Below are 72,089 nucleotides of genomic sequence, written 5' to 3'. Positions count from 1 at the left end.
AGATATCACAGTGCTTATTTGATGTAGAGCCAAAATTTGTAGATTCGAAGCATTTCCATGCTACTATACTGAAAAAGCTATATTCATAATTTTATCAATTAAGAACAGAGTTTCTCTTATTCTGCTTCCTCCATGTGCTGATGCTTTTCCATTGACAAAGAAATGATGGCTTTCGTGGGATCCAAGAACAAAGTCGAATTGTTTATAAACATGTACAGGAAGTGCCAAATTGACAGACAGGATCTGTAAGGCTTTTGAAGCTTATGACAATGAGCCAACTTCGAGCGTTCAGAAGTATGTTCTTGATGAGTGCTGAAAATGGAATCTAGTATGGGTTGGAAGGAATAAAGTTGCTCCACTTGAACCTGATGAGGTGGAAATGCTTCTAGGTTTCCTTAAAAACCATATACAAGGATCTGTATAGAGACATATTTCCCAGTGATATCAATGTCTTGTTTCCTTTTGTTGGAATCAGTGCTGCAAAGATCACCTTCTATTGTCTTAGTATATTTTTGAAAACAGATGTGCAAGAACTGAATGGTGATCGGTTGGAGCAATTGATGAGTAGATTTGGCGGATTCGACTTTGTTCATGGCTTTAAGCTAGTGATGATTTGCTTACTTTGTATTCCATGTATTTAAAAGTATTAACATAAAGTGATATTCAGAAATCTTTAAATTATTTCAAAATTATGTTCATTTAATAGAAGAATAAATTGAATTTTCGAAAATAAATTGAATCTCAAATAAATTGAACTTGAAATAAATAGAATTGTATTCAAAGTTATGGCAAGCATAAGAATAATAAAAATTCAAATGTCTCAACAAATTATAAGCATAAGTATTTCTAAATTAATCAAGTTGACACAATTTAGAGTAATGATGTAAGCTTTTGTCTGGAAGATCTCAAACGTTGTCGAAATGCTTGTAGATGTGAAGTTTCTTCCAAACTGTCAAAATCGTAAAAGAGTTCAATTGCCAGATGCCTAATATCAACCTGCATTTGAGCCGCCTTTTCAGGTTTTCAACTCAAATCCTTCATTTGGTTACAAGATGCCCTTTGCGGGTTTTCACCTTGACCCCCTTTCTTTTTCTTCTCTTTTTTCTATTTTCTATATATTTTTTTTTCTTTTCTTTTTTCTTCAAGCATAATATTTCTTGACAGAATCCGAGTTTATTGGATTTCTCAGAATTTTTCCATCCATTTCTGCCAAGATCAACGCTCCTCCGGAAAAGGCCTTTTTCACAACGTATGGTCCTTCCCAATTAGGCATCCATTTCCCACGGAAATCTTTATGTATAGGCAAGATCTTTTTTAATACTAGATCACCCTCTTGGAATTCTCTTGGATGTACTTTTTTGTCATGAGACTTCATCATCCGTTTCTGATACATCTGTCCATGGCAAATAGCTTTCAATCTTTTCTCCTCAATAAGGTTCAATTGATCAACTCTAGCTTGGATCCATTCAGATTCATCCAATTTTGTTTCTCTCAATATTCGGAGCGATGGAATCTCAACTTCAATTGGTAAGACTGCTTCCATCCCGTAGACTAAAGAAAAAGGCGTTGCCCCAGTAGATGTTCGAACAGTAGTTCGGTATGCATATAGAGCAAAAGGTAACTTCTCGTGCCAATCTTTGTAAGTTTTAGTAGTCTTTGTAATGATTCTCTTGATGTTCTTATTTGCTGCTTCAACTGCCCCATTCATCTTTGGACGATATGCCACTGAGTTTGCATGTTTGATCTTGAACTGTGCACAAAGTTCGGTCATCATTTTGTTGTTCAGGTTCAGAGCATTATCTGTAATGATCCTTTCTGGTAGGCCATATCGGCAAACTATCTCTTTCTTTATGAATTTGCAGACTGTGGACCTCTTAATATTGGTGTATGAAGCAGCTTCAACCCATTTGGTAAAATAATCAATTGCCACAAGGATGAAACAATGTCCATTCGATGCCTTTGGTGTGATTGCTCCAATGACATCTATTCCCCACATAGAAAATGGCCAGGGTGCTGTCATTACATGTAAAGGAGATGGGGGTACATGAATCTTGTCTGCATATATCTGGCATTTATGACATTTCCTTGCATAATCAATGCAATCTGCGTACATGGTAGCCCAATAATATCCATATCTCATTATTTTTCTGGCCATGGAAAGACCATTTGCATGTGTTCCACATATTCCACTGTGTACTTCTTCAATGACGTTTCGAGCTTCACTGGTATTTAAGCATCTCAATAGCATTTGATCATTGCTTCTTCTATACATAATCTCTCCATCAAGAAAATATCCAGCAGCCATTCTTCTCAAGGTTCTTTTATCAATTTCCGATGCATTTGGTGGATAACTTTGATTTTTGATATATTGCAGGATATCATGATACCATGGTTTACCATCTACCTCTTCTTCCACACTATAACAATGTGCAGGAATTTCATATACTTTCATTTTGATTGGCATCATATCAACTTTCTTATTTGCCTGAAACATAGCAGCTAATGTAGCCAAAGCATCTGCCATTTGATTTTCTTCTCGAGGGAGATAATTGAAGGTAACTCTCTCAAATTCTTTCACTAATTCGAGTGTAAAATTTCGGTATTCTAACAATTTGGGATCTTTTGTTTCCCACTCTCCTCGCAATTGATACACCACTAACGATGAATCTCCATATATCTTGAGAAATTTGATTTTTCTTTCTATAGCTGCTTTTAACCCCATGACACAAGCTTCATATTCTGCCATGTTATTGGTGCAAAAGAACTCTAGTCTGCTTGTAAAGGGATAATAAACATTTTCAGGAGAAATTAACACTGCCCCGATTCCTCGTCCCAAAGCATTAGATGCTCCGTCAAAGTAAAGCTTCCAAGTTGCAAATTCATCATTTGTTCTGACTTCTTCATTCATGGATATGCACAACAAATCTTCATCGGGAAAATTGAAGTTCAAAGGCTGATAATCATTTGATACACGACTGGCCAGAAAATCAGCTATGACACTTCCTTTTATCGCTTTTTGGTTGACATAGATAATATCAAACTCAGATAATAACATCTGCCATCTAGCCATTCTGCCTGTCAAAGCTGGTGATTCCATTAAGAATTTCAAAGGATCAAGTTTTGATATCAACCAAGTAGTATGGTATAACATATATTGTCTGAGTCTTCGAGTAGTCCACACCAAAGCACAACATAATTTTTGTATTGGTGGATATCGAACTTCACAATCAGTAAATTTCTTGCTCAGATAATAAATAGCTTTTTCTTTCCTTCCTGATTCATCATGCTGTCCTAGTACACATCCCATCGAATTTTCGAAAACCGTCAAGTAGAGAATTAATGGTCTATCAGGCATTGGTGATACTAAAATTGGGGCATTGGATAAGTATTTCTTAATAATATCCAAAGTTTCTTGACATTCTTCATTCCAGACTTCAGGATTGTTCTTTCGAAGTAATTTGAACACTGGATCACATTTATCAGTTAATTGAGAAATGAACCGAGATATATAATTTAATCTTCCCAAAAAGCCTCGAACTTCTTTTTTGTGTTGGGTGGTGGAAGATCTTGAATTGCTTTTACTTTATCTGGATCAATCTCAATTCCTTTTTTGCTGACTACAAATCCCAAAAGTTTCCCAGAAGTTACCCCAAAAGTGCATTTAGCAGGGTTAAGCTTTAATTGATACTTCCTCAATCTCTAGAAAAGCTTCCTCAGATTTTGAATATGTTCTTCTTCCGTTCTGGATTTGGCAATCATGTCATCTACATATACTTCAATCTCTTTGTGCATCATGTCATGGAACAAAGTTACCATGGCTCTTTGATATGTTGCCCCTGCATTTTTCAATCCAAATGGCATCACTTTATAACAGAATGTGCCCCACATGGTTATAAATGTTGTTTTCTCCATGTCTTCAGGATTCATTTTTATCTGATTATATCCTGAAAAGCCATCCATAAATGAAAACCATGCATGCCCTGCAGTATTGTCCACCAATGTATCTATGTGGGGTAATGGAAAACTATCTTTCGGACTAGCTTTGTTGAGATCTCTGTAATCCACACACATTCGAACTTTTCCATTTTTCTTTGGTACGGGAACAATGTTGGCTACCCATTCTGGGTATTTAGATGCCTGTAGGAAACCTGCATTGATTTGTTTCATCACTTCTTCTTTGATTTGCAACAACATTTCTGGCCTCATTCTTCTGAGCTTTTGTTGGACTGGTTTATATTCTGGATTGATTGGAAGCTTATGTATCACTATATCTGTGCTCAAACCAGGCATATCTTGATAGGACCAGGCAAATATATCTTTGAACTCTTGAAGGAGATTTATCAATTCTTGTTTTATCGGGATTGTCAGAGTAGTACCAATTTTCACCTCTTTTCTGTCTTCATCTGTTCCCAAATTCACAGTCTCAACCCTTTCCTTGTGGGGTAGAATTTGTTTGTCTTCTTTTTCTACCAATCTTAATAGTTCAGTAGGAATATCACATTCCAGTTCATCTTCACAACCATTGATTTCTTTCAGACATATAGGCTGCTCTAAATTTATCACTGGATTAAATCTAGGAATAAACATGCTATTAACACGGTGACACCTGCAAATTTAAGTCGGAACATTTCCGAAAGAATATAGTAAATTTATGAAAATAAATAAATGTAAAAATGTAAGAAAATGTAAAGAATGATTGCCATCTGAAAATTTTAAAGAAAATTTCTTATATTTAACATAATTTCTTTTACAAGATAACAAAAAGTTTTCATATTTTTGAGCTAAACATAAAGATTAGTTCTGAATATTACTCTGTATTAATATTAAAAACTATGGGAAGATCTTCAGCGATCCAATTGGTGAGTGTTTCTCCAGGAAGACATGGTCGAATTCTATCCAAGTACTTGCCAGTCTTGTTGTCATTCATGATCATGTTGATAAATAATCCATTCATAGCTTCTTCAACTATGTCTTGATCTTTCTTCAACTTTTCTTCTTTAAAGGCTTCAACAAGCTGCTGTTCCATATTAATTGTTCCCCATGATCTGAATGTGGTCTTCAACTGTGGGAAAGACATGTGTTTCCAAAGGATTCCTCCCCCTTTCAATTTTGCCTTTCTGTCTTCACATCTTCTTTTCATCTCTTTGTTCTTTTGCTGAAGATTGGGCTTAAATCCCAGCCCAAAACGGTATTTTTTCATCTTTATACTGATAGGAACTGAAATTCCTTGAAGATTCTTTCCTAGACCTCTCCCAGCTTTAGCTCCGATGCCTAAAGTTTGTTGTACCATCATCTTGGTGCAATCAGACAATCTGGGATATGGAATTTTGCTTCCTTCTGCAATATAGGTTGCATTTACAAATTCAAGAGCTAGAAAAGAGCATTCAAGAGCCTCATTATTGGTGTCGATATATGGAACATCGCTTGTTACAGACGCAATGATTTCTTCTTCAGCACTGACGCATATTAGTTGTCCATTAACAACAAATTTCAATTTCTGATGTAATGAAGAAGGAACGGCTCCTGCTGAATGAATCCATGGCCTCCCTAATAGACAATTATATGTGGGGTGGATGTCCATAACCACAAAGTCAATATTGTAAACGACTGGGCCGATTAACAAAGGTATTTCCATTTTCCCAAGCACTTCTTTTTGAGTACCATCAAATGCTCGTACCACATTCTGATAACTCTTCATGTGTGATTGATCCAGAGGCATTCTTTGAAGTGTAACTAGGGGCATCAAATTGAGAGCGGATCCATTGTCAATCAATACTCCTGGCAACACATGACCATGACAATGTGTCGTGATGTTCAAAGCTTTTACTGACCCCATTCCGCCTTCTGGTATTTCATCATCTGTGAATGTTATATAATTGTCAGCGGCTATATGTCCCACAATTCTGTCAAGTTTATTGAGGGATATATCTTCGGGGATAAATGTTTGATTGAGGATTTTCATCAAAGCATTCCTATGCGCTTCTGAATTCATCAAAAGATCAAGAATAGAAATTCTCGCCTGTTGTTTGTGTAGTTGTTCAACCACACTATACTCACTATGTTTCAAGAATTTCAAAAATTCTTGAGCTTGTTTTTCTGTCACAGGTTCATTGAATGCTGGAAGGGATTCATCCTCAAATACCTTCTGAGGTATTGCCATGGCTTTTCCTTTTGCTTTCACTTGTTCTGAAGCATTGGATGTTTCGGGAGAGTAACATCTCCCACTTCTTGTAAAGAAACCGACCTCGCTCACTGCTTCAGACGTCAATGTAGTACTCAAACTCTGTATTTTCTCTTCTGTTTTTTCTAAAGAAACAGGTCCTCCTACCATTGAAACATTGGTAGTATAATTCCAAGGTACCCTACGGGTATCTTTATATGGAAATGGTAGAGGAGTGGAAATAACAACTTTTGGCCTTATTGGTACAGGAATCACCGTGGATGATTTCACATTAATGATCACAGGATCATTTATTCTTTGATTTGATTTAGAATCCTCTGATGAGCAAACATCATCTTCTTTTTTCCCGGGTTCTTCTTCAAAGAATTCTATTTCTCTGTTGTTCATCAATTTTTGCACCAAATTTCTAAACTCAGGACATAGTTGAATTTTATGCCCTTTCTCCTGATGATATTCACAATAATTCTTGCCTTCATTCTGCTTTGGCCTGAATTGTTGTGAAATTATACCGGCTAAAGAAAGCTGTTGGAATATCCAAACAAATGGAGATTTAATTTCAGAAATGTCAGTCTTTGCTTTCTTTCTGTTCTCTTCCTGAATTGCATTCACGTTTTTATCTCCATGATTTGGCAATGGATGACTTGATGCGGATGGTGTATTGAATTCCAACTTCCCAGTGTTGATTAAATTTTGAACCACCCTTTTGAATGCTAGACAGTTTTCAATAGAATGTTCTGTAATTCCTTCATGGTAAACACAGTGTGCCTTTGTATCATACCAAGGAGGGAATGGTGGTTGCATGGGAACCAAAGGATAGGGCCTTATAACATCTGCTTTTAATAGCGAATCATAGATCTCTGCATATGGTACTGGTAAAGGTGTAAAAGACAACCTTTCATTTTCTTTTCGAGATCCTCTGGACTCTGCTCGATTAGTGTTTGTTTCCTCTTTCTTAACCCTTGGCTGAGTTATTGTAACACTTTTCGATGAATCTTTGCTGTAAGAATTGGCATTGTTGACCTCATTCTCCTTTTTTCGGTATGCAGGTCTTTTGGAACTAGACCCATCATTCGATTCAATCTTGCCACTTTTCAAGACATTTTCAATTAATTCTCCAGAAATGACCAAGTCCGCAAAATTTCTGGTTGCATTCCCCATTAGATGGTTTAAATAAGGAGCCTTCAATGTATGGACAAACATCACTGTGGCCTCTTTTTCTGACAAAGGTGGTTGAACTTGGACCGCAGTGTCACGCCATCTCTGGGCATACTGTCTGAATGTTTCATTATTCTTTTTCTCCAGGTTTTGGAGAGTCCATCTATCAGGGACCATGTCTGTCACATGGCGGTACTGCTCTAAAAATGCTTTAGCCAAATCTTTCCAGGATCTAATGTTGGCTTTGGTCAATTGAGTATACCATTTTAAAGCTGGTCCTGTCAAACTATCCTGGAAGCAGTGAATTAACAATTTTTCGTCCTTCACATATCCTGCCATTCTTCGACAAAACATAGTAATGTGGGATGAAGGGCATGTAGTACCGTTATATTTATCAAATTCGGGAGCTTTGAACTTGATAGGGAGGATTAGGTCTGGAACCAAGCTCAACTCACTAGCATCAAATCCATAGAATGATTCAGTTATTTCCACGGATTTCATTCGCTCTTCTAAGCTCTTGATCTGTCTGGTCAGTTCTTCATTTACTTTTTGTTTCTCATTTAGATCATTCAAATCTGGGATCAACTGATCAGTATTAAGATCCCCTACTTTCACATCTGATATAAGCGGATTTTTGCTTGAAGATGTGGGATCCACTTGTTGATCTTCATGTGGTTTAGCTTCTTGTAATGCAGATGTACGAGCATTGATTTGTATAGGGGTAGTACCAGAGTGATAAATTGGTTCTGGTGAAAAACCTAGAGGATATATGGGTTCTTGGTCGAAAGATACAGGATTTTCATGCATTTTTCCACTGATAGCCTGCCTTTTAAACATGTCCTCTATCTTCTTCATCATACTGTCTTGTGAATTTGCAATACTGGCTTCAATTTTTTCCAACTTCATTCTCATTTCTTCTTGTTCTTTATGATGTTGTTCCTCAATACGCTGTATTTTATCCTCCATAATTCTCTTAGTAGCTTGTCTAGTACTGTAGTGATGTAGTATTTCTCTTTTGGCCAGAGTAACTGCGATTGAAAAATCTTTTAATATTATTTCAAATTTTAATTGATGAATTTTAACTTAATAAAATAATTCATAGTGAAAATTATGGTATGAATAATGAATGTATGCAAAATGCATGTATGTAACAAACATTGATCCCAAAAAGTTAACTGTCATAGAACAACTTCCATCGGCATACAAAAGTTTCTTTATAATATTTCATAACTACAGATAAGGCGTAGCTTTCCTATTAAGCTCTATAATTTCTTTCATTAACCATGACACCTTCTTTCCGCACTTAGAAACTGGATCAACTTGATGCTCAATTATTTTGGCCTCAACAGCTAGTTCCCCAACATATCTGGCAACCTCGCTCATTTGTACCATGGCCTCGAACACCATATTGCTTCTTTCTTCACTTCTTTCGACATAGAACTCAGTTGACTTTTGCCATCGTTCAGTTGTTCCTTCAAGAGTTTGCTCTAACTCAGTGATTCTGATTTGAAAATTGTGCAGAATTTTTTTAAGATCTCTAATGCGTCTTCGCAGTGAAGCATTTTCCTCATTACTTTCTTTGAGATCATTAGGTCCTAGACGAACCTTTTCTTGAAACAATGATTCCTCAAGTTGCAAAATGTAAGCATTAAACTCTGAGTTTTTGTTTCTAGACTGATCCAGATCCTCTTCAAGTTTTGTTCGTGCTTCTTGCGTTCTTTGATTAAGCTTCTGGATTTGAACATCTTTGTTTCTGCATCTTTGCATCCAATTGCTAGCTACTTCCTGCTCTACCTCAAGTCTGGTGTTGAAATTTTTTCTTTCTAGCTCCCATTTTTCTTTTTCAACATTGGATTCTTCCATCTTTTGGCCTCTGACTTCAAGCTCAGCAATCAACTGGTTCATTTCAGATTCAAATCCCTTGAACATGATACTTTTCTCGCTTTCAAATTTAACAAAGATGTCATTCTTCATCTCTTCTAAATCTTTGGCTCGATCTCTTTCTCTTTGCATTTCATTCATGATCTCACGGTGTTCAGCCTTGTGTTTTATAATTCGCTCTCTTCTGTCGACCTCGAAATCTTCCATTTTTTGCTTTCCTTTTTCCAGGCTTTTGAGTAGACGACTATTCTTTCCTTTCAGATCTTCAACTCGTCTTTTCTCAATGTTCAATTCTCTGGTCATCTGTACCGTCGATTGGCTGGGTCCTGATGATTTTCGGGATTTATATAACTCCTGGTAATTTTTCTGTAAGGCTCTGTACTCATCCTCACCTTTTTCTTTATCTTTTCTCAACATTGCACATTGTGATGAATGAAAGTCAATGTCAACCCCCAACATAACTTTATCTTGTCTCATTTGCTCTAACTCTTTCGACCAGCCATCTCTTTCTGCTTTAAACTCAGCTCTCAAGATTTCAATCTCTGATGGAACCACCTTAATGCGATCTTCCATAGAAATATCCTCATTTTGATCTGGTAGAGGAATATTTTCGTTTTTTCTGACAGATCTCCAATCTTCATAATCAGGAGTTAGCATTTCTTTTGCTGCTTTAGCTCGAATACAAAAAGTTGTTTTCCAAGCTGTAACGGCTTCCATGATATTTCTTTTATAATTTTTGCTGTGGAATACGAACTCAGATGACTGTAGTCCAGCAGTGACAGGTACAAATTGACGACCTTCATACTGTCTTATGACCAGCAGTGGTGCATATCCAATTCCTCCCCATAATCCGAGCAGCATTATCCAGTTGTAATTACCACACCTGTAAAAGAATTCCCTTTGGATTTGCCACGGGGCGCGCCAAACAACGTCATTGCTTTGCAGATTTCGAAAGGCATTAATCCACATATCTTTCTTAATTTCTTTCGGCCATTCCTGCTCCAGAAATTCCTTTAATGGTGAATAATCCGTATTGAAGCGTCGGTATGAAACCTTTTCCGTCCTCCAGAAATGACTACGGATCCAAACATATAACAACTGGGTACACCCTGAGAATCGTCCACCTCCTATCCTTCTGCAAGCATTTAACGATCTGAAGGTCTCTGCTAGGATTGCAGAAACAGGATTAATCTTCTTCGGTAGCTGTTCAAACAAGTCTACCACTGCAGCTTCAATATATCCCAATACTTTTGGGAAGATGACCATACCATATATACCCAGAGCAAATAGATCGAATCGTACTTTAATATCCGGATGGCTCTGAATAAGTTCTCTGATGTTGGTCCAAGCAATGCCTTCGCTTTCGCCTTTTTGTTTTGTACGGGATGCTACCCATTCTTCTCGTACCCCGGCAATCTTTGCTAATTTAACTCGAAAGGGTTGAGTTTTAATTGACTTTGAATATATTCGATTCTCCAAAGCACCTTCAAGATGTAACAAAGTTGTATATTCTTCAATAGTAGGGACCAAGTCCTCCTTATTGAAAGTGAAGCAATTGTACCCTGGATTCCAGAATTGAACTAGGGCTCTGAGTAATTCATCATCAACTTCGACATAGAGCAAATATGGGATGTCTCCGTAAGTCTGATAAAACTGCAATTTTTTGTTTGAATCCCAACTTTCCCAAATGCTTCGCAAATCTTGCATATCATTTCTTTTTAGTGAAACTGAAGCATAACTGGCCAAGTCAAATACATAATCATCCTGCAGACTATCTCCTTCTTGTCTTTGTAAATCCTCAGCCCACTGTCTTACTTCTGAGTTTAGAATTACTTGACTTGAATACTTTTTATCCATAGATGAAGGCTTTCCAATGAGACAATTAACACAAGGATCAATGTCTTTTATCCTGTATGATGCAATGCAAACAGAAAAATAAATAACACACAAAAAGAAAATAAATTAGTTTACATAATAAAGAAATTTAATAATAACATAAATATTCTTTATTTAAACATGCTCTTCTGAATTTAAATAATTTAAATAAACATGTAATTTAAACAATAAATAAATTAACAGGAAAGACAGAATTCATTTCCCCTGTGTGTACACCTATTTTGGACAAAATTTCGGCATGACTTCTGATCGGAAGAGTTTCTAAGGTTTTTTATATGCAAGGTTTCAGATCTAGGAGTAAAGGTACTCGAATTGTCCATGTTAGTGCCCCCTTAGGCTGCTAACCCTCAACCCTAGTCCATCACAGACTAAAGTGGATCGAGTTCAATTCGAGGGGATACATTTCTCTATATCTGACACGGAGAATAAATTCTCACGAAGACATAGAGCATATGAACCCCGGAAGTTACTTGCTAGGTCTGACACGGAGAATAAATTCTCACGAAGACATCGCTTTCACCCCCACTTAAAAGGGACAACTCAATTATAGAGCTTTATGTTATGCAATGCAAGTGTTGTGTGTGAGGAGAAATGCTCAAACCTTTGACAGTAAAATAAATAATGAAATAAAATAATTACAAATAAAATAAAACAGATAAATATTATGAAAATAATAAGTAAATATAAAAATTTTGAAAAAATAAAATTAAAAATTAAATATATGAATTTTTAATTTTTAATTTATAGAGACAATTCATAATTGATGATTTTTTAAAAGTTTGACCAGTCCCCAGCAGAGTCGCCAAGCTGTTGTAACCGGTTTTCGTCCGGGTACGAAATATTAAAATTTGGCGGGGAAATTAATGTTAATAAATAATTTTGAAAATAATTTGGGAGTCGCCATCGGCCTTTTGGGTCAGGTAGGTCGAATACCTAAAAATTATCTTTTAAAAAATTTTTTTAAGAAAACATTATTTAAAAGATACACTGATCTGCGTTTTATAACCAAAAATTCATTCTTTTTAATAATAAAAAGGGATTCGTGGTCGGTTACGTTTAGGGAAGGATTAGCACCCCTACAACGCCCAAAATTGGTACTTTTTAATTATAAATTGTCTCTATTATTAAAATTTAAAAATTCAAAAATATATTTAATTTATAATCCTATTATTTCAAAATTATATAAAAAAAATATTTATTTATTTAAAAATATCCGAAAAGAACTTCTAGGTGCCTTAAGACAGCTCTTTTCTTTGATATTGATAAATATTAATTTAAATAATATTGTTTACTTTTTAATTTTAAAATATCAGAATAGGACATCCAGTTGTATTAAGACTGTCCTTTTCTTCGATATTAAAAATAAATATTTAAAAAAATACTATTTATTATATATATATTTATGAATATATAAAAAATGTTTAACAATATAATAAAATAAAAATATTACTAAAACAATAAAATAAATGAAGACATATATAATGAATAACTAAATTATAAAAATAAAAACTAATTACTAATTACTAATTAATTGAAATTATAGGGTTTAAATATTTTATTTTCTAATTTAATAATTTAGTGACCAAAAGGAAATTATTTAAAATCCAAATTTTATAATAGAATAAATTAAAAATATGAACTAGGGATTAAAAAAAAATTATTTATTAAAATTAAGGGATTGAATCTGTCATTTATCCTAAATATATTATTTTAATAAAAAGGACTAAAATGAATAAAATTAAAATTCAAAGACTAAATTAAAATTATTATAAATTCAGTTTAGTGACCAAAATGTAAAATTTATAAATACGAAGGACTGCGGAAAGGATTTAACTTTTTCATAATTACGCGCATAGTCCTTCCCGAAACGACGTCGTTCGGGAAGGACTATAAGAGTCCAAATCGGCTGGCCCAAAGGGCCAGCCATTTCATTTCTCTTTTTTTTTTTTCTCTCTCTAGCAGAGAGAGTTTTAAAACTCTCTGCCTTCTCTCTAGCTTCCCTCATCGGAGGGAAGCCGGTCACTGGTCGGCCACCGTGTGCCGCCGTGAATGTCACCGCCGGCCACCACATCCGGTGGCCGGAAAATTTTTTTTATATTATTGAATAGATCGGACCGTCCTAAGGACGGTTCCGATGTTCTTTTTCTTTAAATGGCTCCCAATCGGAGCAGATCTATAAATATACCTTCGGGTTTTTTGAAGGTTCTGACGAGATCCGGTGGTCGACGCTTCCTCGGTAAGTCTCTTCTTCCTTTTTCTCTCTTTTTTTCTTCTGGTTCTTTGCTGCTGAGATCGTTGGTAGTTTTATATCTCTCTCTATTTTCCTTCTTTTCTTTTTTTTTCTTTTTTTGTTCTGTCTCTGTCCCTGGTTTCTGTCTCTCTCTGGGTTTTTTTTTTCGCAGATGGGTGGTGGCTTTATAGCCACCACCGGTGTTCGTCTCAGACCGGTCCGAAGAGGGGTCCTCGGTGAGTCACCGGACTACCAGTGGTGACTCACCCCGTAGCCTTGCATGGACGGCTGGCGTTGATCTTCTGGAAGCATCATTCGGGACGTGGCAGCGGCGGAGGCGTGAGGGCTTCTGGAAGCAGCGGCGGCGCTGGGACGTGTCCCTAGGGTATAGATACCCTAGGGTTTCCTCTGGCAAATGGTGGACCGTTGGATCAAACCAGATCCAACGGTTGAGATTGAAGATGGCGGCTGGCTAGATTAGGGTTAGGAAACCCTAACTGGAAACCCAAATATTTAGGGTTTCTGGTTGGATTTGGACCGGCTCTGGTTGGTTTGTAACTGGGCCGGTCCAATTGTAATTGGGCTGTAATTATTATTATGTATTTATATATATTTAATATAATAATAATAATAATAATAATAATAATAATAATGATAATAATATTAATAATAATAAGGATAATAATAATATTAATAATAATAATATGGATAAAAAAAATTTAGTATCTTCAAGGGGTATCGATATTGTAAGGGTAGTATCGATACCCTTGAAACATCGAATGCCAGATTGGTATCGATACCTTGAGAAGGTATCGATACCCTTGAACATCGAATGTTATTTCGGTATCGGTACCATGAGGAGGTATCGATACCCTTGAAGGGAAGTATCGGTACTGTTAGAGTAGTACCGATACTTCTAAACATGAAAAGGGAAATGTAGGGTTTCTTGCATTCTAGTTATTATGATTTGATATAATCGATTTGAAGAATGATATTGATATTCGATTGTTTTGTATAGTGATTGATCTTATTCAATTTCTGACGACTCGGCATATTTAGTATCAAATCGAAAGGTGTTAAAGATTTGGATTAGAACTTCTGTGAGGCAAAGGTGAGTGCAACTTCTCGTTTTTGTAACAGTATTAAGGAAAGCTTGCGATAAGCCAACCTCCATGTTTTCGATCGAAAACTTTATATTTATTTTCTGTTATAATTCAATGTTTTATTCCATTTACATTTTATTAAATATGTTTTATGATCATATGAATATGGAAATGTGAACTTTGAATCAGTGAATGTGAACAGACTCTATGAGAGAGAAACTATGTGAATAAGAAATACTTTGAATAATAATTGAACAATATTATATGATTAATAGCCCAAAGCATATGTATGAGGATTAGAGGTATAGTTGGCATGTCAAGAGTCGAGGGTTTATATGGTCCTTCGGGATAATTATGTGGTCTTTTGGGACAAATATGTGGCACTTGGATGAAAACTTATGTGGCACTTCGGTGCAAACCTATGTGGTCCTTTGGAATAATTATTTGGCACTTCGATGCAAATTACGAGCTGTGGTGACAGCATTAGTGCACAACCTCATAGTACTCAAATATCTAACGTTCTCAGTAGTATACTTGGGCATATGGAACAAAGACATACTAACTGAAATTATTCATAAGTATACGTTGATACGAAAAATAATGAAAACTCTTTGTAAAATATTTTGAATGAAGCAAATAAGATTTTGTTTACTAAGTTAGCACTCTTAGTTTTGCCTCACTAAGTCATTGACTTAGCGTGTGATTTTCTCACGCGTAAGTTTAAAGAAAACAGTCGACTGAGTTGTAGAGGATAATATATCACCAGAAGATCAAATCAAGACAAATTAAATGTAGGTTTTTGTATTAATGTTGTAAACTATTGGCATGTATTATACTTTTAATTTGAAATGCTCTGATCGATTTTGTAAACTCTTATATTTTGGTAATTATGTAAATTATTAACATTTTATGTGAAATGATTATTTTATCAAAATGGTGTATATCTTATTATTTTTATTAGAACAATAAATTTTAATTTGTTCTTATTTTGTGAATTTTGTATGATTTGAAAAGTCAAATGTGACACATCGGATTCGTATTCGGGTCAGGTACGTGTCAGGGGTGTTACATGTCAAAAATCTATAATTCTTGAAGAATTAAGAGAATTCGTAATCCATTCGATATCAAAGAACAAAATATTAAAATTTGTTATATTATTCAACCTTAGAAGGTAGCATAAATTCAATCATTAAGATTAAAATATTTAAACACATATTAAAGACAGAACAAAAATGATTTCAAACAAAATAATCTCTCAGTGCAAATGGTAGATGCAATGCCCCATCATTCTTCGATTGCCCATGCCCCTGAGTAAATCGGGTTCTGGATCTTGCGCTTCAATGTCGTACAGTTTTCAGCGGAATGTCTAGAGCTTCCTATGTGGTAACTGCACACGATTTCAACATCAAAAACCTCAGGGATCGAGGACTCTTTTCTCATATCACCCTGGCAAACTCAGTCGTAAAACTCAGTTCTCAAGTATAAGGTATGTATCCCATGGGTTATTTGCTAAAACTCATACGAAGAATAAATTTTTACGAGAGTAAAGCATTTACCCCGACTAATTTGGATCGAAACTCGTGTCTAGAGCTTATGTTATGAAAATGCAAGTGATGTGTGTGAGGAGGAGCGTACCTACCTTTGACTCAAAAGGAAACAAAAAAACTTGACAAAGCTTAAAGCAAAAATTCAAATGTTAGTATAACAATTAAAAATGAAGCAATTAAAAACTTCAATAAACGGATCATAAGTTAATTAAAGACTCGAACTCATAATTTCCACCACTAAGACAATGTGTAAGTAACCTACAACCTGACTCTCTAAAAAAATTCTCCAACAGAATCGTCGAGTTGCCATTTTATTGATAAAACAAATAAATATTATTTTAAAAACAGTTATGACTTTAATTTGGATAAATTAGTGATTTTGGATTAATTTAAATTAAATTGAAAAAGAGTCGCAGTTGACCTTTGAGTTAGGTAGGTCGAATACCTAAAACCGTCTTTTAAAAACAATTTTAAGAAAAATCATTTTTTAAGACAAAAAGTTGGTTTGCATTTACAAAGATTCGATTAAAACAGGTTCGGGAGTCGGTAACGCGTGGGGAAGGATAAACACCCCCCACAACGCCTAAAATTGGTACTATGTCGCTTACACGTTGTCGTAATGGTGGAAATAATGAATTCACATCGACAATTAAAATATGATCCATTTATCAAAATTAATTAATTTTCTTCGAATTACATATTATTAGGGAAAATTCTTTAACTTGAAAAGAAATCTCGAGATTAGCAATCCTCCATCGGAAAAGCTATCTCGTCTATTTCTTATCCGTAAAAAATATTCCCTCATCAACAAATATGCGAATCGAACTAAAAATTGACATTTGCGTAAAATGATAAACTAATAAAAACACATTGAATCATTCACATAAACATATTTAAATAATAAAATAAACTAGATTTATTTCAAGTCCCTTTTCGTTCGAACGTCGTATCGGATTGTAACACTTCGATCAAGTGATACTTTCCACGCCCGTTCTACAAATACATTCTTGAAATTATTCGAATAATTCAATATCACTAAATAAGGAAATAATATGAAAATAAATACAATCATAAATGTAAAAATATTTATAATAAATAAGTCAAATAATGTTCCTTTAATATAACATAAATACATGATATTCGAAATATACATACCCAAAGGACTAAAACAAAACAATAAAACATTACACCTAAAAATATAAATAGCCAAATAAACATATTTGAACATTTAAGGGACCGAAATTACAAAAATAGAAACTTAGAGGACTAAAATAGAAAAAATAGAAACTTAAAGGACTAAAATAGAAAAAAATAGAAAGTTAAAAGACTTAACCGATAAATACAACAAACCAGAGCCAAGATTAAAAATATTAAATAATGTAGGTACTGGAAATGTAAATAACCCATTAACTAAAAGTAAGGACTAAAATAAAATAAATAGAAACATAAAGGGATTAAACAATAATTAAACCATACCAAACAGTGACTAAAATAAAATATTTACAAATGGCATGCCAAATTCGAATATAAACAAAAATACACAACACACTACCTTAGTGACTAAAATAAAATAATAATACATATTATGACCAAAATCAAATAATAACCATAATAACATAGCAGGTAATAGTAGGATTAAAACATAAGTAATGAAAAATAAAGGCTCGAAATCAAATAATATAGAACTTCATTATATGACTGAAATATGAGATTACAAAACCATGGGGACCAAAAGTGTAGTTATCCCATAATTCGAAAACACGGATGGGGTTGGGGGCAAAACGACAACATTTTGGTTTGGGTATTTAAACCCAAACCAAGGCCTCTCATTTTTCCCCTCATTTGCTCATTGTTTCAAAAAATAGAGGGAGAGAGAGTTTCAAACTCTCTCAACTCCCTCATCGGAGAAGAGAGAGTTGGCCACTGCCGAAGGCGCTCGCAGCAGCGCACTGCGGCCAAAAGGCTCCAAAATGCTCTCTCTCTCTCATCCTCTACCCAAAAGCCACCCCCATTGAGCTTAAAAACACCATATTCTCCTAGATCTAAATTGTTACCATTCGAAAGATTTAGAGAAAAATGGTGATATTCGGATTTCACGTGGCTTCTGAACTCCGGTACGTGTCTCCCTTTCTCTTTTTCGGCTTAGTGGCTCTCGATTTTTTTTTCTTTTTGTTGTTTCCCCTCTTTTTTATAAAGCTCTCTATATTTTTCTCTCTCTCAAAACCCCTTCACCGAATGGTTTTATCAATCCCCCTTATTTTTGTTATTGATGGTTGATTTATGGTTTGATTTGGGTAGGGTTACAGACTTCTGATCATGATAGGTTGAATCTTGGATTTTTGGGATTTAGGGTATGTGTTTCTGACTTAGTTCATTTATTTACTATTGATGACAATTGGTTTCACTGTATGATCGGTTTTGAACCCAACGACGGCTCGGGATGGCTCGGCGGCGGCTCATACGCGAGGGGAGAGCTGAAGAGGCGAGGTGGCGGCGGCTAGCAACAAAACATGAACTAGGGTTTCAACCCTAATTGCATTGGGTCAGGTAGGATTCGGGTCAGGCTCGAGTTCATGTTATGATGATAATATGGGAATTGAGATTAAGTTTAATAACAATCTCTTTTGTCATATTATGAATATTTTTATATTCCTACAATTGCAAGTTGCAAAATTCATATATTTTATAGTCTCAATAAAAATATTTTAATTTAATTTATTAATTAAATAATTATATTTCCCTTGAATTAAGAAAAATGAGCAAATTAAAGACCAATTAATTATTTTTTCTTTATTAAGCTAAAGGTGATTATAAAGTAGTATATGTTTTATGTATTCTCAACTATTTGACAATAAATGTTTAAAATCTTTGCAGTTGTTGGTACTCAAACTCGTAACCTTTAGAAACATCAACGATTCCTTTAACCATTGAGTTAAATTGATTCATTCATGACTAAGTAATCCCTACAAAGATTAAATATTCAATAAGTAAATGTCACAATTGATTGTGAAATTTTGGATTCCAAATCCCATCATAGTGTTTCAAGAGGGGAAGCAAAAAGGAAGAGACGATACTAATTCAAATTTATTTTTATGTTAATGCTATGTTTACGTTTATGTAAAATTAGGGAGAAAATAACAATACTATAATAATTTTCTTTTTAAATATAATCATAGTTAAAATTTTCTATTTTCTATTTTTAATAATGTCTAATTTTTATAATTTTTATAATTTTAAATTTTAACATTTACATATTTTAAATAATTTTTAAATATTTAAATATATTTTAAATATTTTAATTTTTTATAGCACTTAACATTTTTTTAATTTTAGTTTAATGATTAACCAATCATTGAACATCTTTAAAAATAATTAATATGGAAGGGAGGTAGAGATTTTTTCAGTAATTTAAATATAGAGATTTTTTCAGTAATTTAAATATACATTTAATTTTCTATTTAATTAGAAAATAACATGTGTTATATTTTTATTGGTTTATAAACATTTTAAAAATAAATCTAACTTTTTGAGATATTTTAGGTAAAGGAATTAAGGTTTAGTTTAGGACAATTCTGATAAAACAAATTTAGATATCAAATTAAAAATCTAGTATGGCAATTTATAGATTAAACCTAAAAAATTCAATTAATAGTTAAGGCAAACTACATATTTAATACTTAAACTATTACTTTTGTTCAGTTTTAATATTTATTTTTTTCAAAACTATACATAATTTTTAGTTTAGGTTTCAATTTGATTTCACTGTTAAAAACTTAACGGCACCGATGACATGGAATTTACATTACAAAACACATGAACAATAAAAAAAGGGAAAATAATTACACATTATCTCTATCACTAAGTTTTTAACGACAAAATATCAAATTGAAACATAAACTAAACGTGTGGTTTGAATATCAAAACGGAATAAAATTAATAGTTTAGATACTAAATGTATAGTTTACCCCAATATTTAACGAAGGTAGAGGACTTTTTTCAATAATTTGAACAAAAATGTGATTTATTTAGGTAATTTGATATTTAAAGACTAGACGAGTAAACTACACGTTTAGTATCTAAACTATCAGTTTTTGTATGTTTTAATACCTAACTTTCATTTTTTTAAAATCATGCATAATATTTAGTTTTTATTTCATTTTAGTACACCACCATTAAAAATTTAACGAACGGCTGATCGACCGCCACGTTTACAGTCGACGGCCATTGCATTCGTTGGTCGATGAAACCCAAACTTTTCAGCCCACACCTTTTCGACTCCCTAAACGAGTTTTCGATCTCTATTTCATTGAAAAACGCCTCAATCTCCCTGAATCGACGATGAACTATTTGATTTTTTCATCCTTCAATCTTCATGGTTCATCGTATATGGGACTGAAATTGAAATATGTTGGTCGACTCGTCATTCTCTCGTGGTCCACCGTTCAGATTGGTCGTCCGTCCACCGGAACTATGCCACGTCAGCCCATACGTTAAGTTTTTAACTGCGGGTACTAAAATTAAACAAAAATTAAATATTAGGTATAGTTTTAAAATAATGAAAGTTTAGTATTAAAATATTAACATTAATAGTTTATGTACTAAATGTATAAATTACTCAATAGCAGACACGTATTATCATCATCTGCTCTTCTTCTGCTTCTCCATGGCCACTTAGCTTCAAAGCAAAAAAGAAGCAATTTTTATTCCATTGTTTATTTTCTTTTCGTCTTTGTTAATTTCTGCAACTCATCAAATTCACAATTAACCCACAAAAATGCAAGTCTCTGTTTGCAGCAATTCTTGTTCATTAAACCTTAATAGGAATTACGCCAGGAGTGACTTGTTCATGGGTCGTCGAGAACTCTTGTCTACTTTCTGTTCCAATGGTTCCCATAAACCCATCGTTTCTCACAAACCCATTTCCATTTGAGGTTAGTTTTCACATTTCCTTCATTCAATTCTGCTAATCTTTTGTACCCATTTAGCTTTCTATCTCTCTTTGCTTGGTGAAATTAATTACCTTTGCCTCTTTTTTGGTGGGTTTGGTTTAGTTTTCTAGTGTTTATAAGAGTAAGTGCAAAGATTTAATATATTATTTTTTCGAATTGTTCGTTAGTTTTCAAGTCGATTATCAAGTATCTCGCGTCGGTTTGTTAAGAACTTGAGTTGAGTTCATTCGATTCGAGTGTTGGCCGTGACAAACTCAAGTAACTTGCGATCTGTTTCGTCTCATTTATAGACTTAAATAGATTTATACATGTATGATGTATCAATAAATACTTGTGTATGTATGTGTAGAAGCATCATTACAATGTGATGTACGTATTATTATCAGCATCAGTATGTATAGGAGTATATATTTGTAAGCGGTTATTAACGTATTTGTGCATATACGGATACCACGGTATGTAAACAAACATGTATGTTATATATTCATATACATAGTCAGGAATGGACACGGGATTTTATTCTACTTCTAAAATTTTAGGATGGAATAAACTTTCATTTTTATGGTGCAAGCTTTTAATATTGGTTTATTGATGCTTTTAGGATGGTTAGTGAGCGAATGGTGAATTTGGGTGAAGTAATAATAGGAAAAAGTATAACCTTTGCAACAAGGAGGGTACTGCTGGCGAGCCTTATTGCCTATGGGAGTTATCTTCCTTTGAGGTATTTATCAGGTCTGCACATTTCACTTTAAGAACTTAATTCAAATGAATCGCTTATGTCAGTCGATGAAGTATTGAAGCCTTCCTTGCTCGATTGATAATTGTATTTAGTGGATTGTATCGTCATTGACTACCTAGCTTACTCATGTAATTCAGTTCAAATCTGGTGTCATCTATTTGAATGCATTTGTCAGTAAAATTCGTAGCTGCAGTAAATCGACAACCACTTTTATTTGAAAAGGTGTAAAAGAGTAATAAATGGAAACCATGTTGTTCAAAGGATGCGGTGTTGCTGGCCACTTCGAGTTTTATGTCATACCTTCCTTTGTACTATCTCTGTACTTCTAGCAATTTGCTTCTGATGATCGGATGAATTGTGGATGTGCAGCTCTAGCATTAGGGGATCCATCGGTGACGATTGAAGATGTAACTCCCGCTGTTTTCCCTTCTGGAGCTCTCTTCCCTTCTGGAGCTCTCTTCCCTTCTGAGGTTAATTTCCGACAAAAATGTTGTACTCCTTCTGGAATTCAGTGATTAGTTTATAGTTCGGATTCTTCTCTCTTGGTAAACTTGTATGCATCTATTTGGCAGGAACGGATTGTCCAACTCTTTGAAAAGAATACATACTCTGTTGTCAACATTTTTGATGTAACGTTGCGCCCTCAACTTAATATAACTGGTGCTGTTGAGGTATATTTCTGATGTTCATTATATCTATCATTGTTTTCTTATTCACAGGAGCATGCTTATGGTTCTTGCTCTCTCATGCATACACGTGGAGCTATACTTTAAGTATTTAGCGGAATTAACATTAAAATGCCCTCGTGCTTATTAACTCGTCAATGGGTGCTGCAACAGTATTGTTTACTGGCAGATTCCAGAAGGAAACGGTTCAGGTGTTGTCTGGGATGAAAAAGGGCATATTGTGACAAATTATCACGGTAAGTGTTAGAATCAACCATGTGGAAGGATTGTTTGTTTACGAGTCTCTGTAATCTCTACATCTAGATAGAATTTTATCTTTAACGGAAAAGTTATATTAGAAGTCGGCAGCTCAGTTTATTTAAACTAATGTGATTCAATAATCAGATTTCTCTTTCATTACATCTTTTATTCTTTCCCTTTCCTCCGATTTATTTCCTTATATTATAACAGTAAGAGCTAATAGATGAACTCAAAGAACCATATATTGATCAAGGACAACAGTTCCATAGACTATTTGTTTTCCATAGCATTTATCTGCTTTGATGAGTATTCACGATTATATAAGGAACCACCATTGTTTGAGAATCCTATTTGATGCCTAACGGAAACATCCTACGATCTAATCTGTAATCAGTATCAGTTATATATCAGATTAAGATTCTTCCCTTACATTTTTTATTCTTTTGTTATCTTTTCCAGGTTAACCGTTCTGTTTATATGTTCAGTGATAGGTAATTCCCTCTCGAAAAATCCAAGTCCAGGGCAAGTCGTTGCACGAGTTAATATCCTATCATCAGATGGGTGAGATCTCAGTGCCCTTAGCCTGCTGGTAAACTTAGTTTTATTATCTTGTATCAAAATTTTGAGTGATTCAGCTGTTTCTCTAATTTTTTGAAGTACTGTTTTAAAGGGTACAAAAGAATTTTGAGGGAAAGTTGATCGGTGCCAATCGGACCAAAGACATTGCTGTTTTAAAGGTACGTTTTCTTTTGATTTTCCTTGGAACTACCGTCTAAAATGCCTTGATGATATGCAAGCTACGCCAATATATCCACCATTTTGTTATACACAATTAACTTGGAATTCATGATCTACAAGCTACTCTGATTGGCCATTGATTTCGGTTAAATTGAATTTATATTACACCAAATTAATAAAAAATTGATATATGAACCATCATTAATTGTTTACACATATTAAACTGATCATAGCTTGTTGTGTATATGCTTGCAAGCATAGTTGCTCATCAATTTAAGAGCTAGTTTACTATAGCAAAGGAAGATATGCGGTTCTGATCTATACGTGAGCTTCAGTTGTTTACTGCTGAGTGTTTAACGGTATATAGCTTTATCAGATTATCCTTCCAGTATGGTGCACTACGTTACTTCAACTCTTCATTTTCTTTAAGTACTCGTATCAGATGCATATCCGGACATGGGGTGTGGGGATATGACCCCCCAAAGACCCTCAAAATATGTGAAAAATCTTGAAAAACCAATAATTGAACATACTTGTTTCGAACACATACATGTGTCTGACACTCAAGCCCAAGTCTGAGTAACACAGATTGTACATCACTCTATAATATGCAAGTTTTCTGAAAAAATTATAATGAACTGATGCTGATCGCTTCAATATTGCTAGGTAGAAGCCTCGGAAGATTTGTTGAGGCCAATTAAGGTCGGGCAATCGTCTTACCTGAGAGTAGGGCAGCAATGTCTGGCAATTGGAAATCCATTCGGTTTCGATCATACCCTTACCATTGGAGTTATTAGTGGATTGAATAGAGACATTTTTAGTCAAACCGGAGTTACGATCGGAGGCGGAATTCAAACAGATGCAGCCATCAATCCTGGAAACAGGTTCGCCAAATGATTTATCGAATCCTCTTTATCCTTCTTGGAACTTTAAAGTAATGTCTTTAAACAAGTTTTTCACTGCTGCTGCTACTTGGTTTTCTTTCTTTGTTGCAGTGGAGGTCCTTTATTGGATTCAAAGGGGAACCTGATTGGAATTAATACAGCTATATTCACACAGACAGGTCATTTTATGTTTTCCCCCTTTATTGCATATGTTGGTGTTGGACACTTATCCGGGCATCGGTATGAGAAAATGACCCTCCGAATGCTAGAAAAAGAACAGAAAAAAATTCACCATACCCATGCCAGACCTGTATCTGAAACTCACACCTGGTCCAGTTAATATAATGCATTCTGATTTTGTTATTTGTATTTCAGGCACATCAGCAGGTGTAGGATTCGCCATCCCGTCCTCCACTGTGCTCAAGATTGTACCTCAGCTGATCAAATTTGGCAAAGTAAGTTTCATTACTGGTAAAAATTCTTGTTTTCCTCTGTTCTTTTTCTTTTTATGTGCTAACCCCATTTCACATCTTCTCGATAAAGAACTTTTACTTTTGCCTTCTCTGCATTTAACATCTTCTCGATGAAGTTTAGGGGTTAAATTTTTACCCTTTCATTAAACATTTTTTATATTTTTAATTTTGTAAAAAAATTATATAAATATTTTGAATTTAATTTTTTAGAGAAAATATATAAATATTTTACAATTTGTAATATTATACAAATATATAATAAGGACAATTTGGTCAAATATACATTCCAATAATCTTTTATTCCTTTGACTAAACACGGTAATCTTACATTCCTGCTAAACCAACCAAACACAAAATACAACATTCCCAGTAATCCTATTCCCTGGTAATCTTTTATTCCTACTGGTAATCTTACATTCCGTAAACCAAACGCACCCTCAGGGTATAAAACAATGATGGGTGTCACTATTAAGAGTTGAGCATATGAACAATTTTGAACCTATTGTTACCCTGAGTGAACAAGCTTTAGTGCTTCCTATCTCATTGTTAATACACTTTCAGGCTGTTCGAGCAGGTTTGAATATCGAAGTTGCTCCCGACCTGATTGCTAATCAACTTAATGTTCGAAAAGGGGCCCTTATCCTCCAGGTACCCCAAATTTAGATTGAACTTTTAAAGTGCATGCAACCAAGCTGTTGATAAAGCTGTAAAGTTTCTTATATTTAGAACGGTGGATTTTTAGGTTCCCGGTAACAGTTTTGCAGCCAAGGCTGGGCTACTCCCTACCAACAGGGGTTTTGCCGGTAATCTTATACTTGGGGATATAATTCTTGCAGTTGACAACAAACAGGTGAGTTTCTGTTCTTCCTTGTCAATATTGATATCAACTTCATCGTTCTCGAGGGCTTCATGCTTTCGAATTGCATAACATTCTACGATTCTATGCTGGTAATAGTATGAGATATTCATATTCAGGTTAAAAACAAAGGAGAGTTAGCAAAACATTGGATGAATACAATGTTGGGGATAAGGTAATCTTAAAGATTCAAAGGGGCACTGAGAACATGGAAGTGGCAGTGATTTTAGAGGAAGTAAGTTCATGAGCAGGTCTCCAAGTTCATATTTTAGGATTATTAAGATGTACAAAAATCCCATGCTGAATCTTTAAACTGTTACAATTTCTCAAATTTCCATGTTTTTTTGGAGGTATATACTTGTGAAAATATATAGTAAGAGAGTTGTTTCTGCATTTGGAATTTAGTCATTCTACTTTAATTTTTAGAAATTTAGACCCTCTACTTTTGTTAAATTCAAGTCCATTACAATATCATCTTTTTTGTTATATGACTACAAATTTAGTATTCTTTTTAATTTCAAAACGCCACATCAGATAATTTAACAAAAACAAGTTTAACAATATTAACAATTGAACTTAAATTTTTAAATCCGAGAAGTAGGTAGATTAAATCTTTAGAAATTAAAGTAGGACCAAATTTCAAATGCACAAAGAATATAGGGGCTTGCAGCATATTCAAACTTTTTAAAATTATGTTTGAAGAGTGAAGTGAAACTTGAGAATACCCTTAAATTTTATTGAGGTAAATTATTTAATTTTATTCTTCTCTTATTTTACTTTATTTTTAATTTATTCACTAAACTTTAATTTTTTGGGTCATTCCGTCGTTAACCTTGTAATGGTGTTGACTCGACATAATTAAATAATTTTTTAATGTTAAAATACATACCAGAAAAAAAAAATCCTTCCACTTTCATTTTCTCCTCTGTCTTTCTTGTCTTTTTTTTATTCTCATTCTCTTTATTTGTCTCTGCAACTTGAGTGAACACATATTTTGACCACCACATCGATCATTATTCTAGTCATCGTCGGCTGCTGTTCTGACCATCGTTGGTCAAACGAAAAGAAGATAAAGATTAAAAAAAAGAGAGGAATAAACCAAAGGAAAAAGGGGCTATCGAAGACTCAATTACAATTCCACTATCCACCATCTCCAATAACCTTCAACCACCGTTCGAGGCTCTTTTCTACTATCTATGCTACCTCCATCCTAGTGACCATCAACCTTCATCATCTTTACATTAAACACACTCATCCAAATCACTACACCCATACCCACTGGTATGTTACTTCTACCCAAATAACTTCCACATTCATTATTTCCCTTAACCAAAGCAATCCCAGCTTCAAATGGAATTGCTATTTGGAATTCATTTTCCTGTAATTCAAGTGCCGAAAATAGTTCCAAAAACTCGTAAAGCGCAGTGGGTGAGAATTACAACTTTCCTTGTATATTACAAGTTACCCATGTATTTTACAAGAAACCCCAGAAAAGGAAAACAACGCTCTATGCATGGAGTGAAACATACAAGAAAACAACCCACCACTTTAATTATCTTGAAACAGTGGAGGGCAAACGCCCAGATTTTTTACGATGACACCCTTCATCTAATTCCCACTATGATGGAGCTCTTATGAGATCAGTCCATCTCAGTTTGAATCTCTTGTTGAAGTGGTCAACTGTTTGAATCTATTTTCACCATGCATGAAGCTCTCCAACACTCAAGTTCGGCTAGAGATAATCCCCGACACTTGGAGGATTGCCTTTCATATCCAGACGGTGAAGAGATGTGCAACGACGAGGAGACTAACATACTTCCGTTTGCGATCAATCCGATGATGAACACAGAAGATCGAAGGGTGGGTAGTCGAAAGGATCCTTTGTTAGTCGCCTGCTTTCACCAAAGTTCCACTTTTCTGTTTTAGAAGAAAGAGAACAATAAAAGATAAGGGTGAAAAAATATTTAAAAATAATATTAATAAAATATTAATTAATGCCTACAAGGCAGTAAAGAATTAATAAAAATTACCCTGTATATAAATTTCAATGAACGATGTTAGAAAAATAAAAAATGCAATGAGTGAAATAAGAAAAAAAATAAAATTTAATGAGTAAATTTATAATTTATTCTGTATTAAAATAGTATTTTTTTTCAAGAAAAGTTGTCGATCCACCCAAATATATAAATATTTATCGATTTATGAATGAAGAGAAGTCTCAAAATATTATATAATCTAATATATTATTTGAAATATTATATTAATTATATGTATTATTATTTATATAAATGTAAGATATTAAACATTTATAAATATGGTATATAAAAATAATCATTTATTAAACTAATCTGATACGAAATATTTATATGAATAATTATTATATAACAATTTAATATTAAATATATGATAATTATTTAGTTAATACCTATAATCACATATAATAATATATAAAATAAATAAAATTATTCTTTAAAAAGATTTTAAATTACAACTGGTTTATATAATCTATAATTAATATTTTCTTTTAAATTATTTGCTATAACGATCCTTAGTTGACTCAGCCCGGACTGAGTTAACTCCCCCGGGTTCTATACCATTAATCCGATCCAAACCGACTCTGGGTTTAGGGTTTTTGCTGGCTTAACTCTCTCTCTCTCTCTTAAGCTCCATTAAAATAGAGAAAAAATTGTTGGGTTCTTACTATTTTTTGTGGGGCAGTAAATGGGAAGAGGGTTGACAACGTTTCTCTTTAGAATTTATACATCTAAGAAAGTTGTTCAAGTGTTAAGTTTATGTTATCCAATCGCCATTTTCATTCTTCAACACAATTTCAAAACTGGGTTTCGTATAAACACCCTTTTCTTCCACCTTTCGATGTGCACAGAAGGAAGTTCTCGAGGAGTTTCGTCGGTAAAGTGAGAGACTTTAGAGATGCAAATTTGAGACCCTTTTCCTCTGTTGTTGAAAATGGGGACGATGATGATAATGATGATGATGGAATCCATGATTCGAGAATGGAAAGAAGCAAGGACGGTAAGTATGATTTGAATTCAGTGAAAAGTGTTGATTTTGATAGTGCAAATGAGCATTATGTTGAGGATGTTGTTGATGGTTTCAATGAGAATGGTACGTATGATTCAATCGGTGTCGAGGTAGGACACGAAAATTATAAAGACGGTAAGGGTATCGTCGATTTTATGAGGATTAATGATTTTGATGGTGCACATGAGAATTCAGATGAGGATGACATTGATGGTTTTAAGGAGAATGATGTGTGTGATTCAATGGCTGTTGAATCTGAATCCGAAACCGATGATATATGTAGTGGTAGAACTGTTAGCGGCAAGCAAGTTTCCGGTCGTGATCCGGCCAAACTGTATCGGGAGCTTCGTAACAATGAAAATAGAGTGAAGCTGAATCGATCTGATTGGGAGAGCATACATGAAGTTTTCCAATATTTCAGTAGATCGGGTGGGCAGCCAATCAGTCACTTGCTATTTACATTGGCAGGTCATTTTTCCCTACTTCTGTTCATAAGTTCAGGGCATTTTTCTTGGAGAAATGTTCTGCTGATGTTACTGAACACTTGATATCACTTGGTCCATCTAATGCTGCTGTTAAGTTCCTTTTCTCGATATTTGTTGAGTTTTGTATCGAAGAGTTCCCCGATGAGATCAAGCAGTTTAGGAGTATGATTCAATCTGCTGATCTTACTGCACCGCATACGTGGTTTCCCTTTGCACGGGCAATGAAGCGAAAAATCATTTATCAATGTGGTCCAACGAATAGTGGCAAGACTTACAATGCTTTGCAGAGGTTTATGGAAGCAAAGAAGGGAATCTATTGCAGTCCTCTCAGGCTTTTGGCAATGGAAGTTTTCGACAAAGTGAATGCACAAGGAGTTTACTGTAGCCTCCACACAGGGCAAGAAAAGAAATTTGTCCCGTTTTCGAATCATGTTGCCTGTACTGTGGAAATGGTGTCAACTGAGGAATTATATGATGTTGCCGTGATCGATGAAATACAGATGATGTCGGACCCATGTAGAGGTTATGCATGGACACGTGCATTGCTCGGGTTGAAAGCTGATGAGATTCATTTGTGCGGGGATCCAACTGTTCTTAACGTTGTTAGAAATATCTGTTCAGATACCGGAGACGAGTTGCATGAACATCATTATGACAGGTTCAAACCATTAGTGGTTGAAGCCAAGACACTTTTGGGAGATCTTCAAAATGTTCGATCAGGTGACTGCATTGTTGCTTTCTCTAGGAGAGAGATATTCGAGGTGAAAATGGCTATTGAGAAACACACAAGCCATCGCTGCTGTGTTATTTACGGCGCCTTGCCACCAGAGACCCGCAGACAGCAAGCTAACTTGTTTAATGATCAAGATAATGAATTTGACGTGCTTGTCGCTAGTGATGCCGTGGGAATGGGATTGAATCTTAATATCCGTAGAGTTGTATTTTACAGTCTTTCAAAGTACAATGGTGACAAGATTGTTGCAGTTCCGGCATCACAGGTTAAGCAAATTGCAGGAAGAGCCGGTCGTAGAGGAAGTGGGGCTCTTTCCTTTCTTTGAGCAGGTTGAATTGTTTGCAGGCCAATTCCCTAATGTTACTTTCTGTCAGTTGCTTGAAAATTTTGGTGAAAATTGCCATCTCGACGGGTCGTACTTTTTGTGCCGACATGATCATATTAAGAAGGTCGCAAATATGTTGGAAAAGGTTCAGGGATTATCTTTGGAAGATCGATTCAACTTTTGTTTTGCTCCAGTCAATATTAGAGACCCGAAAGCAATGTACCATCTTCTCAGGTTTGCTTCAGCTTATGGTCAAAATGTCCCGGTTAGCATTGCGATGGGCATGCCAAAAGGTTCCGCTAAAAATGATGCGGAACTTCTGGATCTCGAGACAAAACACCAAGTTCTATCTATGTATCTTTGGCTATCTCACCACTTCAAGGAGGAAACCTTTCCTTATGTGAAGAAAGTAGAAGAAATGGCGGTCAATGTCGCCGATTTGTTGGGTAAGTCTCTTATCAATGCATGTTGGAAACCGGAATCGAGACGGCCAAAGAAACCTAAGCCTGAAGAAAAGAAAGAAGGATACGAGAGACCAATGTCACTTGTCAAGTTAGTTCAGAAGTAAGTTAATTGCATGCATGCATGTGAAGGATGAATATCATGATATTGGAGTTATTTTAAAATATGTGATTGTTTTCTTATTCGAAAATATCATCTTCGGATCATTATAGAGATATGAACTTCTCTCTTCTCCTTCGTGCTACTTCTAATTTAGGGCCTCCGTCCTAACAATTTGGTGTTCTCTCTGCAGGAAAAGGGCAGATAAATCCGCACCAGCAGATATTTCATCGAAAGCAACAACATGATCATATTGCAAGTACTTGATAATAGTAATCTACGGATCTAATGACTTAGCTTTGCTGATAGACTTTTCCTTCTTTGAATCAGATGGGGGTATAGACGACTAGCAAAGATAGTAGAGTTCTGTTAGTTTGATTGTAGCTGGTGAAATCTTATATCGAGTTTCCGGAACTCAAAACAATCGAATAACCAATACTTCATTGCATATTGTATATTGGATTCTGAATCTTTAATGGTCTAATTTCATGAGAGTTCCCATTAGCATTAGTTTGTTGATTCATCATCACTATAACAAACATATCAATCCTATCATGTTAGCATTTTATGTAATAATGAAATGCTTCCTTATGGTTGCCTACACCACCACCTACCCAGTCTAGTCAACTCCGAGTTTTCCGATACGGTCCTTGAAAATCTTGTTCTCCAGTCAAGTAGATGCCGTCCATGATTTTCTGATTGGAAGCTTCTCTGAGTGGGAACAACATATTTGACTAATCAAGAGCTTCTCTTCATGGTGATTATCACTTTCCTTGTTGAAAACCCACCTCAGGAGATACCTTCGGCTATTACGTAGTTTCCTGCAACTAGCCCCCAGAAGAGAATCCAAGTATACAATTTCTGTGAAAGATTAGATTGTAGGGGTACTGTGGGCTACCATCCTCTCCTTTGCTTCAACTATATCGGCATCAGATCAATTCCCAATGGAATTCGAAGCCAAAGCTCTCGTCGAAGACTGGTTGGTGGAGTAGCTATAGCAACGAGACATCACAACGTTGCAAGTTGCCTGATATATCATGCAACCCTACTGGAAGCATCATCGAAATTAACATATTCGAACTGGTGGTTATGGAAGTGTTTACAGAGCAAACTCCCTTGTGGTAAAGTAGTTGCCTTGAAGAAACTTCACCGTATAGAAGCTGAAAAATCAGCTTTTGACAAGAGTTTCGAAAACGAGATCAATTTTCTAACAAAAAGACGACGTCGAAACATTGTGAAGCTTCAGACATTCTGTCTACATAGAAGGTCCATGTTTTTTTTCCTTTTATCTACGAATACATGGAAAAAGGGTAGTTTGTTTTGCAATCTGAGAGATCAAGAACTCTGCCATCCTTGCTTTATCTTCCTCCAACTCAAAGGATAAATAAAATATAAGCAAATGGTGAATTAAAACAGCACAATGCAATCGATACATACATCAATAATTCACCTGAACTGATTATATAACTCATGAAACAATCTGTAAACTTATAAAATGGGAGTGAGATTACACAGTCCTGAGAAAGCAGGCCCGATATCGGAACTCAAAAACAATAAAAGGCATCAAAGCCCTGACAAGGGAAGGCGATGTTCCTTTCAAGCAAGGTAGCGATACAATTTCCTGTCACTTTTATCTCTCTCCAGAAATTCCCGTTCGATAAGGGACTCGATTCGTTTTTTAATTACAACAGGGTTGGGCAGAAACCGGGACTGTAGCTGTTTTGTGACCTCAGCAACAATGTTATTATGATCCAACATGCGCCTAGCTTTCATGATCCTCACTATTGCCGCCTCAATCTGTGGTTTTCGATCTTCCTCCACTCTCTGCCTTGTTTCTTGATTTTCAGGTTCGGACTCCCTTTGAACAGCCACGGTGCCTATCTTGACCTTGAAGAATTTGCTTGTAAACTTGTCATTGAAAAGAAAGTTATCAGTGTCTGCTATGTCCTTGCTCATAGGTTCCTTCCGGAGCACATTTTTTCCCTTGACACAGGCAAGAGACTGCAAACACCTTTTCAAGTCCACGACAGGTATCTTGGTCGCCTGCTCAATCTCCATATAGCTTAGTCGATCCGTATTATTGAAGTGCATAAGGACACACATCTGGTACGTGGAAACATTCAGTTCATGCTTCTGACCCTTACCAAAGGTTGCCTTCAAATCAGCTGTCCCCATGTTTGTTTGCCAAGAAAGTCTTCGTCCAGTATGGGTCCCAAGGTAATAATTACGGAACTTCTCACATATGCCCAGGATTTCAGCAGGAAGGTTGCATGTAGTAATAGGTTGTGTCAGCCAAGATCCTGTAGTGAGAACATGGACAGAAAGAGTGGGGCCTTCTGCTATATCAGCACCATGACTTGCATGGAAACCTTGCATCGTATCCTGTGATGTCTTCATGTCAGTGAACATACCCTCCAATTCGATGTAAATTGATACCCACAATCTGTTTTGAGCTTAACAATCAAACTTCTTTCGGCATCTTCAGAGACGGTCTTCCCTGAAAGAAGCCTTTTGGCCAAGTGTTGCTTGTAGTACTTCTCAAATACATCTTTCTCTTGAAGGTAACGGAAGAGCATCATTACCTTGTCAAGTACCACCTCCACATCCTCCTCAGTAATCCCCCTTAAACCTTTCCGAAGCTTGTCATCTACAAACAAGGAGATGTATTCTGGAGACCGGGAATTCAGATTGATGAAATATTCAAATGAGGAATTTAATGCATTTTGAAAAGTCTTGTCATTGCTAAATGCTAAATTGATAATCTTGTCGTATTTATCCTTTAAATCCAACAGATGTTGCACGAAATCTACAGGATCCTTCAGCCTTTCGGGATCGGTAACTAGTTGCTTACCAGTATCACGAATGTATGAAGTCATGACATCTCTGACTAAAACAAGCCCATTGGGTACCCGACAGAACAAGCGATATGTCCTCCCTAGGTCATATTTTTCATCGACTATCATATTAACCAAGCCTGAGTTCTCCATTTGCACAAGCCTGTGCATATGATTTTCAATCATCTCCTTTTCTACGACATTTGTTATCTTGACTTCACTTCTGGCATCCAAGTAATGCGAGGCTCTCTCTATTTCTTCATTTAGACGTCTCTCGGCTTTCTTTAGATATTCTCCACAATCACAAGACTCTATGAACTCTTGAGACTCGAGACGGTAAAAGTCAGCTGAAACCTCAAGAAAATGCTTCTCGAAATCATCCTGATAAACAGAAGGACCTAGATCCATTAGCATCCTCGTGATACATCTCATTAGACCCCTGTCTTTGACTTCACCACTCCGTTCTCTCCTTACATTTTCGAGAAGTATAGCCTGAAGCCTAGACTGGATCGCATAGGAATGGATGACAACATCCCTCCATAAATTTAACCCAAGCTCATGAACCGGAGTTTTGTGGGTGCTCGGGATGAAAGTCCTATCCATGTACATCAATATATCTCGGATCATTTGCATAGCCTTGTTATGCTCTGCCCATCTTCTGTTGAGTTCCTCCAAAAATAATCCTCCCTGAGCAGCCTCAGTTGAACTACTTATCTCATTTAGATGAGAAGTCATAGTTGTGACAAGCCCATAGTACAGCTTCTCCCCGAATTTGTGCAGTACCATATTGTATGCATTCCTGATTTGCATTAACACTTCGATATCAGAATCTTAAAATTTTGCAGATGTTGAAGAAACACAGTTCTATGGCAGAGCTCAAGGCAACACATCGAAATAATATTAAACCATTTCATCACGTAACGAACACGAAATCTTCAATAATCAGAACAACATTCGTCACAAGTACATGATGATGAATTAACCTAATGAAGCATATCAGACATACAGCTAAAAGCTCATGATAGCCTAATACATATGATAACTCCGTAAAAAGGTCATATTTGGGACCTTTTCACTTAAGTTATTGACTGTCTAAGCTCATATAGGATCATATTGATGCATTTAGGAGCATATAGTTGCATGTGGTGGAATTCTGTTTGCCGAGGCATTTTTATTTTGTAATCAGTGCTGCTTTATGGGGAAGGTGTTTTGTTTGATGATGTGTAGGATTTGGGAGCAATGATAAGCAAAAGGGAATTGCCATGACATTATGAGACTACTGAGCAAAATGTGATTGCCGCGACAACTCGGATGGCATTTCTGGGCAGAAAAAGTCAGAAAATATTTTTAGTAAGAGCCAGCCGTCATGACATAAAAAGTGATTTCTGCAATCAGCCATAAAGAAGGGGCTAGTTGCCATCTTTGCATCGACCCTCACATAAAAGGAATGAACTTTAGGGTACTAATGTAATTTTAACACAAAACCCTAGGTTCATTCTCCCCTATAAATAGAAGATGAAGTCTGACCTTTTGAGGAGACTTTGGAGAATTTTAGACAGCCGCCAAGAGCTTAAAAATTCGGAGAAAAAGATCTCTCTTTTTTCCGTCAATCGTTTTTGCCGTGGCATTCCTCCGTTGACAAGCTAGAGGGAGTGGCGAACTAGGCGTTGAGAGGAGCTAGATCGCTGGGACAGTTCGTGGTGGCCGAGGGAAGCTCCGGCAGTGCACGTCGAAGGCTTTTCCTCCTATCCTTTGCTCTTTGCTTTCATATTTTATCTTTTGGGCTGTAAGGAACGGATTAACTTGCTTTGAGCTTGCTTATTTCGAACCCCACCATGAACTAATCCTATTTGGTGGGAGTTTATTTTGGATATTTAAGTTTTTCTTTAATGAATGGTTATTTTTCTATGTTATATTCTATTTTGTTTATGAAGCTTAGCGCCTTAAGGTTGTAGGAGCTACGATAGTAGCCGTTCCTTAGGAGATTACTTAGTGTTCAAGAGAATGTCTAGGTAGCACATGCTTAGTGTTCGAGAGAAACTAGGAATGAACCACATAAGCAAGGGGTTCTAGATAGTAACTAGGCTTAATCCACATTAGAGATAAGGCTAGGATTTCATTCGACTAAAAGGAGTTGTGTATGAACGATAGGTTAGATGTTAATGCTGCCGCAAAAAGGTATTGCCGAGACATATCATGTTATCTGGACCAATAGGATCCCTGCAGTAGCTAACGCCAACTGGTTTTGCCAAGACATCTTCAATCTGTCGAGTTCCTTCCTAGAGATAGCATAGGGTTAGTAAACTCTGTCGGACAAAGAAGGCATAGAAGTAAGACCATTCTGAGAAGTAGACTTAAATTTCCTAAGTAACTCCTATCATTCATTCCCATAGTAGCTTGTCGTGTGAGGAGTCTAAAGTCTTATAAGCAAATCCAATATTTACAATTTATTTTGCCTTTACATTTTCATTTGATTGCACTCAACACAATTCAATTTTCCATAACATCTCAATTTACTACCATATCACCATCTGACAATTTCCACAACATCCATTCATTTTGCCACAGCATTTTCATTTGCAAATAACATCATTAATTTTACTTAGGTGACATAGTAAAGCGCTTTGATTGAACTTATCAATTTCTTCCAATCCCTGTGAAGACGATACTCACGCATCACTGTATTACTTGTTCAATTGCGTATACTTGCACATATTTCCGCACCCATATATAGTACTCACAAATAGCGGACAAGTTTTTGGTGCCGTTGCCGGGGATTGGCAACTGGAATTAATTTGTTTTGTCAAAGCATTTTTATTTTACTTTTTCTTTTTCTTTTTTTTAGATAGCTTTACTTTTTATTTTCTTTATCTATTTCAGGTTTTTCGCGGTGTATGATCAGAAGACATTCGAACGAGCCATTAGAACTGGTTGAACCTGAGATCGAGAGGCTTTTTAGGCAAAGAAGACGTGCTCAACGTGTAAATATGTATCAAATCGGAAATCAAAGCATTGGTCATGAGGAAGATCAAAATGCCGAGCAAATCTAAATGCTGGGAATGCAACCCGACCTCGTGCCATTCGTGATCACTTAAACCTGATCTTAGATGACTTAAATCCTGGAATAGTGGCACCAGAAATTCAAGAAGCCCATTTCGAACTCAAACCTGTCATGTTCAATATGTTGAATTCTATAGGGCAATTCGGGGGTATGCCAAATAAAGATGATAGACATCATATTCGTAACTTCTTGGAGGTGTGCGATTCTTTTCGCCAACAAGGAGTGCACGAAGATGTTCTAAAATTAAAGTTATTTCCATATTCCCTGCGTGACCGAGCAAGAGCTTGGATGAGTGGATTTCCAACCGGTTCAATGGAGTCGTGGATTGATCTGTGCAAAAAAAAAAAATTTGTTGCGGTATAATCCTCCGAACATGAGCACCCAACTGAGGAACGACATTGTTTCTTTTCGTCAAGTTGATGACGAGTCGATGTATGAATGTTGGGATCGATACAAAGGATTGCTTCGCAAATGTACGAATCATGGTTTTCAAGATTGGATGCAAGTGGTGATGTTCTATAATGGAGTTAATGCACTCACGAGGATAATGCTAGATGCATCGGTAAATGAGACCTTTCTTGACAAATCACCAGCAGAGGCATTTGACATTCTGATAGGATTGCCACCAATGATTATCAGTTTCCATCCGTAAGGCATGGACTTGGGCGAAAATCACATGGAGCTTTCGAGCTAGACACTAAGGATTCGGTGTCCGCCCAACTTGCTGCTCTGAAGAATTTGCAAAGACCAAGCGAGGTGAAATAAGTAAAGGCAACCCATTCAACATGTTTATTATGTCACGACAATCACAATGAGAGTGACTGTCCAACCAATCAAAAATCCATCAATTATGTAGGCAACTTCAACCGAGGCAACAACAACCCCTATTCTAACACATATAATCTTGGATGGCGTCAACATACAAACTTTTCGTGGGGAAACCAAGGAACCAGCAATGCTCATCAACCAGCTCGACAGCAGAATTTCAATGACTCCCATGGATTTCAATCGAATATGCCATGGCATAATTCCAACAAGGGAGGGTCATCTTCATCTAACACCAGTTCTTTGGAGGCCACAATGCAAGAGTTCATAGCAACAACGAAGACAATGCTGCAAGACCATGCAACCTCCATCAAAAACCAAGGGGCTCTGCTTCAGAGCCACAGTTCGTCGCTGAGGATATTGGAGAATCATGTTGGTCAAATTACCGCGGCATTACAAGAACGACGACCAGGACATCTGCCGAGTGACATTGAAGTCACAAAACCTCATGGCAAAGAGCACTGTAGTGTGCTAACTCTACGAAGTGGTACACGAATTAATGTCGAAGACAAGTGTGGGTGAAGATCGAAGGATAATTCACCCCCTGAGATTGTACAAGCTGAACAAGAAGTGCTAGAAGAAGCACCATAGGAAGAGGATAAGGATGGAGTTCATCAAGTAAAGTGACTAAGGGAGCAAACAAAAATACCAAGGCAAATTCTGTTCCCACCCCGTCAGTACAGGAAGCCAGACCCTCACCTCCTTTCCCGCAAAGACTGAAAAAACATAACGAGGATATTCAAATCAGAAAGTTTGTTGACATTCTGAGTCAACTTCAAATCAATGTTCCTTTTCTGGAGGCTATGGAACAAATGCCTATATATGCTAAGTTCCTCAAAGAGATTGTGACCAAGAAAAGAAAGGCTGAGCAGTACGAGACAATTGCCACGGCAAAGAATTTTGCTCATCCTTAAGCAAGCTGCCACCGAAGAGACATGATCCAGGTAGTTTTATCATCCCATGTTCGATAGGAGACAAATTTGTTGGGAAGGTACTATGTGACCTTGGCTCAAGTGTGAACTTGATCCCTAAGTCAATTTTCGAAAAGCTTGGGATAGGAAATGCGAGACCCACATCCGTAATCTTGCAATTAGCCGATTGTTCACATGTGCGTCCTGAAGGGCGAATTGAAAATATCATCGTACGGGTTGACAAGTTCGATTTTCCTGTTGATTTTCTGATTCTGGACTGTGAGGTCGATGCCACAGCACCCATCATCTTGGGGAGACCCTTTCTAGCTACCGGTCGTATTCTCATCGACTGCGAAAGGGGCAAGCTGACATGAGAGTGGCCGACCAATGTGTTACTGAGAATGTTTTCCGATCTCTTAAGTACATGGATGATTCTGAAGAACACCAGAGCATTTTAGAAGTAGATACAGTAATCGCAAGAGAAGCAGATCAATTTTACCATGACAACTTCATTCAGCTAAGTCCTGATGAGAGGTTATTCGATAACTTAAAGGCTGAAGAACTTAATGATTTTTTTATCGAGGAACAACAGGCTAGCTTCCTAAAAGCTAGCCCAAGTACGCATTTTGAACCTTTGAATTTTGATGAATTTGTTCCTCCCAAGACCTCATTACAACATGCTCCTACCCTAGAACTTAAGAATTTGCCACAACATCTTAAATATGCTTATCTGAGTAGTAATAAAATTTTGCCTATGATTATTTCCTCTGCCCTTACTCCTAACCAATAATCTAGTTTGCTAAGTGTTTTATCACAGCATAAGAAAGCGTTAGGATGGACGATGGCAGATCTAAAGGGAATAAGTCCAACTATTTGCATGCACAAAATCCTGCTGGAGGAATGTCATGACAAATCCATAGAGCCACAACGAAGATTGAACCCAATCATGAAGCAAGTTGTAATGAAAGAGATTCTCAAATGGCTTGATGTTGGAGTGATTTACCCCATTTCGGATAGCTCTTGGGTAAGTCCCGTCCAATGTGTGCCAAAGAAGGGAGGCACGACCGTGGTGACAAGCGAAAACAACGAGTTGCTACCTACACGCACAGTCACCGAGTGGCGAATCTGCATGAACTACCGCAAGCTCAACAAGGCCACCAAGAAGGATCATTTCCCTTTGTCGTTCATCGATCAAATGCTGGATCGACTTGCTGATAAGGCATTTTATTGTTTATTGGACGGATACTCGGGGTATAATCAAATTGCCATTGCACCGGAGGACCAAGAGAAGACAACATTTACGTGTCCTTATGGCACATATGCTTTTCGAAGAATGCTTTTTGGACTTTGTAATGTCCCGACAACTTTTCAACGCTGCATGCAAACCATATTTTCTGACATGGTTGAGGATTTCTTGGAAATTTTCATGGATGATATTTCTGTTTCTGGAGATGATTTTCAAAAATGCCTCGACAATTTAGCAAAGGTACTGAAACGATGTCAGGAGGCTGATCTCGTGCTGAACTGGAAAAAATGCAACTTCATGATGACCGAAGGCATTGCTCTAGGCCATAAGATTTCTGCAAAGGGCATTGAGGTAGATAAGGCCAAGATCGAGGTGATCGAGAAGCTACCCCCACCAACTTCTGTCAAGGGCATTCGAACTTTCCTTGGACATGCTGGATTTTATAGACGATTCATCAAGGACTTCTCCACGATATCCAAGCCTTTGTGCACCTTGTTGCAACATAACCAACCGTTTGTATTCGATCAGAAATGCCATGACGCATTCGAACAACTGAAGCAAAGACTTATCTCTGCACCGATCGTAGTTACCCCAAATTGGACGGCACCGTTCGAACTAATGTGTGATGCAAGTGATTTTGCTGTGGGAGCTGTCCTTGTGCAACGTAGAGGTAAAATCTTTCATGTTATATATTATGTTAGTCGTACCTTGAATGAGGCACAATTAAACTATACCATCACTGAGAAAGAATTACTTGCCGTGGTATTTGCATTTGACAAGTTCAGGCCATACTTGATGGGCACCAAAGTCATAGTTCACACCGATCACTCAGCTATAAAATACTTAATGAACAAAAAAGATGCCAAGTCTAGACTGATTAGATGGATATTACTCCTGCAAGAGTTCGACTTAGAGGTAATTGATAGGAAAGGTACTGAAAACCAGGTTGCATACCATCTATCTAGGCTAGAAAACATTTCAGAATACCATGACATTTTTTATATTAAAGAAGAATTCTCTGACGAGAAAAATTTATATGCCACGGCAATTCCGTGGTACGCTGACCTTGTTAATTTTCTTGTTAGTGGTGTTTTTCCTTATGAATTGAACAACCGTGGCAAGAAGAAGTTTCTGCATAATGCCAAGTTCTATTTTTGGGACGAGCCGTACTTGTTTAAACAATGTGTCGATCAAATGATTCGACGGTGTGTCCCCGAATAGGAGCAACGAGACATCTTACACCATTGCCACACAGCATCCTATGGAGGGCATTTTGGAGGTGCGATGACTATTGCAAAGGTCCTCCAATCAGGTTTCTACTGGCCATCATTGTTTAAGGATGCCCACGAGTTTTGCAAAGCATGTGACAGACTGGTCCCCAAAACTGGACGAAGCGCTCTGGGCTTACTGAACAGCATTCAAGACACCTTTGGGAATATAGCCCTTCAAGATGGTATATGGAAAAGCCTGCCACCTACCAATTGAGCTAGAACACAATGCATACTGGGCAATCAAGAAACTAAACTTTGACGCGCAACTGGCTGGGGGAAAACGGTTGCTCAATCTGATCGAAATAAAAGAGTTTCGAGCACAAGCATATGAGAATGCCAAGATCTACAAAGAAAAAACCAAGAAGTGGCATGACAAAATGTTTTTGCCACGACATTTTCATGTGGGCCAGAAAGTGTACTGTTTAACTCTAGGCTCAAACTCTTCCCTGGTAAATTAAAATCTCAATGGTCGGGACCATTCGAAGTCCACCATGCTTACCCGTATGGCGTTGTTGATATTAAGAATATGGACGATGGGTCCATCTTTAAAGTCAATGGCCAGCACCTGAAGGTTTACCAAGGAGCTCCATCCATGCGTGACAAATATGCACTCCTCTTGCACGATATTGAAACTAGCCAAGAATCTTGAAGACGCCGTTACATTTTGGATTTACTCTTGTGCATAAATAAATGTTTATTTTGTTACTGTTTTTATTCAGTTTCCTTTTATTTTACTATTTTATTTTTCTTTGCAAGGTTATGGTCCATCCAAATTTCAACCGTACCAGCATAATATTCTGAACATTCTAACCCCACACAATTACAAAAGCGCACACGTCGCACGACTACCGCACCACCACAAGCATGAAGTCAAGGTACCTTGCATTGCATTGAATTTCAAAGCATATAGTTTAGATTTTTCCTTAGTTTTTATTTAGCATTGAGGACAATGCTGCTCTCAAGTTTGGGGAGGTAGGGTTCTTAAATCATTGCATGATAGTATTAGTAGAATGAATATGTCATGACATTGGTAAGTGGTTGAATTAGTTTTCTGGGATAAATTAAGGATGTCCGATGATGATGAATTCTTGATGGCTAGGATTGAATGTATATGACTGTTGAGGATGATAGAACCAACTCTAGGACTTGCTTCTTTGAAACTTTGAATACACGATTGTATGTTTTTCATGCTTAAAGAACTTAGAAATTTTTTATAAGAGAACTCTTGCATGACTTGACATAAACGATGAAAACCCAACTTTGTAAAAAAAATGAAGTAGTGAATAAATGCTTCGGCATATATGTAAAGGGACACTCCGCTATGCCATAGCATTTCCTGGAAACTACAAATAAATAAATGGCATCTATGATATGTGAGTGAATGAAAGTAGTCACGAGATGACTCTACCTTACTAGCTTAGGGGTGGAAGGTATGTTCTCTTTCACCTAGAGTGTGGGATGGTAGGTGTGATGGGCTGACTTTCCTCGTAGCAGTGTTAAAAAAAAGCAAAAAGGAAAAGAAAACAATGTGGAGTATAAATTGTAAATGTCGTGGCAAAACAAGAAAACTTGCGTAGAAAATTTTTAGGTTTGTTAAGCATGGACTGGATACAAACACGCACACACCCACACAAATAATCTTGCCCTAGGGGACAGTACTTGATTTCTCAAACTAGTCTAGCATGTTGAAGCCAAATATTCTGAGGGTTGAAATTCTATCCTATATAACTATTATGCTTCTGAACTTACCATGGTATTTTTATTTTGCTTAATACTATCCATTGCTTGAAGACAAGCAATAACTTAAGTTTGGGGGTGTGATAACTCCGTAAAAAAGTCATATTTGGGACATTTTCACTTAAGTTATTGACTGTCTAAAAGCTCATATAGGATCATATAGATGCATTTAGGAGCATATAGTTGCATGTGGTAGAATTTTGTTTGCCAAGGCATTTTTATTTTGTAATCAGTGCTGCTTTATGAGGAAAGTGTTTTGTTTGATGATGTGCAGGATTTGGGAGCAATGATAAGTAAAAGGGAATTGCCATGACATTATGAGACTACTGAGCAAAATGTGATTGCCGCGACAACTCGGACGGCATTTCTGGGCAGAAAAAGTCAAAGAAATATTTTTAGTAAGAGCCAACTGTCATGTCATAAAAAGTGATTTATGCAATCAGCCATAAAGAAGAGGTCAGTTTCCATCTTTGCACCGACCCTCACATAAAAGGAATGAACTTTAGGGTACTAATGTAATTTTAACACAAAATCCTAAGTTCATTCTCCCCTATAAATAGAAGATGAAGTCTGACCTTTTGAGGAGACTTTGGAGAATTTTAGACAGCCGCCAAGAGCCTAAAAATTTGGAAAAAAAGATCTCTTTTTTTTCTGTCAATCGTTTTTGCCTTGGCATTCCTCCGTTGACAAACTAGAGGGAGTGGCGAACTAGGCGTCCGAGAGGAGCTAAATCGTAGGAACAGTTCGTGTGGTCGAGGGAAGCTCTGGCAATGCACGTCGAAGACTTTTCCTCCTACCTTTGCTCTTTGCTTTCATATTTTATCTTTTGGGTTGTAAGGAATGGATTAACTTGCTTTGTGCTTGCTTATTTCGAACCCCACCATGAATTAATCCTATTTGGTGGGAGTTTATTTTGGATATTTAAGTTTTGCTTTAATGAATGGTTATTTTTCTATGTTATATTCTGTTTTGTTTATGAAGCTTAGCGCCTTAAGGTTGTAGGAACTACGAGAGTATCCGTTCCTTATGAGATTACTTATTGTTCGAGAGAATGTCTAGGTAACACATCCTTAGTGTTCGAGAGAAACTAGGAAGGAACCACATAAGCAAGGGGTTCTAGATAGTAACTAGGCTTAATCCACATTAGAGATAAGGCTAGGATTTCATTCGACTAAAAGGAGTTGTATATGAGCGATAGGTTAGATGTTAATGCTGCCGCAAAAGGTATTACCGAGACATATCCTGTTATCTGGACCAATAGGATCCCTGCAGTAGCTAACGTCAATCGGTTTTGCCAAGACATCTTCAATCTGTCGAGTTCCTTCCTAGAGATAGCATAGGGTACCCTTAGTAAACTCTGTCGGACAGAGAAGACATAGAAGTAAGACCATTCTGAGAAGTAGACTTAAATTTCCTAAATAACTCCTATCACGCATTCCCATAGTAGCTTGTCGTGTGAGGAGTCTAAAGTTCTTATAAGCAAATCCAATATTTACAATTTATTTTGACTTTACATTTTCATTTGATTGCACTCAACACAATTCAATTTGCCATAACATCACAATTTACTACCATATCACCATATGACAATTTCCACAACATCCATTCATTTTGCCACAATATTTTCATTTGAAAATAATATCATTAACTTTACTTAGGTGACATAATAAAGTGTTTTATTGAACTTATCAATTTTTTCCAATCCCTATGGAGACGATACTTACTCATCACTGTATTATTTGTTCGATTATGTATAATTACACATATTTCCGCACACATATATAGTACTCACAAATAACGAACAACATAGATTACTGAACTCAAATTCCACACGATTCAACTACAATTCTAGCTAAACTTCAAATCACATTCATACTACACAACCAAAGGACGTGATTTCAACAAAATTACATTAAAAAATTATAAAAAAGGAAAGAAGAATAAATTTCTAACCTGTAAAGCTCTTCAAAGCTAAGTCCACTGGCATTATGATTATAAATTTCATGAATCGCATGTTCTAGAATCTTCCACGTTTTCTCTGCATATTTCGGATCCACCACCACCCTGTGCTTAAACGCCTCTATTTGAAACGCTTTTTTCTTATTAGCACTCATTTCTCTTTCTTTTCTTTTCTTTTTTCAATTTTCTTTGTTGAAAACCAAAAATCAAGCTTCAAATTCAAAAACCCACCTCGAGTCCAACCCGATTAACCTTTGAAACCCGGAATTTGATATTAAAGTTCGATATTGACCTGGATTCAAACTAGCTTAAAACGCATGGGAAAAGGGGGCTGGTTAGGAGAATTGAATCACTGGCTTCTTGATATAAGAGGAAACAGAGATGGAATTTCTATGGGTTTTATGAAATGAAAGGTTTGATTTAGGGAATTTGAAGGTTAATGGAAGATATTGATGGGGAAGAGAGAGATCTGAATTGCTTATTTTAGCTTCCTGTGTGTTTTACTCATGCTCTTCATTTCCTTTTATCTATTTTACTCATATGGGTAAACTAGTAGTAAATTATATTAATGATCACTAAATTTTTAAATTATTTTTAATTTAATTCCTAAACAATAAGAAGAGTCTACCAAGACGACAGTAGTTTAACACATAAATCGAATATATCTCCTAAAATAATCAAAGCGTACAAACTAGTCACTTGAAAATACAATTGGATCATATAAGGAAAGTATTAAAATTCAATTAAATAATTTGAACAAATAATAAATACAAACCAATATCATTATCGACAGAAAAAGATAAACTCCATCAGCAAAAATATAGAAATACATGTAATAACGATGACACATTAACAAATTGATCTTACCATAATTCAATTGCGATTTATCTTTGATAATTACAAACATCTATTAATATCTAATCCGAATATCCAAAATAAGGATGAATTAACAAGATAACTTAATGAACGTAACCTTAATAAAAGAAAAGAAAATATGTACTACGAGAACAAACAAAAAAGTGTTATAAGAACGGACAAAATCATCCATCATATTATAATAATTCATCTAATTTCACATTTTATAGATGTCTACTCGAACCCATAACTTTAAAGAAGAACAATCTTTTTAATCGATTTTGTTTTTGTTTGAGGTAATATTCACCAGAACACTTGTCCCAATTCAAACAAGCGTTACATAACCAGCCAAAGAGACACAACAAACCATGACTCAACAGTTACAACTCTTACTTTCTAAACCTTCAAAAATTATCAGACAATTTCACCTCAAACATCTCATACTTCAGTTTTCTGTCTTCTCTTTCGATGGAGTACCATGATGTTTGTGACGTGAAATCGAAGCCGAGGATGTTAGACTACCTGATGAATGACCAAATTCCGAATGAAACCGACCTTTCACCTCAGCACTGTGATTTGCAGCGAGTTGTCAATACCATTAGGAACCTCGGGTTGCTTTCTGAATCATTCCCTCAAGAAACTAACAACTCGAAGATCGCCGAGGATTGGTCCGTTTCTGTTGATTCGTGGCTCGATCGGGTGCTTTCACTTGTGTCTAGTCCCAGGGTCAGTGTTGTTGTTTTTAAGGTTCTAGTTTCTTGCATATATGTTACATGGTTTCTTCTAGGAATCATTGTTCAATTCTGTCACAGTCGCGAAATCGTTGGACCGGAATATGTTTACTAGGGATGACTTGTCGAGAATGCAGCTCCGACCGGCTACTAGCATGGTATCCGGTCTGGTTCGGTAAACTCCTCGCAAATATCCAGGCATGAGCTCTCCTATAGGCTGCATATTTTACCTGTATCTTCATATGGTTATTGATTTTCTTGCATGACATGTGGTTCTTAGTGATTTTTGCAGCCGGCATCAGATTATATTTCTATCAAATTGGCCACTTTTGCTTCCTTATCGGATCTGTTAAAGAGGTGATTTCATCCTATGTTGCTCCAACTTTTCATTTTTTGAATAAACACCTATGTATCCGACACTCACAAGTCACAACCAAGTCCATGTAACACAGATTTCATCACTTTGAAACCGGTATTTTCTTGTTTCCTACTTCAGATTGGGTAAATATTCAGAAATCAAGAAAGATGTAACGGCGCATGCCGGGAAGCTAGTTCAACCGGTTTTGGACCTTCTGTTAGACAATGAATTCTCAGAGGTTGTAATGGTAAGTTCTAACTAATATTATTTACTGTTTTATTAGTCTTGACTTTATTGATTTTGAAAGCTACATTGATTGCCTAGTTGTGCAGGAAGGAGCACTTGCAGTGCTGTGTATCGTAATCGACTTCTTTCCGGCATCATTTCTTCCTCATTATGAAAAAGTTAGCTCGGTTTTATTGTTCCTCGCTTTCTCAGATTGTTTTTTAAGCTTGATTGTAATGCACATAATCGAAAGCCTTCATAGTCTGCTATTTCATGCTTTGCAGGCTGAAGCTGTCATTGTTTCGAAAATTATCTCAGGCCAATGCAGTTCTAATATAATGAAGGTGAATGGAGAGTTATTTCTATATAGATCAATATCTGCAATGCATGCAATTTCATATGAATCAAAATCTATATCGGTATATGAGCTCGTATCTGGTTTGATTTTCCATTTATAGAGCTACGCTTATTTCTTAGCATCACTTCCGAAATCGAAAGGTGACAAGGATAGCTGGTTTGTTATGATGCAAGATTTACTAACGTCAGTTGAAATTCACCTCAATGATGTCTTTCAATGCCTGGAACAAGGTAAAGCATTGAACTCTGTCTTGAAACTCTTTCCGCTACCGCTGTTTTGGAAGCGATCTGACATGTTTGCAAACGATAAACATAACGTATTTATATCGATTCATCATTGTTTAGTACCAGAAAGAGAAGCAAATCTAAAAGCAAGAAAGTCAAAGCAATTGTTGACATGCATAATCCCCACACTAATGCTTTGCTGCAGCACAATGCTAACAAATTCTTATCCAGTTCAGGTAATCCAACACTAATCAATCGATGCTTTTAAAGGACAACTTTTTCTCGTACTTCGATCACGTATGAAGTAAAAGATCATAGTTGTTGTCGGACAGGTGACTGTACCAGTTCATCAATTATTAACTCTTGTAAAGAGAGTGCTAATGGTGAATGGCTCATTTGCTCAAGCTTCATTGAAGTCCATGGAAATCATGCAGGAAGGGTATGTTTGCATTGAGCTTCCTGCTTTGCAGTCATTTGGTTTAGATCTCCTATCCGCAATCATCAAAGGAACATCCAGGTATGTCACTCGGACTTGGGTCCGAGTGTCAGGTATAGATATATCTCCGACAGAAATATTTGCTTCCGGTTATCGATAATAATGTTCTGGTTCTGTATTAAAATGTTGCAGCCAACTATTGCCTCATGCTGGATATATCATTAGGCTACTTAAAGATTGCTTGAAACAATGTGGATTGCCAATGCTAAGAGCAAAACTTTACTTCATCATAAGGACTTTGCTTATATCTATGGGTATCGGTATGCAACAAACTTCACTAAGTCATAAGCGTCGAAAATGGATCGATGCATGAATTAATGGAAGTTTGATCCTATGCAGGAGCAGCCTTGCAAATTGCAGAAGAACTCACCATTACTGCATATTCGATTTAGATGCCTCTTGGTATCTCAATAGGCAGAAAGTATCCGATCAAGATGTAAAGTCTGCAACAGCTGAAGTACCGATGCAGCCTGCTGACAAGAAAAGGAAGCATGCTGCAATCAATTCCTCGCAGGAGAGTCGAGATCTAGACTATTCGGATCTGCAAAACAAATCCTCAACCTCCTCTTTATCATTGAAGATTGCTGCATTAAAGGCATTACAAACTCTCCTCACTATGGTATATCACTTCTCTTTGAATGGTCCAGCTTTGGTACTTCAAATGAATCAAGCAAAAGAGTAATTAATGATTACGCTGCAGGGTGGCGTGTTAAGATCAGATTTACGACCAAGTGTCGATGATCTGCTGATGAATGTTGCGGAAAATGCTTATGATGGGAAATGGAGAAATGACGAAGAGAGTGAAGTAATGTCATCTGATGGACATCATGCTGATTTCTTGCTTGCAGCATTGCATGCTCTTCTGGCATCTCTACTTTCCCAACCTTCAGTTAGCCAACATCATCTGGTTAAAGGACTCGAGATGTTCCGTAAAGGTTACACTAACTAACAATCTTAAATAATCTTTTCTTGTGCTTCAAGGAACAAAAGGAAGTTACTAAATTTCGATCTGATTCGCAGGCAAACAAGAAGCAGGAACAAAGATTGCAGATTTTTGTGGTCTTGCAGTTTTGGTATTAGAAAAGCTCATAAATTCGAGGAATGTTTCGAATGGTGACATTCCATCAACCAGCCATGGCTGTTCTATCGAGGACCTTGAGCCTAATGAAAGCCAAATTCCCAAGTCATTTCCTGCAGATCAAGATGAGAGTCTATTTAATTATCTACTTAATGGTTACAATGAAAGTGAAGCTACATTAAGCAACCCTGAAGATCAGCAAAGAGAGGCATTCCTCGTCGACATCGAGATCGAACGAAACTCGGATGAAATCGTAAACAAGGAGCAATTCCAGGGTCCATTTTCAGTGGCAGAAGTGAAGCCTTTCAAGAGAATTTAGCAAGGTTGGTTTATAATTAGCTTCACAATCAGATGTAAACCAGTTAAATCATAAATGTATTTGCAGATTATGTTTTTGTGATTATCTTTTTCAAGTACGATTTCAATCCATCACGTCAATGAATATAAACCACAAAAACATTATATGTAGGAGTATAAATAAATATAACGTTCAATGAATTGTTTCGTAAACCGTACGTGTAACATTCATTTATTAAGTTAAATAAATGAGTATGAATATAATTTTTATGTTCATTTCATAAACGAAAAGACACGAATAGAAGTGTATTCAGTTCGTTTATGTTCACGAGCAATCTCATTTTAAAGTTCTTTTATTGGCTCGTTTATCGAATCATTTATCATGTTTTTTTTTACATTTTATATATTGGTGAAGATAGAGACTAAATTGAATACATGATAAACTTTAGAATTCAAATTGAAAAAATTAAGGAAATTAAGGACTAGTGAGATAATTTCATCATTTTTCTGAACATATAAATCAACATGTTCGTGTGCTAAACAAACATGTTGACGAGCACATAAAGGAACATGTTATTGAACGTTAGATGAACCGAACATAAAATACCTTAAAAAATAAAAATTGAACACGACTGTAATATTAAAAATTTAAAAATACAAACTGCCTTAAAAAAAACAAACGCTAACATTATTTTATTCATTCAAATTCGATTTATTTAACCCCTACTTGTTTAAGACTAAATGTTTTGATAAGCCCATGCAAACTAAGGCCAATAAAGGCCCAAAAAGAAGGAAAAAAAGAGGGAACATTAGGGTTCAGCATTTCTCTGTATCTATAAAAGGATTACTCCCTCAGCCTCCTTCACTTCCCCCGGTTTGTCTTTTTAGCTTTCTCTCCTCCGAAGTGAAGACGCCGCCTCCATGGTTCACGTCAGTTTCTACCGCAACTGTAAGCTAAACCTATTCTCTACTTTTCTTCCCTCTCTCTTTTGCATCTGTTTTTAACATAAACCGGTTGCTTAGTTTCAGTTTGTATCATAACAATGAAATCTTATCGATTTTCCAGTTTGATTGTTGTTGGTCTCTCATAAATGGGTGTTCTTGATGAATATAATTGACTTAATAATGGGAAAGCTTCCAACTCTCGGCTCTCGAGTTTGAATATTGGGAATGATGGGGTGGGTTTATGAGTGGGAGCGTGTTGCAGCTTGTTTGTACCATTAGCATCATTGTTTGATTAAATGTAATTTATAGAATCATAAATGTGTAATTTTCTTGTTTAGAGCAATGAGTTTTGGTTCTTTTGTTGATTAGACTAAAAAGAATTAAATATCAATTAGCTTTATGGTTGTTTTGGCTTCATTTGATATAAGGTTAAATTGTGTTATTTTGTTAAAAGTTATTTATATATTGGTGAAATTGATGCAATGTTGTAGATGGGAAGACATTTAAGAAGCCAAGACGTCCGTACGAGAAGGAACGTTTGGATGCTGAGTTGAGGCTTGTAGGAGAGTATGGTCTCCGATGTAAGAGGGAGTTGTGGAGGGTTCAGTATGCCTTGAGCCGTATCAGAAATGCTGCTAGGGAACTTCTCACTCTTGATGAGAAGAACCCTCGTCGTATTTTCGAAGGTGAAGCACTTCTGCGTAGGATGAACAGGTATGGGCTTTTGGATGAGAGCCAGAACAAGCTCGATTATGTCTTGGCTTTGACTGTTGAGAACTTCCTTGAACGCCGCCTGCAGACCCTTGTGTTCAAGTCTGGTATGGCAAAGTCGATTCATCATGCTCGTGTGTTGATCAGGCAAAGGCATATCAGGTAAAGATTTACTTTTTTTTTGGGTCAATGGAAACCATAGATTTAATGTATTTAAACTTGAGTTTGGAAGTCTTGCTTTAGTTGTTACCATGTGTGCAGAACATCTTTTGTTACGAGTTTATGAATGATGAATGTTTAAAAAGTATGTTTAGGAGTTCACATGTAATAAAATTACATCATCAGCTAAAATACTACTTCATGTTAGAGATTTATGTCTTCATGATTTAATCTTGAGATCATTCTTTCTTTTTGAAGAATTATGGGATCTACTGCCTCTAGTGTTGTTAAAAATCACTTGGCCAATTGCTGATGTGCCATTGTGTCTTCTGGTTTCCAAGTTGTGTGATTTATCGTATTCTGCTTTGCCTAGTTGAATATGTATGTGGCTCGACCGATTCTTTGGTTGTCCGAATGATATCCTGAATTTTGTATCCTGATGTGTTTGGCCTTTACCTTAATAGGGTTGGGAGGCAGGTGGTTAACATCCCATCCTTCATGGTGAGGGTTGACTCCCAGAAACATATCGACTTCTCTTTGACAAGTCCGTTTGGAGGTGGCCGCCCCGGAAGAGTGAAGAGGAAGAACCAGAGAGCAGCTGCCAAGAAGGCTGCTGGTGGAGATGGCGATGAAGAGGAAGATGAGTAAACCATGTGCTTCTGCCACCATTAGGACACCCTTAAAAATGCCCTTGCTTTTAAAACTTAACATTTCCTCCGTTGTTAGACATGGTTTGTGTTCTGTTTCAGGACCTTTAATGTAGTGGATGTTTGTATTTGTGGTCTTGGATTTGATGTTAAATTGAGCAATTTTTTTGTTTTGAGATTAAGATATGGTCCACCCATTTTGAGCAATGTCGTGCATTTTTTATTAACCCTAAATGTCAATGAAGTGGGCAATCTGCGAGGTTGATGAGTAGATTATCAAAACCTAATTAATAATGTGCCGAGTAAATTCAAGATTCACTAATTATTAATCATACATATGTTCATTAGTACTTGAATGAATATTTTTGTTATTGCTCTTTCTTGTTTCATTTTCTTTCTAGAAGAGGAATGTTAGTCGAGTTTAGTGTACAAATTTGGAAGCATTGTGTTAATTTTGTTGGGCGACGTCTATTTTACGATGACTAATTTTGTTGGGCGATGTCTATTTTAGATCACATTAGTCAAGATGAAATCATTTTTAAGACAATAATTTTTACCCCCAGATAACTGATTTATTTTCTACACTTATTTATATATCTATTTATTTATTATATTCGTTATTATTAATATTTTCTTTAACTACGGTTAGTTTACCAACACAAAGTAATTCCACCTTTTGGTTAGTAGGTAATTATTCATAGATTTTTTGTTGGCTTCCATAAGTGTAATTATTATGTTAGTTTAAGCATTTAAGTGAGAACATAAGATATAATAATAATGATGTCTGTGCTTAAACTTTGAAAAGCAACATTGAAACCACCTCTTGTCGCATTGCTTCCTTTCATGAAAAATGACTTGATTTAGGAAGGTTAAATTAGTGAAAATTAATGAGTGAGATTAATTCTTTGTTTTTCTTTTTCAGTAAATATCTTATCAATTTTTACTTTTAATTTTAACTATTTATTTTCATTCATCCAACGGTCCTAAATATATATAAAATTAAAAGAATTTTACACAATCTAATTGGATTCTTCTCATATATATTGTATATAATCATATTCTTTGTAAAACCAAACTTATCATCCATCAAACCATAAGAGTAATGGAAGATAAAACAAAAACAAAAATCCCTTAGAGCAAAACATGTAACCCTTTGCTTGTTCTCTTGGATGTCAACAATATCCCGGAACAACTCAGATGCAAAGACAGAAATGCTTATAATATATATATTCTTACAATACTTGAAGCAATATAAGTGTAGTGAAATGCAAGAATAAAAATTGCAGTGATTATTGTTGAAGTTGTCTAAGAATGTTTGCATTACTGCTGCTTTCGGCCTCCGATGAATTCAGTAACTCCGATATCCGATTGCTTAAATCATCCACCTCTCCATTAAGCTTCTTAATGTGATTGCATGTTTCATCCAGAAGCTGAATTTCAATATATATACAGATTTCAACAACCATAACCATAAATGGAAAATGCAGGAGAAAAGTGAAAACTAAGTGCATGGACTGACGTAAGATTTTACGAGAATTTAAAAATTTCAGTCCCCTCGATCCATCCCTGTGTGTGGGGGTTTGTGGACTGTTCTTACCTTAGCTTCATTTCTTTTCTTCTTCTTGTTAGTTGATGAAAGCTCTCTAACTCTGAGGCTAAAATCTTCATTTCCATTGCTCCTGCTGCCATTTGATCTTTTGCTAGACATGGGGAAAAAATGAGAGTTTTGATGTTTGGGTATTGATTTTGCAGTTGTTTAATGGTGATTGATTTATATAGAAGTAATAGTAGTAATTAGCCATTTTTACGTGTCATAATCATGTTTAAGAAACCATTCGACATCGGAGAGGAATTATAGGGACTTTTTTGGTTGTGTTGGAGACGATAACATGATTAAGATGCGTATGCTATTGACTAAATGATGGAAATTGAAATCCAATCTCCAACCCTATGGCCATTGGTCAATAAGCTATTGATAGGGTTTTATGTGAAATAATCACCAACCTCTTGGTCGGTAATTAAAAAAATTACTTAATTTGCCACATCTATAATCTCGTGACCACTTGATTATGGGTGGATTCTAATATGATCATTGCTCTTTTAATTTTGTCAAGCATACCGCTTAACTATTTAAATGAAATCAATTAAGTCACTTACCGTTCACATTTGATGGAGAAGCTGACATGACAGTTAATAAACTTGATATAATTACATATTTGATCTTTATTACTTACACATGTCACTAGTGACATGTATCACGACATATGTCACGATCATATTAGAATCCAACCATAATTAAGTGTTCACAGGTGTAGTTTATCCTATAATAATACATGAATGTACCTCAACTTGTACATATTGGCTTAGGGTTTGACAATTTAACATCTATGATCCTTTCTCTTATCCCATGTTGCAAACATGGATTTGTGGCTTTGGGAAGAATGTAGGCAATAATAATGAGTTTTGAATCTTGAAATTTGGTAGGAAGAATCTTGGATGAGCAAGGGCTTGGAAGAAGGGATAGATCGAAGGAGGGGGTAGAGTCGTAGAGACGGTCGACTCCTCTAAATATTTTAGATATATTGTTTTTGTATTTTTTAGTGATGATATGTTTTTGCCTCCTAAAATTTTATAAGTTTGTCTCTTCCAAAATTTCATAAATTTACTTCCTTCTTGATATAAAATCTTACGTCCGTCTCTTCTCGGAAGTATAAAGCTAAAGCATGAAATATGATAATGTTGTCTCGCATGAGCTTCATCATTCTCCGATTGTTTCCTTGTTTTTTGCCTCAACTTTTCGAGGCCCATGAATTAGTAAATAAATAAAAGGGAAATTGTGAATCTGCAAGTTCAAGCAACATCAATACCAACTTTTCATTAAACTTCTGTTTCAAGAATCCACATCAAGTAGAACAAAAGCACTTTCACCAAACATAAAACAAAACTTACACTGAAACTTGTTTTATATATAAATAGTCATTGCCATTGCCATATTCCACAGACAGATAGCCGACACCAGATTCAAATGACAAAGCTTGAGAGTAGGGATAGATCGAGGAAGTGTGGGGGCTATCACATTATTTAAAAATTTCAAATTTCTATATAGTTTATTTATTTTCTGTTAATATCTAATTTTTCATCTTTGAAATTTTGTAATTTGAAAAATTCTTATCTATTCAAGAATAGAAGCATGACGAACCTTTAAGATCAAATATGAATAGTAATAGTAGTCTACTTTAATTTAGGCTTAATAAAAAAAAATGTTCAAACTATACCCTTTTTCTTAAGTGGTGTCTAAACTATTTTTTGTCAATCTAGGTGTGTAATGTTATAAATGTTACTAATTTAGGTATCTCGTCCCCATTAAAAAAGTTTGTTAAGTGACATATTCTAGTAATTTTTATTTTTTTTAAAAAAGCAAAAAAACTTAGAAATATTATTATATTTAAAAAATTATATTTTTTTTCTAAATTTACCAAAAAAAATCCAATCCCTAACCCTAACCTTACCTCTCTTGCTAGTCACGAACGTTGACGTTGACATCGTCCTTGTCATCTCCCTTGTTTGTCGTCGTCAGCCTTGTCGTCGATATGACCGTCAGAGTTGTTGTATGTCATGAATAGTGTGGGTGTCATGATTTTCAAACTGTCGAGATTTGTCGGGTTCTGGGTGGTCGGAATCATCTTATCGTCGGCTGAAGGTTTGATCAGGTGGTGGTCCGGTGGCAAAAGTGGCGGCTGAAATTGGTATAGGATTGAAATTAGGGTTTTCAAAGTTTTTGGGGGTTTTAAGATTTTTGAAAAGTTTGGGCTTTTATTTAATAAAAAATATTTTTAAGTTTTTAATTTTAAATTAATTTTTCAAAATTATATAAACGCGATACGTGTCACTTAATGGAATATTTTAACGGCCGTTACGACCAATACACCTAAAATGGTAACGTTTGTAACGTCAGACACTTGAATTGACCGAAAAAAGTTTGGGCACCATTAACAAGTAGTTATGCAATTCATTGTCCAACACCATATCTATTTAGACTGATAACCTACGAGTAGTTATCATAACCCTACACACTTGATAATTAATTGCATAACTCACTCTATCTTTAGAACAAATAAATCATATATAAATGTTCTAACCAACAAATAGCCTCTTGATGTGAAATGAAAGCACACCAAACTGCTAACAAAAGGGATTTAGAAAGTAATTTACCCTAAAATGTTTTAGGACGGGAAGGGCACGTCCTCTACACTTTTCATTACCCAAATGCCCACACTCTAATGTTAGTGGGTTTGGGTCGAAAATCAATGTTCTCAAAGGCACTACTCACTATTGCTATTCCTCTTAGTGCCTTGAATATTTAGGTCGAGCTACAATGGATATGATATAAAAAAAGTAAATTATACCATTAAAAAATTAATATAATTGTTGGCGTGATATTTTTTTCAATGATGATGTGGCTTTAGTTTATGGTGATATGTCAATATCATTGTTAATTTTGTAACAACGGATGACCAAAATGAAACTAAACTAAACGTTAGGTATAATTTAAAAAAATAATAGTTGATTGGCCAAAACGAAACAAAAGTGATAGTTGAATATTAAAAATGTAGTTTATCCTAAAAAATATTCTTATAACATTATAAATTGTCATTTAGAAAAGAGATATTTTAATCTTTCCATAAATGAATTGGTATTTGGTTACTTGGTGACATTATACAATCAAGTACTTTACTAATAATATAGGTAGTTAAGATAATAAATTTATTGAGTGACATCGATAATAAAAAAGAGTGTTATTTTCCTTAAAAGTATTCGAGTTCGAGTAAGGGACGAAACCAATTTTTTCCTTAAAAGATTAATCTTGAATTTTAATCTTTTACGAGAATCAAAATATAAATTTACTATTGTATTGGTTTATACTTTGCAACTTTTATAAACATCAAAATTGCACGCTTTTGTTTAGGGGAAGAGCATCCTTAAGACTAGTGGGCCGTGTCTCTCCCAAAAAAAAATAAAATATATATAGAGAGAGATATATATAATATATATATTAAAATATTACATTTGGTTCTCTCAAGAGACGTGTATAATAAATTATTAAATTTGATTGCCTAAGAGATCTATTAATTAGTTAAGTAGTCAATAATACTCATATTGTCTCACCTTGTGTGGGTTCAAATCTTGATATTTGTGTTATAAATATAATACATATTTACGTAATAAAAAAATTGACTGCCTAAAAAATATGTATATACCTTTAGAATTTAGAAATCAATTAAATATTATTTATCAAAAACAAATAATATCCATTTTCTTTTGTCGATTTTTATTTTAAAATACAAAAAATTATGTATTTTTTCATCTTTGGTTGTTCATCTTCTTTGAATTGTTCATCTTTTTTAAGTTGACGACTTCAATAAAATTATAAAGTATTTCATCTCAGTTGAAGATAATTTTTTTTAAAATATTTTTAATTCAATAAATATTTATGATTTTATTATATATATATATATTATGTGGGTTCATGAATTTTAATCTTTTAAAAAATCTACACATACACACACACATATATGCACACACACACAAATTGAGGGAGAATAAGGAGTTCAACAGGAAAAAAGTCGAAAGTAAGTGTACCATCCTCTTACTTTGCTATTGATGCAACTGTAAAAATTATCACCCAAATTTCTAGAACTATAAGTAATGTTGCATGCCCAAAATTATTGACATGAATGAAACATGGATGAGAATGAAATTTCAAAACAAAGAGACAAATACATTTTAATGATGGTATATTATGAGACATGGTGGATATATGTGCTATATACTTAGATTAGAGACATGTTATACTTTGTTTTAAGCATATTATATGATACTTTATGAGGTATTTAATGCATTTTGACATGATCATAATAAATTAGGACTAAAAAATTAAATAGTTAAAGATAAGGTTGATTGAACATTGCTGTTGAAATCCAATACAACTTATAGGTAAATATATAATTATCATTTGGGAGATATAGCTTGGGAATATTCTAGATTAATATAGAAAGAGTATATTTCTAGATATATCCATAAAATAATCTAGATATTTGTATTATTTAATACTATGTCTAGAATTATCTATTAGAATAATTTAGATATTTATAATGTTAAATGGTTAAGATGTTAACATGTGTCAACAATCCAATGACTATTAAAATCTATAAATATGAGTGAGTTTAAATTATAATAAGAGTGAAAGAGAGAGAAAAGAGTGTACTTATACTAGTTCCCCCCTAAATTTAGATTTTTAAAATATTAAAATTATAATTTAAGTTCTTAAAATTTCAAAAAAAAAATTACCCTCTCAAATTTTTTAAAAATTCATATTAAACTTTAAATTTTTTTAATGTTCTGTTTAATGTGTAATTGTCTTCTTTCATTAAAATGTTTTAAGTCTGGTTTGTTTTAATATTAATGATTTATTAAAGATCTATATTGAACAATCAATTGATAGAAAGAAAATCAAAATAATTATGATTATTGAAGATCATTCGTTGGAGTTGGTTATTGCAAATCCAGAAATGGTTGCAATTGGTTTAAAGTCAGTGTCAACATTGTTTTTTCACCCGGGTGGAAAAAAAAACTAGGACGACTTAAGGTTTTTTCTTTGAAAAGAGTTTGAAACGTTGGGAGTCACTACCAATCATTTTAAGGTGAAATCGATACACCATAAAAATTGGGTAAATTTAATAAAACTTTTTATTTTTTTTTATCAAAATACCAAGTTTAGGGTATATGAAAACCATAAAATAGGTTCGGGAGTCAGTTACGTGTGGGGAAGGATTAGCACCCCCACAACGCCTAAAAATTGGTACCTAGTTGATTACCCTATATTTAGATTTGAAAATTTTGAGTTCGAACTTTATCTAATTAAAATAATTAAAAAATACAAAGTTAAAAAGAGTATTCGTTTATTAAAGCCAATAACATTCACCCCTAGCATGAATGCGAGAGATCAACTATTGTTCCCAATAATCGGACATTTCCTCGATATTTTATAAATCATGATGCAGTCTTGAAAAAGATGTCGACCTATTTCGGGAATCACCAGTAGTCACCCCCTGAGCATACTTGCGGGAGATATATTATTGACTCCCTAATAAGTGAACATTGCCTTAGGTTTTAAAACATTATACAATAAAATAGTTTATTATTAACCCTAATTAAACTAAGAGTAGATTAAGGCTTTCTCTAACTTAAAGTGTCAAATTATGAATAATTAAAGAACCTAGAGCTAAACCTGATAGTGAAGTCTGTAATATTAACTCAAATTTATTTTAACCAAATATTGAGTCAAATAATCAAAATGGTCATTCGGGGCATATTAAAGCGAAAACCAAATGGAATTATTCCCTATATTAAATGAATAAGGTGAAATTAAACATAGGATAAAGGTTCTAACTCTTAACCTACTCGATTATGTCAAATTGGAATTCTAATTTAAGTTTAGGGATTGACTGTGATTGTTTAAAGTAAAGGGACCAATCCTATGACCTAAGGCTCTAACTAACCTTAATTATAAACAAAAGTAAACATAACTAAAAGTTAAATGACTAAATCTAAACTAAGGCTTTAAATATTTATTATATTAATTATCTTAACCGGAAAGTCAATTTTAATCCTTGGGCATGAAAATAAAGACCAAATGGAAAATTCCCATAATCTTAAATTTAAGGACTAATGTGTTAAAAAACTAAGACTAAAGGACTAAAATGAAAATAAAATATTAACATTCTAAGATTTAAATGAATTAAAACGAAATTACAAAAAAAAACATAAGAAATTACTTTAATGAATGTACCTGAAAAGAAATAAGAAATGAAAAACAAAATTAGAATGTTAGTTACAATAATCTAATTAAAATAAATAATTTAAATGTATAAATTAGGAAAATAAGATAAATTAAAATAAATAAATAGATGTAACGTCAAAAGTCTTGAATTGAACGACATGAAAAGTAGATAAGATTGAAGTTAGGGAATAATTTAAAATAAGGACTAAAATAAAATAAAATCAAGGACTAAATTGTAATTAAATAAATCAATTAAATTAGGGACTAAATTAAAATGTATAGAAATGTTTAGGGGTTAAATAGTAACTAATTAATATAGTGACCTAATTGAAGTAAATGCAAAATTAATCATGAAATTGCTTAGTTAAAACAAGGATGAATATGTAAAAACACGCGTAAACTACAGAGACCTAAAAGAAAATAAACCAAAAAGTTAATACTTAGAAATAAAAATAGAAAATAACAAGATAAGGATATTAAATTTAAAATAAAAATGAAAAGATCGCATGATAGTGACCAAAATGCAAATTAGAGGAACTTGGAAGGACAACGGAAGAGATTAGATCCTTCGGGTCCAAAATGCATGTATAGGGGCCAAAACGACGTCATTTGGTTCCGACTATATAAGCCTTTTTTCTCTATTTTTTTCATTCTTGCTTCTGCACACTCTCTCTCTATGCTCAAAATTCTCTCTCCTCTCTCTATATTTCCGAAAATCGACGATGAGCGCTATTACTGACAGTCACCGGTGGCCTTTCAGGCCCAAATTACATGAGCTTGTTTTCCTTGACATGATGGTTGTAGATCCGGCCACCGTTTTATGAAAACGGTCCCTAATAATACGAAATGAGCCGATAACCTCTAAGCTTCCAAGCTCCAATCTCCACCGTCCACCGTTAGATTGGACTGATTTCGAGATATGTCACTTCGGGGGTATGGGTTACCTTTTCACCGTTTGGATTCACCAACGGAAGCTCCTAACGCCGACGCGGCTTTGGCCGAGATGTAAAACTATCATCTTTCTTTCCTTTTTTTTCTTTATTTTTTTTGTTTGGCTCTTTTTGCTAGTTTCGAATGGGTATCACTTTTGTGGATTGTTTTGTTGGTTTTTTATTTTTGAAAAGAAAAAATGCTTGCTAAGTAATTAATTGGTTTTATTGCTCGGTAAGGAATGAAAAGAAACAATAATCTATGTATTATTTTAATCGATAAAAATGGGGAGATTGCTTTACATTGCTTCTGTCGATCGAAGGGGAAGAAGAATGGCAAGACCCCTTTACAATGTTTTTTCTTTCTTTCGAATTTAGAGCCCCTTTTTTTATTTTCTATTGTGGGTTTATATAACCCCAAATTACAAATTTTATTTCTTTTGTTCGCATGTGATATACTGTGGCTGAGATGGGATCGGTTGGTGGCACAGTGACAGTGGTAGGGGAGTGGAGATGGCAGGGAGAGGGTGCAACAACAGTGACCAGACATGGGCTCCAGCATGGAATGCCTTGATTTCATGGAATTTACATTTGTTTTCTTTCTTTTATGCTTTTTGGTAATAATAATATAATAATAAATAATTTTGAGATAAAAAATGGTGATTACAGTGACCAGACATGGGCACCAGCATGGGATGCCCAGATTTCATGGAATTTACATTCTTTTTTTCTTTTTCTTTCTTTTATGCTTTTTGGTAATAATAATATAATAATAATTAATTTTGGGATAAAAAATGGTGATTACAGTGAGTCGTTGAAGTTGGTTCTTGTAAATCCACAAATGATTACAACTGATTTAAGTCATTCATTGAAGTTGGTTCTTGCAAATCCTTAAATGGATTGTCATGAGGGCTTGTAAAACTCAAGTATGCAATAAACAAACAAATATTAAAGATCTATATTGAACAGTGAATTGATAGAAAGAAAATCAAAACACTTACCGTTGTTGAAGATCAATCATTGGAGTTGGTTCTTGCGAATCCATAAATGGTTGCAACTGGTCCAAGTCATTCGTTGGAGTTGGTTCTTGCAAATAAATAAATGGTTGCAATTGGTTCAAGCCATTCGCTTGAATTGGTTCAAGCCATTCGCTTGAATTGGTTCAAGCCATTCGCTTGAATTGGTTCAAGCCATTCGCTTGAATTGGTTCAAGCCATTCGCTTGAATTGGTTCAAGCCATTCGCTTGAATTGGTTCAAGCCATTCGCTTGAATTGGTTCAAGCCATTCGCTTGAATTGGTTCTTGTAAATCCATAAATAGATTGTCATGAGGTTTTATAAATCACAAGTCTGCAATAAACACACAAATATTAAAGAATTATACTGAAAAGCAATTGATGGAAAGGAAATCAAAACACTTACAATTGTTGAAGATTATCCATTTTAGTAGTGTGAAAGCAACTTCAGATCTCTCTTGATCTTTTTTTTTATTCTTGAAATCAACAATTTAACTCTTGATTTTTTTAATATTACTTATATACTGTCAGAATTGAACTTGGTTAAGTCTTGAATTGAGCTTCCAACATTATATAAAAGTATTGGGTTTGCGTCAATTAAATGGATGTTGTCTCCTCGATTGTTCATTATCCATCAAATTTCTGACCAACATTGTTTTATGAAACCGACCAACATTGAACCCCACCAGAAAGAGACTTTGTTAAGGTTAACTTAGATGTAGGTTTTGTTAAGGTAGTTTGAGATAGAAACAACATATTAAATCCCCTACAAATCAGTAGATTATTCATGTCTTTTTTTTTAAAAGAAAGAAAGAATCATAATCAATATTGGACTCGAAGAAATGATTCATGCATATAATTATAATAATAAGACTGAAATAACGTATTTTCTTCTTGTCATGCATGTGTCATTATCTTGGTACCATTTTATTTTTGGTCACCCCTTTTTCAGCATCTCCAGTCTATCTCCCTGTGGATCAGACCATAAATAGCATGCCAAGCTCTCCATCAGCATCTCCAGTTCTTCATAATTTAACAAACGTTCTCGATGAAAATTCTATCAAAAAGTGAATCACGTGAGGGCTTTGAATTTAATGGATATCCATCTTTAAAGAAAACAAGTGATTCATTTGATATAAAAGAGCCAATCAAGTTTAAGTCTAGTTTTTTTACTCGTGTTCGGTGTTTTTTTCATTAAATTGTTTTAAATCTGGTTTGTTTTTAGTATTAATGGTTTATTAAAGATCTATGCATATATTATAATAATAAGACTGAAATAACATATTTTTATCAAGTTTTATTAATGTCTTTTTTTTAAGAAAAAATCTGAATCACTATTGGACCCAAAGAAAAGATCAATGCATATATTATAATAATAAGACTGAAATAACATAACTTTATCTTGTAATACATATGCCGATATGTGTCGTTATTTTGGTACCATTTTAATTTTTGTCACCCATTTTCAGCATGTCTAGTATATCTTCCTATGGATCAGGCCATAAATAGCATGTCAAGCTCTCCATCAGCATCTCCAGTTCTTCATAATTTGATATACGTTATCGATGAAAATCCTATCAAAAGTGATGCACTTGAGGGTTCTGAATTTAGTGGATATCCATCTCTAAAGCAAAGAAATGATTTCTTTGATATAAAAGAGTCGATCAAAGTTTTAAGTCTAATTTTTTATGTTGCAGAATACGACTATCACATAGAGCAAAATCACAACTGATAATTTGAGAAAATAAAAATGAAAATAAAGAAGATACAAATTTTACGTGGAAAACCCCTAAATAATATAAGGTAAAAACCACAGGAAATGGTAAAAGAATTTCACTATGAGAAAATAGGAATTACAACTTCTCTCGATCTAACAAGGAGAAAACAATAACAATTCTCTCTTGATAAAAAGGAGAAAACAACTCTCAAGAAAACTCTCTAAATTCTCTAGTATTGGGAGAAAACTAGAATGATTTGGGATGATTTTGAAGCTAAATGAGTTAGGGTATTTATAGTTGAAGCTTAAGGACTAATATTGTAAATAGCCTAAAGTTTAAGGACTAAATTTAGTAATTTTACCATTTATATTTCAACAATTGCTGCACCTTTTTGGTGCCTACCATTTTTTCCCACAATGCACCGAAAGTGCATTTGACTTTCAACAATCTCCCACTTGAAGATTTGATTGGAACAATCATAGATTAACACCATTCTTTCTACCTTGTACTATAATGTTGCTTACGTCTCTGACAGGCCACAAGAGGATCGACACAACGTAAATTTATCAGCGGTGATCGCTTTCGTCATGAAATCTGCTATGTTGTCTTTGGTATGGATCTTCTGCATATCTACTGTTCCTTCTTCCACCTTTTCATGAATGAAATGGTACTAAACTCGTATGTGCTTTGTCCTTGAATGAAATGTTGGATTCCTTGCTAGATGCAAGACGCTTTGACTGTCACAAAACAAAGAGACATACTCTTGATTGTGCCCAAGCTCCTCCAATAGCATCTTTAACTAAATTGCTTCTTTATTGGCTTGTGTAGCTGCTACATATTCTACCTCTGTTGTGGATGTAGCCACAACTGACTTCAACTTTAAACACATATCATGTAGTAGATTTACTTTTATTCAAATCCCCTGCATAGTCAGAATCAACATACCCATTGATAAGTAAATTTGATCCTCCGTAAAATAATGCAACATTTGAGGTCCCTTTGATGTATCTCAAGATCATCTTTATTGTATTCCAATGCTCTTTACCTGGATTCGACATGTACCGACTAACCACTCCCACTGCTTGTGCAATGTCTGGTCTTGTGCATATCATAGCGAACATTAAACTTCTCACTGCCGATGCATACAGTACTTGAGACATCTTCATCCTCTCTTCTTCACTGCTAGGACTCATACTGGAGGATAATTTGAAGTTAAAATAAAAGGGGTAGAAATTGGCTTACAATCTTGCATGTTGAATCTTGACAAGATCTTCTTCAAGTAATTCTTTTGTCGAAGTCAAATCTTCATATTACTTCTGTCTCGGTGAATTTACATCCCTAGAATCTTGTTTGTTGATCCCAAGTCCTTCATTTCAAATTCCCTAGCCAGTTGTGCCTTTAATTCTTCAATATGATCTTTGTTGGGTCCTGCAACCAACATGTCATCCACATACAACAGCAATATAAAAAAATCGTTATCATCAAACCTCTTGAAATAAACACAAGGGTCTGCATTAAGTCTGTTGTTTCCAAGGCACATAATGAATGAATCAAATCTCTTATACCAACACCTCGTCACATGCTTTAGATCGTACAAAGATTTGTTAAACCTACAAACCAAGTTCTTCTTTTCTTTTTCTTCAAAACCTTCAGGATGGAGCATATAAATCTCTTCTTCAAGATTTCCATGAAGAAAAATTGTTTTAACATCTAGTTGTTCTTCTTTTTGAGCATATCCTTTAACCATCAGTCTTGCACGATTCCTCTCAACTTGATCATCATTGTTTCGCTTTATTTTGAAGACCCATTTGTTACCAATTGGTTTCCTTCCTTGTGGTAGTGGCACAAGGTCCCATGTATTATTTTTATGAAGGGCTTCAATTACTTCTTGTATCGCCATCATCCACAGTGAAGCATCTGAGTTATTTATTGCCTCCTAGTATGTTAATGGCTCACCGTCCTCTGTTAAAAGGCAGTATGCAATATTTCCTTCTATAACATAATCTGAGTGCCAATTGGGATGTCTTTTCACAAGATCTGGTTGACGAGTTGTTGGAGCTTCAGAACTCTCTGGTTCTTGTTCATCATGTGCTGATTCTGCTTCAGAAGAATCTCATTGTTCAAACTCCTTTGTAGTTTATCTTCTACAAAGATAACATCCCTGCTGATGACCACTTTGCGGGCAGTGGGATCCCACAAGTGATACCCCTTTACACCATCAACTTACCCCAAGAATTTACATTTCCTGGATTTTAGATCCAGCTTTGAGATTTCTTGGGAGTTGTACATCACAATACTTCCAAATACATGGAGGTTTGAATAATCAGTTGGTTTACCAGTCCACATTTCCATTGGTGTCTTCAGCTCTATCGCAGTTGATGGAGCTCGATTCACCAAATAACAGGCGGTATTGACTGCTTCTACCCAAAATGATTTTTCTAGGCCTGCAACTCTCATCATTGCTCTTGTTCATTTTAACAAGGTTCTGTTCATCCGCTCTGCCACTCCATTTTGTTGAGGAGTGTTCGCCACCGTGCACTGTCTTTTGATGCCTTCTTTTCTGCAAAAGTCATCAAATTCTTCACTTATGTATTCTCCTCCATTATCTGTTCTAAAACAGTTGATCTTATTTCTAGAATTAAGTTCCACTCGTGCTTTGAAGTTTTTGAAAGTTAAAAACACGTCTGACTTCTTTTTAATAGGGTACACCCAACATCTCCAGGAGTAGTCATCAATAAATGAGACAAAATATTTTAATTCGCCTAGGGATGTAACTGGTGCTTGCCATACGTCAGAGTGAACCAATTCTAGAACAATTTTACCTCTAGAATTGGACGTGTTGAATTTCAATCGGTGTTGCTTACTTGTTATGCAATGCTCACACAAAGTAAGTGATACCTTTGTTAAGCCTAGAAGTAGCTTTTGCTCCACAAGGACTTTCATTCATTGTTCTGACATGTGTCCAAGTTTCTGATGCCATAGCATTGCAGAATCTGAACTACATGAGGCAACAGAGGCTTCTGCTTGTAGCAAAGTCTCTCCCTTCAGCATGTACAAGTTTGCTGCTATCTTTTCGCCTTTCATCACCACAAGTGCTCCACAAAACACCTTCATGATTCCTTTCCGTGTTTCAATCTTGCTTGCATTATTATCCAACAATTCGTAGGATAATAAATTTTTCTTCAAGCCTTTCATGTGCCGTACATCTCGAAAAACTTTAATTGTTTCATCATACATCTTCAATTTGATGGTCCCCACGCCAATGATCTCTAAGGCATGATCATTGCAACTATACACAGATCCTCCTAAGACAGGTTCATAATGATAGAACCATTCTCTTATTGAGGTCATGTGATATGTTGCTCCTGAATCAATGAGCCATATATCTGTAAATCTCTTTCTACCTTCCACAGTGGTTAACGCTTCACAACATAGAACATCTCCATCATCTAAAGTGTTTGCGGTATTGCCTTGTGGATTGGAATTTTTACTTAGACTCCAACAATCCTTCTTCAAGTGACCCTTCTTTCCACAGTTGTAGCACTTTAAATTCTTCTTGCTTCTCGACTTTGATCCATGTTTGTTACTGCTGCTTTGGCCACGTTCTGTTGATCTCCCTCTCATCGTTGTCAATGTTTTTAATTGTTGCAGATTTACTTGTCTATATTCCTTGTTCTTGCACCAATTTTCTTCTTGTAGAATAGCAGATGCAACGTCATCGAAGACTAAACTAGTGACATTAGTGTTTGTCAAGTTGATGATGAGTTGATCATACGAATCATGTAGACTTTGAAGTAGAAGTTTAGCACGTTCTTGTTCTCATATTGTACATCTTAAGGATGTAAGCTGAGAAAATAACGTGTTCAGTGTGTTTAAGTGCTCCGTCACTGAAGTAGAGTCTGACATTCGGAGAGTGTACAATTTCCTCTTAAGGAAAATTTTATTGTGCAACGATGTGGCATCGTACAATTTCGTGAGATGATCCCATATCTCCTTAGCTGCACTCTTCTCTTCGATGCTTGACAATACTTCATCTGCTAATCCTAGATGAAAGTTTGCCATAGCATTCTCGTCCATTTCGATCCATTTGTTGTCATCTGTGAAATCTACCGACCTTTCACTGATAGCTGCTAAACAACCTTCTTTCCTCAGAATGGCCTTCATCTTCAATTTCCATAATGAAAATTTTCTCCCATTAAACTTTTCAATATCAAACGTTGCCATAACTTCTATTACGGATAGTTCCCACTATTTCACTATTGTGAATAGTTCTCTGGAACCTTCAAAGAATGGGTAATACCTTCTTACTTTCTTATGTTGGAGGATCCACCTTTTGGTGGCAACCATAAAGACAATAAGTAGATATTACACACTCATATCTGGCTCTGATAACAATTGTTGTGGAATACGACTATCGGATAGAGCAACATCGCAACTGATAATTTGAGAAAATAAAAATGAAGATAAAGAAGACACAAATTTTATGTGGAAAACCCCTAAATAATATAGGGTAAAAACCACGGGCAATGATAGAAGAATTTCACTATGAGAAAATATGAATTACAACTTCTCTCGATCTAACAAGGAGAAAACAATAACAATTCTCTCTTGATAAAAAGAAAAACAACTCTCAAGAAAACTCTCTAAATTCTCTAGTATTCGAAGAAAGCTAGAATGATTTGGGATGGTTTTGAAGCTAAATGGGTTAGGGTATTTATAGTTAAAGCTTAAGGACTAATCTTGTAAATATCCTAAAGTTCAAGGACTAAATTTAGAAATTTTACCATTTATATTTCAACAATTGTTGCACCTTTTCGGTGCCTACCATTTTTTCCACAATGCACCGAAAGTGCATTTGACTTTCAACATTTTACACGTGTTTCTAGGGTTGAGTAAAACTCGACTCAACTCAAAAAATCAATTTTTTTTTTTAATTTTGAGTTATTTGAGTTGTGTTATTCGAATTAACTCGAATTATGTTGAAATTTGAAAATTTTGAGTTACTCAAAAAACCAAAAATTTGGTTACTATTTTGACAGTTTTGCAATTTAGTCCCTAATTTCCTTATTTCTTCAATTCTTCCTTCATTTTAAGTCATTTTTTACCAAATTTAAACCACATACTCCTAAACCATCGTAGAATATCAATGTGCTTTCAATTCATCTTTTTGGTAACAATTTTTTATTTTTCAATTTAGTCCCTAAACTTTTCATGATTTCTTTATTTCTTCAATTCATCATTCATTTTAAGTCCATTGTTTTACCAAATTTGAATGACATATTCCTATACCACTATAGAATACCTATGTAACTTCAATTCTTATTTTTTTAACTAAAAATATACTTTTTTATTTAGTCCCTTAACTTTGCATTTTACTCAATTTGGTCTTTTCACTGCAATTGTTTCTTTCTTCCCATAAATTCCTTGACTCTTTTATACTCTCATCAACAATTTACCCTCAAAATATATTTTTTAAAAATATAATATTGTAAATATAATTTATAATTTTTGAATGTATTTAATATATTAAATACCATTATATAGTTTAAAGATTACAAACAAATATATATATATATATATATATATATATATATATATATATATATATATATATATATATATATATATATATATATATATATTATGGTTAGAGAAATTTAAAATTCAAGAATTATCATAATACTATAAATAATTTTGATAAAATTTATAGAGAAACTCAAATAACTCGACTCAAATTTCATAAATTCGACTTGACTTGAAAAAAATTTAAGTTAAATTTAAGTCACAAAATACAACTCGTCAACTCGAATAACTCGAAATATTTTTACTTGACTCAACTTGACCGAATGATCAGCCCTAGTAGTTAATACATAAATTGTAATTTGGTTTAATTATAAGTAGAAAATTTGAATTTTTGGTTCATTTTAATATATGTACCTTTGATTTTGATTCAATTATACGTATTTATAAAAATAAATAAATACATCTATTTAATTTTTATATTTAATAAATATAATTATTTATGTATATATTATATAAACGTAAAATGAAGTTATACTAATAAAAGTTCTAGTGATATTTATTCACTGAATTAAATCAAAACTTCACGTATCACATAATACATCCATAAAAGTTGATGTAATTGTATCCTTTTAAAGGAGTCAAAATTGAAAATTTATCATGTTATAATTTTATAATTTGATGAGGGACTTAAGTGTAATTTTACCATTGCAGATGGGTAAATCAGAACCTAAAGTTTATGGGTAGAACATGGTGATGGGAAAGCAGATCATTACTTTGCAGCATTGCTTAGGGTTTTATCATGCATGGCCATGCCTAATAATTACTATTAGTAGCTACCTTTCTTTTAATTAAATAAAGTGTATATTATAAGGCATTGCATGGAGGATCCGTCTCTTGCCCTTAGGTCCATTTCCACTTATGTTTAGTTTATATTAATACAGAATTCATCAAGCAACTTCAGTGGTGAAAAGAAGTTGATATCTTTAGAAGTTTCGAGTTTGAACAGTTATGTTTGCAGAGTATGTACGTTATCAATGACTAAGAAATTTTATGAATTTATACTATCTTTTAATCACATTATACTATCAAAAAATAGTTTATATTAATATAATATAACGATTGGCAATTTCAATTACTAATTTAGACTTATATAAAAGGCATAATGTCAAAATTAGTCCCTAATATTTACCAAAATGGTCATTTTCCCCTCTATTCAATTTTTGGAGCATTTTGGCCCCCGACGTTTCATTTTAGGGCAAAAAAGCCCCTGATATTTGACAGTATAATCACTTTGTCTCTTATTCTTTTTTCTGAAGCATTTTAGCCCTTAACTTTTCATTTTTGGTTAAAAAATGCTCCTATTTTGGAGCGTTAATCGTGTGTTAACTAATGATTTTCATTTATAAAGGGAGTTTTTTGTCCCAAAGTGAAACGTTGGTGGCTAAAATGCTCAAAAAAAAAGAATAGGGGACAAAGTGAACATTTTAGTAAACATCGGGGCCTATTTTTGGAATTATACCTATCTAAAATTACCCAATCTTCTTCCCCTTTTCTTTCCTTCCTAAAAGGACCAAATAATGAACTTTCCCCATACAAACTATTAAAAAAACAGCTTGACTAAGAGTGATAGCCACTCATGAAAATTACCAAAAAAGGAGCTTTAATTCTTCACATTTCAAAAGTCACTTAATTGTACATACTTGGATGATATCTGCTGCTACACAAAGTAATCATGATAATAATCTTAATACAAAGGATTAAAAGTCACTTGACTCATTATTTTAATTTTTATGTAATTTTTCCTATTATATCTCAATTTATTTCATATTTTATATTTTATATTGTAATTATTTAAATGCAATTCTAAAGTATTTACCCCTATAATTGTTGGAAGTAGTGGTCCTCTGTCAAATAAAAAATTAAATATCTTATTCTTAATTACTTTATATAAATAATTAACATTTTAATCACCAGGAACTTTTTAAACTTTTTCCATTTGTTGAATTTTGAGATGTAAAGTCTTTTTTACCCATAAATCAGAGAATATAGAACGTTTAAACAGTCGATAAAAAAATTCATTTTCGCCCCTATATATTTTTCTCAGAGGTTTTTCTTGAAATCCCCTCAAAAGTAGTAAAATTCAAATAAAAGCTTCAATCTTATATTGGTCTGATTCAGCATCATATGATCAACATGGAATGGATATATATTACTTTTCTCATCTTTCTCTACTTCCTCGTCTTTCGAATTTTGAAGAAATGAAATTAAATGGTTTGAGTGACCTGAACGAGCAAAATTCAAAAAATTTAGTGATTAAATTGAAAGCTTTTGTAGTTGAGTGACTAAAATAGAAATAAACTAAAAGTTTGGGATGGTAAACATGTAGTTTACCCTTACTTTTATTATAATTTATTTGAAGTTTCAATTTATTCATCTCTCTAATATTATATATAAAATATTCACCGATGGATTTTTAGAATTTTAATTTTTTTTTAATTTTAGAGAAATATAGTTTTTAAAATATAATAATATTTTAAAAATTTTAATTAAAAGAATATAAATGTGATACGGGTTACATAACGAATTTTTTAATGGTTGTTACAACATAAACACTTAAAATAATAAGACAGAAACGTTATACACTCATATTAGCTAAAACAAATTAAATACCTAAATAATAAAAAAAGTTATAATTTGAGTATTTTTTATATATTAAGAAACTTTTTTTAAGTATAATTTCTTTTAAAAACTATCAAAATTTCAAACCGTTAGAAATTTAAGTATAATTATTAAATGAGAATGGAATGCATAAATGAAAATCCAAATGTGGACATTATTTTGATTGTGCAAACAAAATGCGTTGACTTGGATTAAAAGAACACCAAATGATTGATTATTTAACCCATGGATTTGACTTGGAGTACCATTTGTGATAATATTCGGTAAATTTTTGTTTAGTACCTAAACTATTACTTTTATTCCGTTTTAACACCTGAACTTTATTTTATTTTAAAACCATACTTAACGTGTAGTTTATGTTTCAATTTAGTTCCCGTCGTCAAAAAATTAACAGTGATGTTAACGTGTCACTATAAGGTAATATCACGACAACATTGAAAAAATAGGAAAATTTCATGTCAGTAGTTATATGAATTTTTAATAGTAGGATACACAATTGAATCTTAAATTAAATATTAGGTATAATTTTAAATAAAAACTAGAGAGAGAGAGAGAGAGAGGGGGGGGAGGGGGGGGGGAGTGGAGGGGAGGGGGAGAGGGAGGGAGGGAGGGAGGGAGGGAGGGAGAGGGAGAGGGAGGGAGGGAGGGAGAGGGTCCACTTACATAATATATATACAGATTTAAGATCGTCAGATAAGTAAATTAGTTCTTTTAGGATTTTTCACGTAAATATGTGTTCCTATAAGTAATTTA

At 34.8% G+C, this 72,089-nt stretch overlaps 3 protein-coding genes and 3 pseudogenes across 3 annotated transcripts; 4 read left to right on the top strand and 2 right to left on the bottom strand.

Annotated features, from left to right (window-relative positions):
• Positions 1-20,696: 20,696 nt before the first annotated feature.
• On the top strand, positions 20,697-25,893 carry LOC120157327 (annotated as a pseudogene).
• Positions 25,894-27,259: 1,366 nt separating this feature from the next.
• On the top strand, positions 27,260-30,952 carry LOC120157345 (annotated as a pseudogene).
• Positions 30,953-32,172: 1,220 nt separating this feature from the next.
• On the bottom strand, positions 32,173-45,024 carry LOC120157331 (annotated as a pseudogene).
• Positions 45,025-45,871: 847 nt separating this feature from the next.
• LOC120157343 lies at positions 45,872-47,980 on the top strand. The gene is made up of 10 exons (XM_039168498.1): positions 45,872-46,129; positions 46,191-46,292; positions 46,427-46,491; positions 46,631-46,739; positions 46,825-46,896; positions 47,002-47,061; positions 47,176-47,305; positions 47,420-47,535; positions 47,632-47,848; positions 47,928-47,980. Exons 1-10 carry the CDS (start codon positions 45,872-45,874, stop codon positions 47,978-47,980), a joined length of 1,182 nt encoding a protein of 393 aa, XP_039024429.1.
• A 1,981-nt stretch (positions 47,981-49,961) lies between these two features.
• Positions 49,962-51,814, top strand: LOC120157318 (40S ribosomal protein S9-2). Its single transcript, XM_039168486.1, has 3 exons — positions 49,962-50,119; positions 50,607-50,988; positions 51,450-51,814. Exons 1-3 carry the CDS (start codon positions 50,092-50,094, stop codon positions 51,631-51,633), a joined length of 594 nt encoding a protein of 197 aa, XP_039024417.1. The 5' UTR covers positions 49,962-50,091; the 3' UTR covers positions 51,634-51,814.
• Positions 51,815-52,740: 926 nt separating this feature from the next.
• LOC120157351 (transcription factor PRE6-like) lies at positions 52,741-53,340 on the bottom strand. Its single transcript, XM_039168501.1, has 2 exons — positions 53,230-53,340; positions 52,741-53,062 (listed from the first exon to the last, which is right to left on the bottom strand). The coding sequence occupies exons 1-2, from the start codon at positions 53,338-53,340 to the stop codon at positions 52,922-52,924; spliced, it is 252 nt and encodes an 83-aa protein (XP_039024432.1). The 3' UTR covers positions 52,741-52,921.
• Between the last annotated feature and the right edge of the window lie 18,749 nt (positions 53,341-72,089).

The sequence above is a fragment of the Hibiscus syriacus genome, unplaced genomic scaffold (assembly GCF_006381635.1).
Source record: "Hibiscus syriacus cultivar Baekdansim isolate YM2019G1 unplaced genomic scaffold, ASM638163v2 tig00111244_pilon, whole genome shotgun sequence".
NCBI lineage: Eukaryota > Viridiplantae > Streptophyta > Magnoliopsida > Malvales > Malvaceae > Hibiscus > Hibiscus syriacus.
This window is presented reverse-complemented; position numbering and strand designations above follow the sequence as displayed.

Bases quoted from the DNA above. Each gene is read 5' to 3' on its own strand.
- LOC120157343 (XM_039168498.1), top strand. From the start codon at position 45,872: ATGGAGTACCATGATGTTTGTGACGTGAAATCGAAGCCGAGGATGTTA. The intron at 46,130-46,190 runs GTCAGTGTTGTT...GGTTTCTTCTAG, and splicing joins CACTTGTGTCTAGTCCCAGG to GAATCATTGTTCAATTCTGT. The intron at 46,897-47,001 runs GTTAGCTCGGTT...CATGCTTTGCAG, and splicing joins TTCTTCCTCATTATGAAAAA to GCTGAAGCTGTCATTGTTTC.
- LOC120157318 (XM_039168486.1), top strand. From the start codon at position 50,092: ATGGTTCACGTCAGTTTCTACCGCAACT. The intron at 50,120-50,606 runs GTAAGCTAAACC...GCAATGTTGTAG, and splicing joins CGTCAGTTTCTACCGCAACT to ATGGGAAGACATTTAAGAAG. The intron at 50,989-51,449 runs GTAAAGATTTAC...TTACCTTAATAG, and splicing joins ATCAGGCAAAGGCATATCAG to GGTTGGGAGGCAGGTGGTTA.
- LOC120157351 (XM_039168501.1), bottom strand. From the start codon at position 53,340: ATGTCTAGCAAAAGATCAAATGGCAGCAGGAGCAATGGAAATGAAGAT. The intron at 53,063-53,229 runs GTAAGAACAGTC...ATTGAAATTCAG, and splicing joins AGAAAAGAAATGAAGCTAAG to CTTCTGGATGAAACATGCAA.